Here is a 71314-nt window from a genome sequence, read left to right as displayed (position 1 = left end):
AAGACCTTTCAGGTCTAGGCCCTTCCCTGCGGGAGCAGGAGCCCGACGTTCGCCCCTCTGGAAAAGAGTCTCGGCGGCGTCCGAGGGCCCCTGAGGTGTCCCGCCTCTGGCAAAGCCCGGAGCCCCAGCGCTGCAGGGCCTCTCGATAGGGCGCCAAGGGGAGGGGAAGAGCAGCAAGAGCTTTCAGGGCTGGGCCCTTCCCTGCGGGAGCAGGAGCCCGACGTTCGCCCCTCCGGAAAAGAGGCTCGGCGGCGGCCGAGGGGCCCTGAGGTGTCCCGCCTCTGGCAAAGCCCGGAGCCCCAGCGCTGCGGGGCCTGTGGTTAGGGCGCCAAGGGGAGGGGAAGAGCAGCAAGAGCTTTCAGGGCTGGGCCCTTCCCTGCGGGAGCAGGAGCCCAACGTTCGCCCCTCCGGAAAAGAGGCTCGGCGGCGGCCGAGGGGCCCTGAGGTGTCCCGCCTCTGGCAAAGCCCCGAGCCCCAGCGCTGCGGGGCCTGTGGATAGGGCGCCAAGGGGAGGGGAAGAGCAGCAAGAGTTTTCAGGGCTGGGCCCTTCCCTGCGGGAGCAGGAGCCCGACGTTCGCCCCTCTGGAAAAGAGGCTCGGCGGCGGCCGAGGGGCCCTGAGGTGTCCCACCTCTGGCAAAGCCCCGAGCCCCAGCGCTGCGGGGCCTGTGGATAGGGCGCCAAGGGGAGGGGAAGAGCAGCAAGAGCTTTCAGGGCTGGGCCCTTCCCTGCGGGAGCAGGAGCCCGACGTTCGCCCCACCGGAAAAGAGGCTCGGCGGCGGCTGAGGGGCCCTGAGGTGTCCCGCCTCTGGCAAAGCCTGGAGCCCCAGCGCTGCGGGGCCTGTGGATAGGGCGCCAAGGGGAGGGGAAGAGCAGCAAGAGCTTTCAGGTCTAGGCCCTTCCCTGCGGGAGCAGGAGCCCGACGTTCGCCCCTCTGGAAAAGAGTCTCGGCGGCGGCCGAGGGGCCCTGAGGTGTCCCACCTCTGGCAAAGCCCCGAGCCCCAGCGCTGCGGGGCCTCTCGATAGGGCGCCAAGGGGAGGGGAAGAGCAGCAAGAGCTTTCAGGGCTGGGCCCTTCCCTGCGGGAGCAGGAGCCCGACATTCGCCCCTCCGGAAAAGAGGCTCGGCGGCGGCCGAGGGGCCCTGAGGTGTCCCGCCTCTGGCAAAGCCCGGAGCCACAGCGCTGTGTGACCTGTGGATAGGGCGCCAAGGGGAGGGGAAGAGCAGCAAGAGCTTTCAGGGCTGGGCCCTTCCCTGCGGGAGCAGGAGCCCGACGTTCGCCCCTCCGGAAAAGAGGCTCAGCGGCGGCTGAGGGGCCCTGAGGTGTCCCGCCTCTGGCAAAGCTCGGAGCCCCAGCGCTGCGAGGCCTCTCGATAGGGCACCAAGGGGAGGGGATGAGCAGCAAGAGCTTTCAGGTCTAGGCCCTTCCCTGCGGGAGCAGGAGCCCGACGTTCGCCCCTCCGGAAAAGAGGCTCGGCGGCGGCCGAGGGGCCCTGAGGTGTCCCGCCTCTGGCAAAGCCCGGAGCCGCAGCGCTGCGGGGCATGTGGATAGGGCGCCAAGGGGAGGGGAAGAGCAGCAAGAGCTTTCAGGGCTGGGCCCTTCCCTGCGGGAGCAGGAGCCGGACGTTCGCCACTCCGGAAAAGAGGCTCGGCGGCGGCCGAGGGTCCCTGAGGTGTCCCGCCTCTGGCAAAGCCCGGAGCCCCAGCGCTGCGGGGCCTGTGGATAGGGCGCCAAGGGGAGGGGAAGAGCAGCAAGAGCTTTCAGGGCTGGGCCCTTCCCTGCGGGAGCAGGAGCCCGACGTTCGCCCCACCGGAAAAGAGGCTCGGCGGCGGCTGAGGGGCCCTGAGGTGTCCCGCCTCTGGCAAAGCCTGGAGCCCCAGCGCTGCGGGGCCTGTGGATAGGGCGCCAAGGGGAGGGGAAGAGCAGCAAGAGCTTTCAGGGCTGGGCCCTTCCCTGCGGGAGCAGGAGCCGGACGTTCGCCCCTCCGGAAAAGAGGCTCGGCGGCTGCCGAGGGGCCCTGAGGTGTCCCGCCTCTGGCAAAGCCCGGAGCCCCAGCGCTGCGGGGCCTCTCGATAGGGCGCCAAGGGGAGGGGAAGAGCAGCAAGACCTTTCAGGTCTAGGCCCTTCCCTGCGGGAGCAGGAGCCCGACGTTCGCCCCTCTGGAAAAGAGGCTCGGCGGCGGCCGAGGGCCCCTGAGGTGTCCCACCTCTGGCAAAGCCCGGAGCCCCAGCGCTGCGGGGCCTCTCGATAGGGCGCCAAGGGGAGGGGAAGAGCAGCAAGAGCTTTCAGGGCTGGGCCCTTCCCTGCGGGAGCAGGAGCCCGACGTTCGCCCCTCCGGAAAAGAGGCTCGGCGGCGGCCGAGGGGCCCTGAGGTGTCCCGCCTCTGGCAAAGCCCGGAGCCCCAGCGCTGCGGGGCCTGTGGTTAGGGCGCCAAGGGGAGGGGAAGAGCAGCAAGAGCTTTCAGGGCTGGGCCCTTCCCTGCGGGAGCAGGAGCCCGACGTTCGCCCCTCCGGAAAAGAGGCTCGGCGGCGGCCGAGGGGCCCTGAGGTGTCCCGCCTCTGGCAAAGCCCCGAGCCCCAGCGCTGCGGGGCCTGTGGATAGGGTGCCAAGGGGAGGGGAAGAGCAGCAAGAGCTTTCAGGTCTAGGCCCTTCCCTGCGGGAGCAGGAGCCCGACGTTCGCCCCTCCGGAAAAGAGGCTCGGCGGCGGCCGAGGGGCCCTGAGGTGTCCCGCCTCTGGCAAAGCCCGGAGCCCCAGCGCTGCGGGGCCTCTCGATAGGGCGCCAAGGGGAGGGGAAGAGCAGCAAGACCTTTCAGGTCTAGGCCCTTCCCTGCGGGAGCAGGAGCCCGACGTTCGCCCCTCTGGAAAAGAGTCTCGGCGGCGGCCGAGGGGCCCTGAGGTGTCCCACCTCTGGCAAAGCCCGGAGCCCCAGCGCTGCGGGGCCTGTGGATAGGGCGCCAAGGGGAGGGGAAGAGCAGCAAGAGCTTTCAGGGCTGGGCCCTTCCCTGCGGGAGCAGGAGCCCAACGTTCGCCCCTCCGGAAAAGAGGCTCGGCGGCGGCCGAGGGGCCCTGAGGTGTCCCGCCTCTGGCAAAGCCCCGAGACCCAGCGCTGCGGGGCCTGTGGATAGGGCGCCAAGGGGAGGGGAAGAGCAGCAAGAGTTTTCAGGGCTGGGCCCTTCCCTGCGGGAGCTGGAGCCCGACGTTCGCCCCTCTGGAAAAGAGGCTCGGCGGCGGCCGACAGGCCCTGAGGTGTCGCGCCTCTGGCAAAGCCCCGAGGCCCAGCGCTGCGGGGCCTCTCGATAGGGCGCCAAGGGGAGGGGAAGAGCAGCAAGACCTTTCAGGTCTAGGCCCTTCCCTGCGGGAGCAGGAGCCCGACGTTCGCCCCTCTGGAAAAGAGTCTCGGCGGCGGCCGAGGGGCCCTGAGGTGTCCCACCTCTGGCAAAGCCCGGAGCCCCAGCGCTGCGGGGCCTCTCGATAGGGCGCCAAGGGGAGGGGAAGAGCAGCAAGAGCTTTCAGGACTGGGCCCTTCCCTGCGGGAGCAGGAGCCCGACGTTCGCTCCTCCGGATAAGAGGCTCGGCGGCGGCTGAGGGGCCCTGAGGTGTCCCGCCTCTGGCAAAGCCCGGAGCCCCAGCGCTGCAGGGCCTGTGGATAGGGCGCCAAGGGGAGGGGAAGAGCAGCAAGAGCTTTCAGGGCTGGGCCCTTCCGTGCGGGAGCAGGAGCCGGACGTTCGCCCCTCCGGAAAAGAGGCTCGGCGGCTGCCGAGGGGCCCTGAGGTGTCCCGCCTCTGGCAAAGCCCGGAGCCCCAGCGCTGCGGGGCCTCTCGATAGGGCGCCAAGGGGAGGGGAAGAGCAGCAAGACCTTTCAGGTCTAGGCCCTTCCCTGCGGGAGCAGGAGCCCGACGTTCGCCCCTCTGGAAAAGAGGCTCGGCGGCGGCCGAGGGCCCCTGAGGTGTCCCGCCTCTGGCAAAGCCCGGAGCCCCAGCGCTGCAGGGCCTCTCGATAGGGCGCCAAGGGGAGGGGAAGAGCAGCAAGAGCTTTCAGGGCTGGGCCCTTCCCTGCGGGAGCAGGAGCCCGACGTTCGCCCCTCCGGAAAAGAGGCTCGGCGGCGGCCGAGGGGCCCTGAGGTGTCCTGCCTTTGGCAAAGCCCGGAGCCCCAGCGCTGCGGGGCCTGTGGTTAGGGCGCCAAGGGGAGGGGAAGAGCAGCAAGAGTTTTCAGGGCTGAGCCCTTCCCTGCGGGAGCAGGAGCCCGACGTTCGCCCCTCTGGAAAAGAGGCTCGGCGGCGGCCGACAGGCCCTGAGGTGTCGCGCCTCTGGCAAAGCCCCGAGGCCCAGCGCTGCGGGGCCTCTCGATAGGGCGCCAAGGGGAGGGGAAGAGCAGCAAGACCTTTCAGGTCTAGGCCCTTCCCTGCGGGAGCAGGAGCCCGACGTTCGCCCCTCCGGAAAAGAGGCTCGGCGGCGGCCGAGGGGCCCTGAGGTGTCCCGCCTCTGGCAAAGCCCGGAGCCCCAGCGCTGCAGGGCCTGTGGATAGGGTGCCAAGGGGAGGGGAAGAGCAGCAAGAGCTTTCAGGGCTGGGCCCTTCCCTGCGGGAGCAGGAGCCCGACGTTCGCCCCTCCGGAAAAGAGGCTCGGCGGCGGCCGACAGGCCCTGAGGTGTCCCGCCTCTGGCAAAGCCCGGAGCCCCAGCGCTGCGGGGCCTGTGGATAGGGCGCCAAGGGGAGGGGAAGAGCAGCAAGAGCTTTCAGGGCTGGGCCCTTCCCTGCGGGAGCAGGAGCCCGACGTTCGCCCCTACGGAAAAGAGGCTCGGCGGCTGCCGAGGGGCCCTGAGGTGTCCCGCCTCTGGCAAAGCCCGGAGCCCCAGCGCTGCGTGGCCTGTGGATAGGGCTCCAAGGGGAGGGGAAGAGCAGCAAGAGCTTTCAGGGCTGAGCCCTTCCCTGCGGGAGCAGGAGCCCGACGTTCGCCCCTCCGGAAAAGAGGCTCGGCGGCGGCCGAGGTGCCCTGAGGTGTCCCGCCCCTGGCAAAGCCTGGAGCCCCAGCGCTGCGGGGCCTGTGGATAGGGCGCCAAGGGGAGGGGAAGAGCAGCAAGAGCTTTCAGGGCTGGGCCCTTCCCTGCGGGAGCAGGAGCCCGACGTTCGCCCCTACGGAAAAGAGGCTCGGCGGCTGCCGAGGGGCCCTGAGGTGTCCCGCCTCTGGCAAAGCCCGGAGTCCCAGCGCTGCGTGGCCTGTGGATAGGGCTCCAAGGGGAGGGGAAGAGCAGCAAGAGCTTTCAGGGCTGGGCCCTTCCCTGCGGGAGCAGGAGCCCGACGTTCGCCCCTCCGGAAAAGAGGCTCGGCGGCGGCCGAGGTGCCCTGAGGTGTCCCGCCCCTGGCAAAGCCCGGAGCCCCAGCGCTGTGGGGCCTCTCGATAGGGCGACAAGGGGAGGGGAAGAGCAGCAAGAGCTTTCAGGTCTAGGCCCTTCCCTGCGGGAGCAGGAGCCCGACGTTCGCCCCTCTGGAAAAGAGGCTCGGCGGCGGCCGAGGGCCCCTGAGGTGTCCCGCCTCTGGCAAAGCCCGGAGCCCCAGCGCTGCAGGGCCTCTCGATAGGGCGCCAAGGGGAGGGGAAGAGCAGCAAGAGCTTTCAGGGCTGGGCCCTTCCCTGCGGGAGCAGGAGCCCGACGTTCGCCCCTCCGGAAAAGAGGCTCGGCGGCGGCCGAGGGGCCCTGAGGTGTCCCGCCTCTGGCAAAGCCCCGAGACCCAGCGCTGCGGGGCCTGTGGTTAGGGCGCCAAGGGGAGGGGAAGAGCAGCAAGAGTTTTCAGGGCTGAGCCCTTCCCTGCGGGAGCAGGAGCCCGACGTTCGCCCCTCTGGAAAAGAGGCTCGGCGGCGGCCGACAGGCCCTGAGGTGTCGCGCCTCTGGCAAAGCCCCGAGGCCCAGCGCTGCGGGGCCTCTCGATAGGGCGCCAAGGGGAGGGGAAGAGCAGCAAGAGCTTTCAGGGCTGGGCCCTTCCCTGCGGGAGCAGGAGCCCGACGTTCGCCCCTCCGGAAAAGAGGCTCGGCGGCGGCCGAGGGGCCCTGAGGTGTCCCGCCTCTGGCAAAGCCCGGAGCCCCAGCGCTGCGGGGCCTGTGGTTAGGGCGCCAAGGGGAGGGGAAGAGCAGCAAGAGCTTTCAGGGCTGGGCCCTTTCCTGCGGGAGCAGGAGCCCGACGTTCGCCCCTCCGGAAAAGAGGCTCGGCGACGGCCGAGGGGCCCTGAGGTGTCCCGCCTCTGGCAAAGCCCCGAGCCCCAGCGCTGCGGGGCCTGTGGATAGGGCGCCAAGGGGAGGGGAAGAGCAGCAAGAGTTTTCAGGGCTGGGCCCTTCCCTGCGGGAGCAGGAGCCCGACGTTCGCCCCTCTGGAAAAGAGGCTCGGCGGCGGCCGACAGGCCCTGAGGTGTCGCGCCTCTGGCAAAGCCCCGAGGCCCAGCGCTGCGGGGCCTGTGGATAGGGCGCCAAGGGGAGGGGAAGAGCAGCAAGACCTTTCAGGTCTAGGCCCTTCCCTGCGGGAGCAGGAGCCCGACGTTCGCCCCTCCGGAAAAGAGGCTCGGCGGCGGCCGAGGGGCCCTGAGGTGTCCCGCCTCTGGCAAAGCCCGGAGCCCCAGCGCTGCAGGGCCTGTGGATAGGGTGCCAAGGGGAGGGGAAGAGCAGCAAGAGCTTTCAGGGCTGGGCCCTTCCCTGCGGGAGCAGGAGCCCGACGTTCGCCCCTACGGAAAAGAGGCTCGGCGGCTGCCGAGGGGCCCTGAGGTGTCCCGCCTCTGGCAAAGCCCGGAGCCCCAGCGCTGCGTGGCCTGTGGATAGGGCTCCAAGGGGAGGGGAAGAGCAGCAAGAGCTTTCAGGGCTGAGCCCTTCCCTGCGGGAGCAGGAGCCCGACGTTCGCCCCTCCGGAAAAGAGGCTCGGCGGCGGCCGAGGTGCCCTGAGGTGTCCCGCCTCTGGCAAAGCCTGGAGCCCCAGCGCTGCGGGGCCTGTGGATAGGGCGCCAAGGGGAGGGGAAGAGCAGCAAGAGCTTTCAGGGCTGGGCCCTTCCCTGCAGGAGCAGGAGCCCGACGTTCGCCCCTACGGAAAAGAGGCTCGGCGGCTGCCGAGGGGCCCTGAGGTGTCCCGCCTCTGGCAAAGCCCGGAGCCCCAGCGCTGCGGGGCCTGTGGATAGGGCGCCAAGGGGAGGGGATGAGCAGCAAGAGCTTTTAGGGCTGGGCCCTTCCCTGCGGGAGCAGGAGCCCGACGTTCGCCCCTCCGGAAAAGAGGCTCTGCGGCGGCCGAGGGGCCCTGAGGTGTCCCGCCTCTGGCAAAGCCCGGAGCCCCAGCGCTGCGTGGCCTGTGGATAGGGCGCCAAGGGGAGGGGAAGAGCAGCAAGAGCTTTCAGGGCTGGGCCCTTCCCTGCGGGAGCAGGAGCCCGACGTTCGCCCCTCCGGAAAAGAGGCTCGGCGGCGGCCGAGGTGCCCTGAGGTGTCCCGCCCCTGGCAAAGCCCGGAGCCCCAGCGCTGTGGGGCCTCTAGATAGGGCGACAAGGGGAGGGGAAGAGCAGCAAGAGCTTTCAGGGCTGGGCCCTTCCCTGCGGGAGCAGGAGCCCGACATTCGCCCCTCCGGAAAAGAGGCTCGGCGGCGCCGACAAGCCCTGAGGTGTCCCGCCTCTGGCAAAGCCCGGAGCCCCAGCGCTGCGTGGCCTGTGGATAGGGCGCCAAGGGGAGGGGAAGAGCAGCAAGAGCTTTCAGGGCTGGGCCCTTCCCTGCGGGAGCAGGAGCCCGACGTTCGCCCCTCTGGAAAAGAGGCTCGGCGGCGGCCGATGGGCCCTGAGGTGTCCCGCCTCTGGCAAAGCCCCGAGGCCCAGCGCTGCGGGGCCTCTCGATAGGGCGCCAAGGGGAGGGGAAGAGCAGCAAGAGCTTTCAGGGCTGGGCCCTTCCCTGCGGGAGCAGGAGCCGGACGTTCGCCCCTCCGGAAAAGAGGCTCGGCGGCGGCCGAGGGGCCCTGAGGTGTCCCGCCTCTGGCAAAGCCCGGAGCCCCAGCGCTGCGGGGCCTGTGGTTAGGGCGCCAAGGGGAGGGGAAGAGCAGCAAGAGCTTTCAGGGCTGGGCCCTTCCCTGCGGGAGCAGGAGCCCGACGTTCGCCCCTCCGGAAAAGAGGCTCGGCGGCTGCCGAGGGGCCCTGAGGTGTCCCGCCTCTGGCAAAGCCCCGAGCCCCAGCGCTGCGGGGCCTGTGGATAGGGCGCCAAGGGGAGGGGAAGAGCAGCAAGAGCTTTCAGGGCTGGGCCCTTCCCTGCGGGAGCAGGAGCCCGACGTTCGCCCCTCCGGAAAAGAGGCTCGGCGGCGCAGACAAGCCCTGAGGTGTCCCGCCTCTGGCAAAGCCCGGAGCCCCAGCGCTGTGGGGCCTCTCGATAGGGCGCCAAGGGGAGGGGAAGAGCAGCAAGACCTTTCAGGTCTAGGCCCTTCCCTGCGGGAGCAGGAGCCCGACGTTCGCCCCTCTGAAAAAGAGGCTCGGCGGCGGCCGAGGGCCCCTGAGGTGTCCCGCCTCTGGCAAAGCCCGGAGCCCCAGCGCTGTGGGGCCTCTCGATAGGGCGCCAAGGGGAGGGGAAGAGCAGCAAGAGCTTTCAGGGCTGGGCCCTTCACTGCGGGAGCAGGAGCCCGACGTTCGCCCCTCCGGAAAAGAGGCTCGGCGGCTGCTGAGGTGCCCTGAGGTGTCCCGCCTGTGGCAAAGCCCGGAGCCCCAGCGCTGCGGGGCCTGTGGATAGGGCGCCAAGGGGAGGGGAAGAGCAGCAAGAGCTTTCAGGGCTGGGCCCTTCCCTGCGGGAGCAGGAGCCCGATGTTCGCCCCTCCGGAAAAGAGGCTCGGCGGCTGCTGAGGGGCCCTGAGGTGTCCCGCCTCTGGCAAAGCCCGGAGCCCCAGCGCTGCGTGGCCTGTGGATAGGGCGCCAAGGGGAGGGGAAGAGCAGCAAGAGCTTTCAGGGCTGGGCCCTTCCCTGCGGGAGCAGGAGCCCGACGTTCGCCCCTCCGGAAAAGAGGCTCGGCGGCTGCTGAGGGGCCCTGAGGTGTCCCGCCTCTGGCAAAGCCCGGAGCCCCAGCGCTGCGGGGCCTGTGGATAGGGCTCCAAGGGGAGGGGAAGAGCAGCAAGAGCTTTCAGGGCTGGGCCCTTCCGTGCGGGAGCAGGAGCCCGACGTTCGCCCCTCCGGAAATGAGGCTCGGCGGCGCCGACAAGCCCTGAGGTGTCCCGCCTCTGGCAAAGCCCGGAGACCCAGCGCTGCGGGGCCTCTCGATAGGTCGCCAAGGGGAGGGGAAGAGCAGCAAGACCTTTCAGGTCTAGGCCCTTCCCTGCGGGAGCAGGAGCCCGACGTTCGCCCCTCTGGAAAAGAGTCTCGGCGGCGGCCGAGGGGCCCTGAGGTGTCCCACCTCTGGCAAAGCCCCGAGCCCCAGCGCTGCGGGGCCTGTGGATAGGGCGCCAAGGGGAGGGGAAGAGCAGCAAGAGCTTTCAGGGCTGGGCCCTTCCCTGCGGGAGCAGGAGCCCGACGTTCGCTCCTCCGGATAAGAGGCTCGGCGGCGGCTGAGGGGCCCTGAGGTGTCCCGCCTCTGGCAAAGCCCGGAGCCCCAGCGCTGCGGGGCCTGTGCGTAGGGCGCCAAGGGGAGGGGAAGAGCAGCAAGAGCTTTCAGGGCTGGGCCCTTCCCTGCGGGAGCAGGAGCCGGACGTTCGCCACTCCGGAAAAGAGGCTCGACGGCGGCCGAGGGGCCCTGAGGTGTCCCGCCTCTGGCAAAGCCCGGAGCCCCAGCGCTGCGGGGCCTGTGGATAGGGCGCCAAGGGGAGGGGAAGAGCAGCAAGAGCTTTCAGGGCTGGGCCCTTCCCTGCGGGAGCAGGAGCCCGATGTTCGCCCCTCCGGAAAAGAGGCTCGGCGGCTGCTGAGGGGCCCTGAGTTGTCCCGCCTCTGGCAAAGCCCGGAGCCCCAGCGCTGCGGGGCCTGTGGATAGGGCGCCAAGGGGAGGGGAAGAGCAGCAAGAGCTTTCAGGGCTGGGCCCTTCCCTGCGGGAGCAGGAGCCCGACGTTCGCCCCTCCGGAAAAGAGGCTCGTCGGCTGCTGAGGGGCCCTGAGGTGTCCCGCCTCTGGCAAAGCCCGGAGCCCCAGCGCTGCGTGGCCTGTGGATAGGGCGCCAAGGGGAGGGGAAGAGCAGCAAGAGCTTTCAGGGCTGGGCCCTTCCCTGCGGGAGCAGGAGCCCGACGTTCGCCCCTCTGGAAAAGAGGCTCGGCGGCGGCCGAGGGGCCCTGAGGTGTCCCGCCTCTGGCAAAGCCCGGAGCCCCAGCGCTGCGGGGCCTCTCGATAGGGCGCCAAGGGGAGGGGAAGAGCAGCAAGAGCTTTCAGGGCTGGGCCCTTCCCTGCGGGAGCAGGAGCCCGACGTTCGCTCCTCCGGATAAGAGGCTCGGCGGCGGCTGAGGGGCCCTGAGGTGTCCCGCCTCTGGCAAAGCCCGGAGCCCCAGCGCTGCGGGGCCTGTGCGTAGGGCGCCAAGGGGAGGGGAAGAGCAGCAAGAGCTTTCAGGGCTGGGCCCTTCCCTGCGGGAGCAGGAGCCCGACGTTCGCCCCTCCGGAAAAGAGGCTCGGCGGCGGCTGAGGGGCCCTTAGGTGTCCCGCCTCTGGCAAAGCCTGGAGCCCCAGCGCTGCGGGGCCTGTGGATAGGGCGCCAAGGGGAGGGGAAGAGCAGCAAGAGCTTTCAGGGCTGGGCCCTTCCCTGCGGGAGCAGGAGCCGGACGTTCGCCCCTCCGGAAAAGAGGCTCGGCGGCTGCCGAGGGGCCCTGAGGTGTCCTGCCTCTGGCAAAGCCCGGAGCCCCAGCGCTGCGGGGCCTGTGGATAGGGCGCCAAGGGGAGGGGATGAGCAGCAAGAGCTTTTAGGGCTGGGCCCTTCCCTGCGGGAGCAGGAGCCCGACGTTCGCCCCTCCGGAAAAGAGGCTCTGCGGCGGCCGAGGGGCCCTGAGGTGTCCCGCCTCTGGCAAAGCCCGGAGCCCCAGCGCTGCGTGGCCTGTGGATAGGGCGCCAAGGGGAGGGGAAGAGCAGCAAGAGCTTTCAGGGCTGGGCCCTTCCCTGCGGGAGCAGGAGCCCGACGTTCGCCCCTACGGAAAAGAGGCTCGGCGGCGGCCGAGGTGCCCTGAGGTGTCCCGCCCCTGGCAAAGCCTGGAGCCCCAGCGCTGTGGGGCCTGTGGATAGGGCGCCAAGGGGAGGGGAAGAGCAGCAAGAGCTTTCAGGGCTGGGCCCTTCCCTGCGGGAGCAGGAGCCGGACGTTCGCCCCTCCGGAAAAGAGGCTCGGCGGCTGCCGAGGGGCCCTGAGGTGTCCCGCCTCTGGCAAAGCCCGGAGCCCCAGCGCTGCGGGGCCTGTGGATAGGGCGCCAAGGGGAGGGGAAGAGCAGCAAGAGCTTTTAGGGCTGGGCCCTTCCCTGCGGGAGCAGGAGCCCGACGTTCGCCCCTCCGGAAAAGAGGCTCTGCGGCGGCCGAGGGGCCCTGAGGTGTCCCGCCTCTGGCAAAGCCCGGAGCCCCAGCGCTGCGTGGCCTGTGGATAGGGCGCCAAGGGGAGGGGAAGAGCAGCAAGAGCTTTCAGGGCTGGGCCCTTCCCTGCGGGAGCAGGAGCCCGACGTTCGCCCCTACGGAAAAGAGGCTCGGCGGCTGCCGAGGGGCCCTGAGGTGTCCCGCCTCTGGCAAAGCCCGGAGCCCCAGCGCTGCGTGGCCTGTGGATAGGGCTCCAAGGGGAGGGGAAGAGCAGCAAGAGCTTTCAGGGCTGGGCCCTTCCCTGTGGGAGCAGGAGCCCGACGTTCGCCCCTACGGAAAAGAGGCTCGGCGGCGCCGACAAGCCCTGAGGTGTCCCGCCCCTGGCAAAGCCCGGAGCCCCAGCGCTGCGGGGCCTCTCGATAGGGCGCCAAGGGGAGGGGAAGAGCAGCAAGAGCTTTCAGGGCTGGGCCCTTCACTGCGGTAGCAGGAGCCCGACGTTCGCCCCTCCGGAAAAGAGGCTCGGCGGCGGCCGAGGGGCCAAGAGGTGTCCCGCCTCTGGCAAAGCCCGGAGCCCCAGCGCTGCGTGGCCTCTCGATAGGGCGCCAAGGGGAGGGGAAGAGCAGCAAGAGCTTTCAGGGCTGGGCCCTTCCCTGCGGGAGCAGGAGCCCGACGTTCGCTCCTCCGGATAAGAGGCTCGGCGGCGTCTGAGGGGCCCTGAGGTGTCCCGCCTCTGGCAAAGCCCCGAGGCCCAGCGCTGCGGGGCCTGTGGATAGGGCGCCAAGGGGAGGGGAAGAGCAGCAAGAGCTTTCAGGGCTGGGCCCTTCCCTGCAGGAGCAGGAGCCCGACGTTCGCCCCTCCGGAAAAGAGGCTCGGCGGCGGCCGAGGGGCCCTGAGGTGTCCCGCCTCTGGCAAAGCCCGGAGCCCCAGCGCTGCGGGACCTGTGGATAGGGCGCCAAGGGGAGGGGAAGAGCAGCAAGAGCTTTCAGGGCTGGGCCCTTCCCTGCGGGAGCAGGAGCCCGACGTTCGCCCCTCTGGAAAAGAGGCTCGGCGGCGGCCGATGGGCCCTGAGGTGTCCCGCCTCTGGCAAAGCCCCGAGGCCCAGCGCTGCGGGGCCTGTGGATAGGGCGCCAAGGGGAGGGGAAGAGCAGCAAGAGCTTTCAGGGCTGGGCCCTTCCCTGCGGGAGCAGGAGCCCGACGTTCGCCCCTCCGGAAAAGAGGCTCGGCGGCGGCCGAGGGGCCAAGAGGTGTCCCGCCTCTGGCAAAGCCCGGAGCCCCAGCGCTGCAGGGCCTCTCGATAGGGCGCCAAGGGGAGGGGAAGAGCAGCAAGAGCTTTCAGGGCTGGGCCCTTCCCTGCGGGAGCAGGAGCCCGACGTTCGCCCCTCCGGAAAAGAGGCTCGGCGGCGGCCGACAGGCCCTGAGGTGTCCCGCCTCTGGCAAAGCCCGGAGCCCCAGCACTGCGGGGCCTGTGGATAGGGCGCCAAGGGGAGGGGAAGAGCAGCAAGAGCTTTCAGGGCTGGGCCCTTCCCTGCGGGAGCAGGAGCCCGACGATCGCCCCTCCGGAAAAGAGGCTCGGCGGCGGCCGAGGGGCCCTGAGGTGTCCCGCCTCTGGCAAAGCCCGGAGCCCCAGCGCTGCGGGACCTGTGGATAGGGCGACAAGGGGAGGGGAAGAGCAGCAAGAGCTTTCAGGGCTGGGCCCTTCCCTGTGGGAGCAGGATCCGGACATTCGCCCCTCCGGAAAAGAGGCTCGGCGGCGGCCGAGGTGCCCTGAGGTGTCCCGCCCCTGGCAAAGCCCGGAGCCCCAGCGCTGCGTGGCCTGTGGATAGGGCGCCAAGGGGAGGGGAAGAGCAGCAAGAGCTTTCAGGGCTGGACCCTTCCCTGCGGGAGCAGGATCCCGACGTTTGCCCGTCCAGAAAAGAGGCTCGGCGGCGACCGAGGGGCCCTGAGGTGTCCCGTCTCTGGCAAAGCCCCGAGCCCCAGCGCTGCATGGCCTGTGGATAGGGCGCCAAGGCGAGGGGAAGAGCAGCAAGAGCTTTCAGGGCTGGGCCCTTCCCTGCGGGAGCAGGAGCCGGACGTTCGCCCCTCCGGAAAAGAGGCTCGGCGGCGGCCGAGGGGCCCTGAGGTGTCCCGCCTCTGGCAAAGCCCGGAGCCCCAGCGCTGCGGGGCCTGTGGATAGGGCACCAAGGGGAGGGGAAGAGCAGCAAGAGCTAACCGTATTAGAAGCTGAAATGAGTCTAACCGGGAATGAGTGGCATAAACACCCCATTGCAAGTGGCCCAAAGGCCCCGTGCATCTTTGGTATAGGTTATCTCAGGAGGGGGTATTTCAAGGACCCAAAAGGGTACCGTTGGGCCTTTGGTATAGCTGCATTGGAGACAGAGGAGATTGAGCAGCTGTCTTCCCTACCTGGTATCTCCCAAGACCCTTCGGTTGGGGTTGCTGAAGGTTGAAAAGCAACAGGTGCCAATTGCCACCACGACGGTGCACCGGCAGCAATATCGCACCATCCGAGACTCCCTGATCCCCATCCATAAGCTGATTTGCCAACTGGAGAGCCAAGGAGTGATCAGCAAGACTCGCTCACCCTTTAATAGTCCCATATGGCCCGTGAGGAAATCTAATGGGGAATGGAGACTAACAATAGATTATCGTGGGCTGAATGAAGTCACCCCACCACTGAGCGCTGCTGTGCCAGATATGTTAGAGCTTCAATATGAACTGGAATCAAAGGCAGCTAAGTGGTATGCCACAATTGACATTGCTAATGCATTCTTCTCCATTCCTTTGGCAGCAGAGTGCAGGCCACAGTTTGCTTTCACTTGGAGAGGCATCCAGTACACCTGGAATCGACTGCCCCAGGGGTGGAAACACAGCCCCACTATTTGCCATGGACTGATCCAGACTGCACTAGAAAAAGGTGAAGCTCCAGAGCACCTGCAATATATTGATGACATCATTGTATGGGGCAACACAGCAGAAGAAGTTTTTGAGAAAGGGAAGAAAATAATCCAAATCCTTTTGAAGGCTGGTTTTGCCATAAAGGAAAGTAAGGTCAAGGGACCTGGGCAGGAGGTCCAGTTCTTAGGAGTAAAATGGCAAGATGGGCGTCGTCAGATCCCTGCGGACGTGATCAACAAGATAGCAGCTATGTCCTCACCGACCAATAAAAAGGAAACACAGGCTTTCTTAGGTGTTGTGGGCTTTTGGAGAATGCATATTCCAAATTACAGTCAAATTGTAAGTCCTCTCTACCAAGTTACCCGGAAGAAGAACGATTTTAAATGGGGGCCTGAGCAACGACAAGCTTTTGAGCAAATTAAGTGGGAGATTGTTCATGCAGTAGCTCTTGGGCCAGTCCGGACAGGACAAGATGTTAAAAATGTGCTCTACACTGCAGCTGGGGAGAATGGCCCTACCTGGAGCCTTTGGCAGAAAGCACCTGGAGAGACCCGAGGCCGACCCCTGGGGTTTTGGAGTCGGGGATATCAAGGATCCGAAGCTCGCTATACTCCAACTGAAAAGGAAATATTGGCAGCATATGAAGGAGTTCGAGCCGCTTCAGAAGTGGTTGGTACTGAAACACAGCTCTTCTTAGCACCCCGACTGCCAGTGCTGGGCTGGATGTTCAAAGGGAAAGTTTCCTCTACACATCACGCGGCTGATGCCACGTGGAGTAAGTGGATTGCACTGATCACACAACGGGCTTGCATAGGAAACTCCAGTCACCCAGGAATTTTAGAAGTGATCACAGACTGGCCAGAAGACAAAGATTTTGGAATGTCGCCAGAGGAGGAGGTGACACGGGCTGAAGAGGCCCCGCTGTATAATAAACTGCCAGAAAATGAGAGGCAATATGCCCTGTTCACTGATGGGTCCTGTCGCATCGTGGGAAAACGTCGGAGGTGGAAGGCTGCTGTATGGAGTCCTACACAACTAGTCACAGAAACTGCTGAAGGAGAAGGTGAATCGAGTCAGTTTGCAGAGGTGAAAGCCATCCAGCTAGCTTTAGACATTGCTGAAAGAGAAAAGTGGCCAGTGCTCTATCTCTATACTGACTCATGGATGGTGGCAAATGCCTTATGGGGGTGGCTACAGCAATGGAAGAAGGGCAACTGGCAACGCAGAGGTAAACCCATTTGGGCTGCCGCACTGTGGCAAGATATCGCTGTTCGGATAGAGAAGCTAGTGGTAAAAGTACGTCACGTAGATGCTCATGTACCCAAGAGTCGTGCCACTGAAGAACATCAAAACAATCAGCAGGCAGATCAGGCCACCAAGATTGAAGTGTCTCAGGTGGACCTGGACTGGCAACGTAGGGGTGAGCTATTTATGGCTCAGTGGGCCCATGATACCTCAGGCCATCAGGGGAGAGATGCAACATATAGATGGGCTCGAGATCAAGGGGTGGACTTGACCATGGACACTATTGCACAGGTCATCCAGGAATGTGAAACATGTGCTGCAATTAAGCAAGCCAAGCGACAAAAACCCCTGTCGCACGGGGGGCGATGGCTGAAATATAAACAGTGGGAGGCCTGGCAGATTGACTATATCACACTCCCACGAACACGCCAAGGCAAGTGCCATGTGCTTACAATGGTGGAAGCAACCACTGGATGGCTGGAAACATACCCTGTGTCCCATGCCACTGCCCAGAACACTATCCTGGGCCTTGAAGAGAAAATTTTATGGCAACACGGCACCCCAGAAAGAATTGAGTCGGACAACGGGACTCATTTCCGAAACAATCTCGTAGACACCTGGGCCAAAGAACATGGCATTGAGTGGGTATATCACATCCCTTATCACGCACTGGCCTCCGGAAAAATTGAACGATACAATGGACTGCTGAAAACTACATTGAAAGCGATGGGGGGTGGAACTTTCAAACATTGGGATACACATTTAACAAAAGCCACCTGGTTAGTTAATACTAGAGGATCCGCCAATCGGGCTGGCCCCGCCCAACCAAGACTTCCACATACTATAGAAGGGGATAAAGTCCCTGTAGTGCGCATGAGGAGTATGTTAGGAAAGACAGTCTGGGTTAGTCCTCCCTCAAGCAGAGGCAAACCCATTCAAGGAGTTGTTTTTGCTCAGGGACCTGGGTACACCTGGTGGGTGATGCAGAAGGATGGAGAAGTTCGATGTGTACCTCAGGGAGATTTGATTTTGGGAGAGAATAGCCAGTGAATTGGGCTGTATAATATTTAACTGCTAAATAACCTGCCAATGCATGTCATTGTAACTATAATGTCTATATGCCATATCAAGGGTATTACTGTAAGAATTACCCAAATGACTGCAGCATGGACTTTGAAACTGAGCCAAGTACAACAGCAATAGAACTTGAACTGGCACCCAGCAATTTCCTCAAGATCAACATCTTCGACCTGCAGAACAAGGGCGTGAGTTGCACCAAATGTACTAGCCACAAGTTCCAGAGGCAGCATGCAACAACCCATCTCACACCATCTCTCTTATCCTGAAGAACTGTTACAACAGATGGAGTCCCAAAGTCATGGACTAAATAAATCGATGGACACATTAGAGGAATAGCCCATAGGCTAAAGGAATACAATTTGTGTCTGTATGTGTGTGTGTGCAGGGGGAGAAGAACAAGTCCATATACTTATATATATATATATGACAAAGAAAGTGGTAGTGGTTGATTGGAAAAAGTAAGATCTGAGCATGATGTAGATGGTATAGAATAAGGGGTGGATAATACCCTGGGTTCAGCTGGGATAGAGTTAATTTTTACAGGAACCTGGGAGGTGGGGGGCATTGCTAAGGGCAGCTGACCTGAACTAGCCAAGGAGCTATTCCATACCATGTGACATCATGCTCAGTATATATATAGGGAGCAGGCTGGGGGGTGGTCTCTTCTTTCGGTGCGGGAATTGGCGGAGCGTCGGGTCCCGGGTGGTGAGCAGTTGCACTGTGCATCACTCTTTTTATATACTCCTTCATTAGCACCGTTGTTGTTGTTGTAATTCCTTTGTGTTGTCCCAGTAAACTGCCTTTATCTCAACCCTCGAGGTTCCAGGTTTTTTTTCTTTTCTCTCCTCCGTCTTCCACCCATGCCACCGGAGGGGGGCGGGAGGAGTGAGAGAGCGACTGCGTGGTTCTTTGTTACCGGATGGGCTGAAACCACGACACTAACCCTAACCCTAGCCCTAACCCTAAACCTAACCTTAGCCCTAACCCTAACCCTAACCCAAACCTAACCCAAAACCCATAACCCCAACCATAACCCTAAACCCTAACCGTGACCCTACCCTAACCCTAGCTCTAAGTAGAACCCTAACCCAAATCCTAAACCTAACCCAACCTTAAACCTAAGCCTAACATTATCCCTTAAAACTAACCAAATACAAATCCTAACCCTAACTCCTAACCCTAACCCTAACCTAACCCTAACTCTTACCCTAACCCTAACCATGACCCTAACCCTAACCCTAAACCTAACCCTAACCCCTAACAGTAAACCTAACCCTAAACCTAAGCCCTAACGCCTAACCCGTAACCCTAACCATAACCCTAAACCCTAAACCTAATCATACCCCTAACCCTAACCCTAACCCTAGCCCTAAGTCGTACCCTAACCCTACTCCTAACCCTAACTCAACCTTAACTCTAAGCCTAACCTTAGCCCTTAAAACTAACCTAATACAAACCCTAACCCTAACTCCTAACCCTAACCCTAACCCTAATCCTAACTCTTACACTAAACTTAGCCCTAACCCTAACCCTAACCCTAGCCCCTAACCCCTAACCGTAACCCTAACCTTAAGCCTAACCCCTATCCCCTAACCCCTAACCCTAAACCCTAAAACTAACCCTATCCCTAACCCTAGCCCTAAGTCGTACCCTAACCCTAATACTAACCCTAACCCAACGTTAACCCTAAGACTAACCTTAGCCCTTAAAACTAACCTAATACAAACCCTAAACCTAACTCCTAACCCTAACCCTAACCTAACCCTAACCCTAACCCTAACCCTAACCCTAGCCCTAACCCTAACCCTAGCCCTAAATCGTACCCTAACCCTAATCCTAAACCTAACCCAACCTTAACCCTAAGCCTAAACTTAGCCCTTAAAAATGACTTAATACAAGCCCTAACCCTAAAACCTAACCCTAACACCAACCCTAACTCTTACCCTAAACCTAACCCTAACCTTACCCCTAACCCTAACCCCTAACTCCTAACCGTAACCCTAACCCTAAGCCTAACACCTACCCCCTATCCCTAAAGACTAACCCTAACCCTAACCCTAACCTAACCCTACGCTAACCCTAACCCTAACTCTAACACTAACCCTAACACTAACACTAACCCTAACACTAACACTAACCCTAAACGTAATGGCACCATAACCCTAACCCTAACCCTAACCTTACCCTAACCCTAACCCTAATGGCAACATAATCCTGACCCTAACCATAACCCTAATGGTACCCTAACTCTAACCCTAACTCTAACCCTAACCTAACCCTAACACTAACTGTAACCCTAATGGCACCATAACCCTAAGCCTAACCCTAAAACTAACCTTACCTCTAACCCTAACCCTAACCCTAACCCTAATGGCACCCTAACCCTAACCCTAAGATAACCCTAATTTGCACCATAGCCCTAACCCTAACCCTAACCCTAACCCTAATGGCACCATAACCCTAACCCTAAACCTAACCTAACCCTAACCAAACCTAACCCTAACGCTAAAGGCACGATACCTCTAACCATAACCCTAACCTAAACCTAAACCTAACTCTAACCCAAACTCTAACGCTAACCCTAACCCTAACCCCTAAACCTAACCCTACCCCTTAACCTAGACCCTAACCCTAGCCCTAAACCTAAAACCTAACCGTAGCCCTAATCCTCATGGAACCCTATCCCTAACCCTAACGCTAATGGCACCCTACCCTAACCATAACCCTAATCCTAATTGTAATGGCACCCTAAACCTAACCCAAACACTTACCCCTAACGCTAACCCTAACCCTAACCGTAAACATAACCGAACCCTAAACCTAACCCTAACCCTAACCCTAACTCTAATAGCACCATAAATATAAACCTAACCCTAACCCTAATCCTAACCCTAACCCTAATGGCAACCTAACCCTAACCCTAATACCAAACCGTAACACTAACCCTAACCATAATGGCACCCGAACCCTAAACCTAACCCTAACCCTTACCCTAACCCTAAACCTAACCCTATCCCTAATGGCACCCTAACCCTAACCCTAATCCTAACCCCTAACCCTAACCCTAACTCTAACCCTAACCCTGACCCTAACCCTAACCCTAACGGCACCCTAACCCTAACCCTAACCCTAATCCTAACCCTAATGGCAACCTAACCCTAGACCTAACCCTAATCCTAACCCTAACTCTAATGGCACCCTATAACTAACCCTAACCCTAACCCTTAACCCTAACCCTAACCCTAACCCTAACCCTAATCTGACCCTAACCCTAATCCTCACCCTAACCCTAACGGCACCCTAACCCTAACCCTAATCCCTAACCGCAGCACTAACCATAACCCTAATGGCACCCTAACCCTAATTCTAACCCTAACCCTAACCCTAACACTAACCTAACCCTAACCGTAACCCCCTTGTGGGAGAAGGAGCCAGACGTTTGCCTTTTCGGAAATAGGCTTTGCCTAGGCTGAGGGCCATGAGATGTTCCCTCTCTGGGAAAGCACAGATCCCCAGTGCTGTTGTGGCTGTGGATAGGGCGCCAAGGGAAGGCGAAGACCAGCAAGAGCTTTCAGGGCTGCGCACTTCCTTGTGGGAGAAGGAGCCAGATGTTTGCCTTTTGGGAAAGAGGCTCTGCCGAGGACAAGGGCCATGAGATGTTCTGTCTCTGGGAAAGCACAGATCCCCAGTGCTGTTGTGCCTGTAGATAGGCACCAAGGGAGCATGCTGCTCTTCTCTTCCTGATGCTCTGGGGAGGGCTGGATATTCGGGCCGACAGGACAATCCAGCTGCGGGATGAAGAGCTGGCCTCCCTGCGCCCGGCATGGTGGTTCGTGCAGGTTTTAGAGCATGACGTTCCCAAAACACCAACAGAGATTGAGCAGCACCTGAGATATTATTCACTGACGGATAGTCCCTTGCCTCTAACAGAGTTTGACCGGCTCCTTTTCACTGGTGTTTACTGTGCCTATCAGATTTGCTCTATGCAGGGTCTGGATAAAAATCTCTGGATTAGTTTTTTCTCTCAGCTGGTTGATGAAATCTTTCGTGATCTGTGCAAAGGGGCTCTGCCCTGCAAATACCACCCTCCTGCTGGCTTCCTGGCCCTGGAAGGAGAAGCCTTCACATTTAGCATCCCTGAAACATTTCTATCATTCTAACCTGGCCAGGACCAAGAGAGGCACTTAATAAGGGACACTACTGTAGGAAAGGACACACCTGCCTTCAGCTGCATCCTTGGTTATTTTGAATGCTTTCCACATTGTTCAGGACTTTGTACAAATACGCCACACCTTTTTGTCCTGCTTTCTGCATTGCGCTGGCAACCCTCTAAGGTTTTGTACACAAGCTTTTATTTTTAAATGAAATAGGATGAAACTGTAAAGTGTATTTCACCCTTTCCCGTTTTTTTTTGTTGTTGTTTGGTTGTTTGGTTGTTTTTTTTAAGTGGGCTGTGCTGAAGCGGGCAGTGCTATTTAGATGTGTTATCTATCTTGATCACTGATGCTTACTGGGGAGATGTCCTGGCAGGTTTTTTCCAGGATTTTACACTGGTGTCCTAGCTGACTTCATTTCAGATAATTCAGTTCAGCCTCCTTATATTCCCCCTGTGGTTTCAGCCAAATACAGTATCTTTTCTCCTCTCCAGTAACCAGCTAAGCAGATTTTGTTGTGTTTCATGATATAGATCACGTACTTAATTTCAGCTATCTTCTCATGTGGCATCACATTTTGTGTGCCCACAGTAATGTCCCATCTCATGTATTAATTTTTCTTTAAAAAGTAACCTGAAAATGTATGTATTCCATGAAGGTTTCTAGTATTTGCACACCATATTTACACATGTACACTGCTTTGTGTCAGTTATCAGTTTGGAATATACTTCCTTAAATCTCATTTAAATTCCTAAGGATCATGACCTAGTTATTTCTTCAGCAGATTTTACCCCTTCTATGAAGTTTTTTTGTACAGCACTGGCACTTTACAATCCAAACATAATAAATACACAATCTCTATCCTCAAAATCAGAAGTACAATTATTTTATAGAAAGAGATCATTAACCTTTCTTTTCCTTACACGTTGTAGTGTGGAATTAAATAAATGTAATTATCTACTCGGGAGGGGTTTGATTTTTTTGTTTGTTTGTTTCTACTAGTTTTCCTTCTGCCATTATAGGTACATTAATTTTGAACATCCATTGCATGTGCTTAGATGACGTGACCCATAACTCCCTTTCTACCAATATACTCTTAATTTTCCATGCTCAACAAAGGAGGCATGTGTGACATTCAAAGTGGGAGCTGCTAGCTTTTGACCTAGTTAATCTTTTTCCAAGCTGTTGCTGCCCAACAGATGGAGAGGAGAAATGGTGAAGCAGGAATAAGAAGCCTGGAATCAAGATGCCACAGAGAATGGTTTTAGAGGTCAGGTTAGGGCTATGACAGTAGAAGATAGATTTACAGAGTTCATAAAGCAGGTTGTTTGTTGCTTCCCAACACCACCACCACCACCACCACCCCCCCAAGGATGTAGGAATTAAGATTAGCATTTTAATTGAAGTATAACTTCTAGTAAACTAGTGTCCCACCCAGCTTTCTTCTATTTTTATGCTGTTTCTTTACATATGTCCAATCTCTACCTTTCATCCTTTTCCCAACTATGCCTCCAGTCTTTAATGTCTAGGATATGTATGGAGTGATGGAGGCAGGGAGTGGCTGCAGACAAGTCCAGTTCGAGCAGAGAATATCATCAAAAAGCTGAGCTAGGATGGCACTAGTGCATGAAAATATTGTCTTGCTGGAGAATATACAGTCTGAGCTATATGAAGGTCTGGATAAAGGTTGAAGGGGTTGGCTTGGTGACTCAGATGCAAATACACTATTTTGAATTCAGGATTTTGTTAGGATCAGTTTAAAAACATTGCATCTGTTGAGCAGATTATAAATTAAACTCAAGTGATGTCACGAAGTTTCGTGCATGCTCAAGATGATGCACTTTTGAAGTTTATGTATTTTGGGAGGCAAACCAGGGTTTCGCTCAACTGAAACAGCACCAATCACACTACAATGAAATCTCCAGCCTCCTGCTTTCCTACCACCCACCTCGGTGGACCCCGCCATCAGTCCCAACTGCCCTGTAGGAACACAGAAGTGCCCTTGACAGCCACACCACTCTCTCTACAGCAGCACCACAGCTCGGCGGAACACAAGGTATAAGAAACCACTGGAACACAGATGCGGAAATTACCACTTACTGGTACCTTCGATCCTGTTTGCAGTACGTTACCAACACAGCATATGGCAGGTTAGCCATACCCTTGTATTCAAGGAGCTCATTTCTGCATGTCATGGTACTGCTCACAATTAACACATTATGAGCCTGCTCCTGATCCAAATATTAAGACATTTAAAAATATATTTTTTATTCTTCTTACTTACCTTGCTTCTGAGCTTTCAGAGGATGGTCCATTTGTAGATTTGAGCCCTCATCCTTTACTACAAGGGCTAGAAGCCTACTTTTTTGTTTGTTTCTAAATGTATTATTTTCATTAAATGGAAGCTGAGATTCTCAAGCACAGCTTCTTGACTTCATCAAAGTCAGATTAAGAAAAGCACCAAATATTGTGAAACTTGCAATAAAATCATTAAGAGGTACCAACACTTCACACACACGAATGATAAAAAAGAGTGTACACAGACCGGCTCAGTAACACATACTGCAGCTCATATGATCACCATGCTTCTTTCTCTCCTGAGCTGGTACCTCAGCCAGTGGCAAGCACACAAGTCTCACAAGTAACAACAAATTCCAATCTAAGAAAATTTTACATCTTTTTTATTTTTATTACATTCATTTTCATTACATTTATTCCCTCCCCAGAAATGCAAGGAAAGTCACCACATCCTTTGCTTTCTGGATGCTGGGGATCTGCAGTAATGTTACCGCAGTGGCTCTCTGATCCTCAGCATCTCACTACGCTGCCCCACCCCTGCCCCCAAACTACCTCATGCTTTATGCTTAAATCAAACACCAACACAGGACACACACATACAACCTGTAAAGACCTTTCTATGGATGAATGGCAGACATGGCAGTGGCCCTGCAGACAGGGCACAAGCGTGCAGCATAGGGAAAGCACTGGACGCATGATAGCATGCTCAAAGTACAGGATGATATTTGAAGAGGAGCTACACCCAAGTTCATGGCACCTTGGCTTTTCTTATGCTCCTTTCACATCTGCACCTAATTATTTGACCCTTGGGGGGAGCTGGCACCTGGAAGCTGCTTTGGCTGAGCCTCTGAATAGATCAGGAAGCCGGTGAAGGTGATGTACTTGCCATGGTTGCTGTAGGCACCATAGCCATCATGCTGATGGCTGTAGAGCCAAACGGTGTCCCCGTACTGCAGAGGCAGCATGATACTCTGGCTCTGCATCTCCCGCCTCTTGGAGTGGTTGTCATCATAGATCATGGCCTGCACCTCATTGTGGTTCTTCATAAGTTTCACTGACATAGTCTTAAAGGGCATTTTGCCAATGGTGAAGGAGAAATAGTATGCACCAGGTATACGGCATGAGAAGATGCCAGTGGAGGAATTGAAATCTTTTCCAATGTTCACAAACTCTGTGTCAAACGTGATCGGCTCATGCTGGGTTTGCTTGTCGTCTGTCCCCAGGAGACTTTGTGAGCAGGCAACAGAAAATGCAGAGCGAGGATCTTGTTCCCTGTTCAGTTGGTCAGATAAAACATGTCTCTGTGAAGCTTCATTCTGCTCTCCGGGAAGTTGCTGAATAGTGTGATGGTGTGGCCCCAGCTCTTGAGAGCTAAGAGCGTTCTGGAAGAAGGCAGAAGTGTCTGGATAGATTAGGTAGCCATTGAAAGTTGTATAGGGGCCCACATTGCTGTAAAGAGCATACTTGGGATCTCCATGTAAACGCAGCCAAACTGTGTCACCGTAGTCGAGCTGCAGCATGGCACTCTGGCTGGCTACCTTCCGTTCCTTGCAGTGATGTTCGTCATACACAATCGCTTGCACTTCATTCTTGTTTCTCATCAGCATGACAGACAAATTTTTCTTTGGGTACTTCCCAACAGTGAAGGAGAAGTAGTAGGCTCCAGGTATCCGACAGCGGAACAGCCCAGTCTTGGGATCAAAGTCATTGCCAATGTTCACATACACTTTGTCAAAGGTAATGACCATCTCAGAGCTCCCTTCCATGCTGCTGGTTCTGGCCACAGAGAAAGCAGAGCGAAATTCAGTACTGGTGTCTGCTGGGAAGCCATCTGTAGGCAGAAGAATCATGCAGCAAAGGAAACCAAACAGGATCTGAACCTTCAGTGTCATCATTGTATCTGAAAGGAAAAAGAAGCATATTTTAGCTGGAATTCCATTAATTTCCAGCTCATTGTCCCGTTGAAACCCTGACCTGAATCTTGCTAAATAGACATGAAGGTCTGTGTCCAAAAATGGAGAAGTTTCCAGTGCATTCTCTGATCAGTGCGTGGGACCATACCTCAGTTCAGATCCCAGCATCATTTTGATATTTTCCTAGCGAGAGCTGGATCTTTTTTCCCTGTACTCGTAAGAAGAAAAAGAATCTTCTTTGAAAGCCAGGCTATCCTACAGCTTGTCTGCAAAACACTGTGTTGCTCACAATGCAGAGGGATCTCAGAGCTTGCTGGGCCTTTGCCAGAGCTCCCTTTTGTAGTGCTTTTATTCATAAGACCAAGGATGAAACAAAGCCCTACACAGACCCTATATTATACAACTGAGATACAGCTGAAGGGCAGGGAGAAGAGGACATAGGCTCTAGAGGTTCCTATGCAGATGCCATTGCCTAGCACTGCAGTAGCTGTTTCACAGGATGTGGAAGCTGGAAGCCAAGTAAGTTGGTAGACCCCATTACTCACCATGAACCTGTGAAGAGTGTAAAGAAACTAGAACAAGAGGGAATGTTTGGGGAAGGAAGGAAGACAATGGAGAAAATGAATGAAATTAAAAAAAAGAGAAGGAAAACAAAAGATAAATAGAAGGCAAGTGTCCCAAAGTATAGGATCCCTGAGAGAGAACTGAAATACTGAAAACAGGGAAACAACTCCCTGTCTGGATAATAGCCAGAGAGAAAAGACTTCTTTGGCCCTTAAAAAAGAGGGATAAGTTAGGAGCTAATGGATTTTCTGCTTCTAGTTTCTGTGATTTTTTTTGGACTGAGGCCAAAAATCATCTATTAGTGCTTTCAGGCTGAAAACAAAACTGTCAGTCATTCCAGTGAGAAGCTTCTCTCTCTGTCACCTCTCTGTGCTTATTAAAATATCATTCAGGCTGGGAGGCAACTGCCTGGTTTGCAGTCTGCCCCATCTGTCACCCCAGAACTGGTGCCTTGCCAGCCTGCAAACAATGAATTCACAGACCAGCAGAACAGGAGCAAAACTTGCTACTCATTGGGGGGAGGGGTGAAGACAAATCCTGAATTAAAAAGGATAAAGGGGTAAATATTTGAATCAACTGGGATGGCCTAGTAAGAGAAGTAAAGCAGATGAAACCCATGTATACTGTGAGGTGGCAATGGGATCCTGTTTTGGCAAGATGTGATACCTAGAATCACTCACCAACAGGAATTCAGCTTGACCTACAGTCCCTGCTCTTTCACACTTGAGAATAAAACTGAAATCTGAAATGCAGCTCTAATAGAAATGAACCCAAGAATGAATTAGATTCTCACTTAAGTACGTGAAAGTGTCACACTAGCAAAGATGAAAAGAAATATCCAACCATGTCCTAATTTTGCATTAGATGACTTCTCCCACAAACGTCTCAGTATTTTCCTCCATGCCCCTGAATTCAGAATGTTTTTCCTGACTTAGCCTGCTTCTCCTGAACACATCCATGGGACCCCATGGGCTGCAATGAAGGGTGTTGAGAGGGCTGACTGATGTCATATTGAGGCCACCCTCTATCATCTTTGAAAGGTCATGGAGATCAAAGGAGGTCCCTGGTGACTAGAGAAAGGCAAATATTGCACCCATCTTCAGAAAGGACAAGTGAGACAACCTGAGGAACTACAGGCCAGTCGGCCAGTTAGCCCCTCACTTTGGTCCCTGGGAAAATTATGGAGTGTTCTTTTTGGAACACATTTCTAGGGCAAAGGACATGACATTTAGTATGTGTTGATCAGATGAGGGTAGATCATGTCTAACCAAACTGATTGCCTTCTTGTAAGAAGAGACCAGTGGATGTCACTGACCTTTTAGCAAGGCTTTTCTACAGTCTCCCAGAACATTCCTGTATCCAGGTTGTGATGTTACAATCTAGATAAGTGGACTACTAGAGAAGTGAAAAACTGGCTGAGTTGTCAGGCTCAAGGGCTAATGTTTAATATTTAATTTCAGATGTCCCCTTTAATATTTTTTACCAATGACCTGGAGAAGGAGACAGAATGCCCACTCATCAAGGTCAGAGATGACACCAAAACAGAGGGTTTGACAATATACTTGGAGTCACAGCTGCTATGCAGAGGGACCTAGACAGGCTTTCAGTAATGGACTGAAAGGAAATTCAGCAAGGATGAATGCAAATTCCTGTACCTGGGATGGACGAACCCTGCGTGTTGGTACAGGCTGGTGACTAACTGGCTGGGGAGCAGTGCTACTGAAAAGGATCTAGAAGTCCTGGAAAAAAAAAATTTTTTACCTGAGTTAGTGCTGTGCTCTGCAAGTAATGAAGGCTAACAGCATGCTGGGGTGCATCAACAGAAAGTTGCCAGTAACCACAGGCGGTGATTATTCCCCTTTAGTTGGCACTTGCGTGACTCCAGAAGAGGGCAGCCAAGATGGCTGAGGTCTGGAACACCTGCCCTATGAGGAGAGGCTGAGGAAACGGGGCTTGTTTAGCTTGGAGAAGAGAAAGTTTTGGGGGGATCTAGTAGTAGCCTTCCAGTACCTATGAAGAGGTTACTGAGATGAGAGAGCTAGGTTCTTCACTGATGTTCATGGTGGGAGAATAAGAGACAATGGTCATAAAATCCAAAAGGGGAGGCTCAGACCGTGTATAAGTGAAACAATTTCATGCTGAGGGCAATTAAGAATGGAACAGTTTGTCCAGAGAGATTTTGAGGTCTCTATCCTTGGAAGTTTTCAAGACCAGACTGGATTAAGCTGTGAGCAACCTGGTCCACATTCAGTGTTGGCCCTGCTTTCAGCAGGAGGTCAGACTAGAGACCTCCTAAGTCATGATTCCTGATTCTGTAACTGATTCCCATAGCTACTGCCTTCTCACAGTTGAAAATTCACTCGCTACTAACCCTAGCCATGACAATTACATGGAACTAACCAGCTAATGGCAGGCCTGACAGACAGACAATCTTTCATCCAGCAAATTAATTTAAGAAAGCATTTTCAATGGAACTATTAAGCCATCACTAATTGCCATGTATCTGCTTCCATGCTGTCTTTATTTTTCCTCACTTTGCCATCTAGTTTGTGAGCTCCTCAGGGCAAAGACTCTTCCCATGTCTGTACAGCATTTGGCCATTGCTGCCATTTAAACAATACTAATAGGCCCTAACATCCCACTGTTACAAATATTCTGATAAGTTAAAATTTTATATAAGCTGGGTTTGCTCAAAAGGTAAAGACTGTAGAATATAGGGGTTTGAAGCTTGCAATGTAGTCATCGAAACTTAGGAACATACAAAATGTGCTGTATACAGTCATAAGAAAATAAGTATTGTCTAAAATTAGTTAACCATAGAAACTTTGACCGATTTGTTAGTTTGTAGTGTTTTGTCCTAAGAAACTAAGAGAGATCGTTATGGACCTTAGTTCTGTTGCTTAGAAACCCCACTTTGATCAAGATTCCAGTTAGTGGAATTAAGTAAGATTAACCAATGAATGTTTTAGTATAAGAATATTGATAAGGTGGTGTGACTGAGGGCCAATCACTAGAAACGTTAAATTTAAGAATTAACATTGAATGTACTTTTATGTAAATCTAATACATGATGGCGAAAATCATACTGCGCAGAATCACATAAGAGAGGTCAACTATCGGACAAAGTGAGGAAGACTATGGAAGACCACCAGAGGGCTTCTGAAGACCACCAGAGACATCACCATGCCTGCGTAAAAGGGACATTTACATATGCTAATGATTTATCGGACAGTTGATGATTATGTATGACATTTCCCAGAAATTTAGTGAATATGTATAACAGGTGTGTATTTAACCTGCATGATTAAACCAGGCAGGTGCACACACTAGGTGGAGTGATCCCCTGTGTGCCCAGCGATGCAATAAAGAAGTGCCTGCTTCTTAACTTCTCATTGCTGTTAAGGAGTTTTATTCCGGATTTCGGCAACACCACCAAGAACTAAATCCCAAACTGTCACACTGTGAGCTCAGCCTCTGGTCCAGCAGTATTATTTTTGCAGAGTGCAGAGTGCTACATCTAGCATGGCAGGCTCATTTCAGCTTCCAGCTTAGAAAACCAAGCCCTAAAGGCAAACTTATAAGGGCTATTAGAAGTTTCTGATTCATACTCATCCATTGTTATTCCAGTGATCACCATGGTGTGGCTGCATGAAGAACCAGCATGACTGTGACATGGTGGCACGCTCTTGAGACAAGAAATGACAGGAAAGGATTTGGCATTTGGGTTTTTAGTCACAACAGGACCCTGGTTCTAAAGCACTGCTTATGCTTTAGAGCTCGCTCAGTGTATCCAGGAGTCAGGGAATATACTGCAAGCACGTCACTGCTGGCCAAAAAAACACAAAAAGACAAAACAGTTTAAAAAACTCTAGTGGATCTGACCTTATGTTCCTTCAGATGACCACTATCCTTGTTTCTGTCCCAAAGCTAATTTCTCTGTAATAAGGTTACTTATTAAAGGTTGGATCACTCAGTTACTGTTGCAAAGACTCTCTGCTTGCTGCAGTGCCTTATTTATCAGCTCTTCCCAACAACTTACTGGCAAGTCGTTTAAACAAGGCAGTTAATTACGCTGTGTTTCCATTAGCAAGTTGTTTCCTTGACAGCTCCCACTCACCACTTTCAGGACTATTTAGGTTCTTTATCTTTTTAAAATAATTTAGAAAGTATTTAATAACTGCCTCTCACATGAAACCAGTCTAAGAATAATATCCCAATCATTAGGAAGACTCAGCTAGCTACAGGGCTGCCATAAACAGAGGCAACTCACAACAACTCTTGGACTTGAGTATCAGTGTAGTAAGTCTGAAAGATAAAGCTTCCAAAATGTTCTGTTGCTCCCCCAGCAAATGCTTCTGCTGCCCAAGTCTTTTACTGTGATAACTTTCTTCCAGCAGGGAAGAGATAGCACCAGGGATGTGAGGCTGACCATGGACACTGTGGTATCAGCCTTAAGTGCATGCTATGGCATAACTTTTAAAACTGCAGAGGGAGGTGAAAGACCCAAGCTAGAGGTGAAAAGTGGGTCTTCAGCTTGCGCCACGCGTGTGTCATACATAGCAGCTGTGTTATTCTCATTACATTTACATATGAATCAGGGCCCTTTGTCCCCACATTCCTTACTGTAGTAGCACCACAGAAGTATGCAATGAAATTAAGTAGACCCAAGGGATAAACAAGGTATGCTACTGCCTTTACTCTAGGCAGTACCAGCAGGGACAGCAGCCCACAGGGAAGAAATCGAGAAACTAATTTTTGAACAGGAGGCACAAAACACATGATGGAGCTAAACGTTCTCAAAGGCACTGACATTAAATTAATGACCTGAAAAGAAGGGGCTAAAATGGTAGTGACTCACATAGCAGAACAGGAGTTGCAAATCTTTTTTGAAAAGAAAGAGACATAATTCACCTTTTGCAGGACCCAGGAAACATTAATAGCTTTGTGCTTGCTGGACATGATTTTTCTGTCCTGGAACAGAATCAATCCACCAGTGGAAAGACAATTAGCTTTACTCTTCTACTGAAATCCATGGATTTACAAAAGGACTTTCAATAATAGAAAGGTCACCCCATTTCTAGACTTGCAGACCAGATCTTCTTGTAAAACTCACAAGGGTTTTCTTTCTATTCCAAAATATTAATGAGCTAGATTCCCTAGTCCTACCTTAGGCAAGAGTCCTCTAATTTCAGTGGGAGTTTTACCCAGAAGATCACTGAAGAATGAGATATGAAACAAAAGTGAAGCAGCGCAGTTGTATTAACTGTTAGTAAAAGTTCTTAAAATCCTGTAAACCACAAGAGCAAAGCCCTGTTTTTCCTAGCTCTCACTCTAATATTTAAGGACAGCTGCAAATGTTTCAATTATTTGAGTCAGTGAAAGCCTGTGTAATGAACAGCCTTCTTGGACTACAGTTAGCAAGAATTTTTCCCCAGATACCACATACTGTCTGTTGCATTCATCCGATACAGATTAAGACCATCAGATAATGATGCAAATGCATCACTTTTTCTGACATCAAGGAGAAATTTATTGTAGCAGATCCTCAAAAGCAAAATCTGTATAAGGAGTACTATGTGACAAAATCAGGGATTCACTTACGGCTTCGGCCTTTCTCTGCTTTTGATGAATGTGGTTTTTTGAACTCTGGAACAATCCTGAGAGGTAAAACATTTTCTGAAACATTTAGGATGCTTTTTGGAAACTATACGCCACACTTTGGATGACAGAACTGTATGGCATTAGTATAGAAATTACTTAGTTTTAAATGTTTCCTTGAGTCAAGGGAGTTGTTTAACATAATAAAACAGCTTCTGTATACTCAAAGATCTGTGGAGAGACAAAAATTCTTTTGAAGTGTCTCAACTCCAGCCATACTCAGGAAAAGGAAATGGAGAGACTGTGTTTTGGCATAAGACTCTAATGTTAGCCTGCACTTCAGAATATTAATTAAAGCTGCTATATTTCAATGGAAGCCCTAACAACTCTGTTTAAGATAAAATCATGTTGTATAAGATGATGTCTATTCTCTGATCAAAATAGAAACATGATAGTTCTGACATTAAGAATTTTCTTCCTATAACAGCATTCAAGGAAATTTGTTACACACATTTGAAGTGCCAGGGTGACACACTGTGTCTTCTAGTTTTGGCTACTATGTATATTTAAAAAAAAATATTCATTTGGACAGTCAAAGTGGTATTTTAGTAGAGAAGACAAACTTTAGGTGGGAGCAAGGAGTTATTCTAACAGACTAATGCTTTAAAATGTAATATAATTTTTTTTACATCCTTTTCTAAATGAACAAATTACACAAATCCAACTCTCCACCACATACACACTCCTCAAGCAAACAAGGCTAAAAACTGCAAAGCAAAGAAAAATATTCTAACACTGCTCAGGAGTGGAAGAGCAGAAAACATTGTTAGAATATTTGAGTGTAAACTGTAGTTCATAAAATGTGTTAATACTACCAAGTTATTCTGTACACACAGCCAAACAAACTGTTGATAAACTGTCATTGAAATTACACCAGCAGTAAGTAGTGAAAAAACCTAGCCATTGCTGGGAATGAGTTCAGTGATAAATGGTTTCTGTGGAAGCATAGGCCAGAGAAGCCTGGAAACCACAGCTTGAGCAAGGCAGAAGTCTGTTGCTGTATAGTGTTTATTTAGCACTGCTACCTTTAGACATAAAACACCGAGACCATTTCAACAGTAGGAATTTTTGCATGAATCCAGTAACAGTTACAGTAATGCCAAAGTTAAACCATCTCTTTTCCCACCCCCAAACCTAATTTCTTTTTTTAGCCTGGTTTATGTGTGCATTTCTTTCTCCTGGTGCGCACAAGAGATGCTGAGCCTGCAGCACAAGGCTTTGTTGAGGCATCCCATCTCTCCAGGAGGAACCGGATTGCTGCACCAGAAGGCAGATCACACTGGCACAAAGGATTAACAGAGACAGTCTGGCCTGGAATGCCAGGAGGTATTTTGATAGGTAAAAGAAAGTAACTGACACTTTGGCAGCATGTACCATAAAGATCTCAGTTAAGACAGAGAGAGAGGAAGACCCCAAAAGGCAGACTGTCCAGTGCAAAAGCTAGCTCTAAAGAGAGAGAAAGGCACAGAGACCTCAGATAATGGAGTAGAGGGCAATTTTATTGTTCACGTGGCTGGGCTGGAAGCCATGTAGCGGGAGGCCTTTTTCACAGAAGTCCTGGTTTTTTTGCTTTGGCTATGGAAGTAAAACCATATGAAGCACAGGGACACTGCCAGACAGACTGCCCCAGCAACAGACCTACTGGAGTGACAGACACCTTATGAGGAAGAATGCTGAGCACAAGCAGTACATTTCAGGCTATTCCAAAGGCAGTACATTTCAGGCTATTCCAAAGGCAAATGGGAAATTATTATTTAAAAATGAATGAGAATTAGTTACAGGGATGATTTTATTTTAAAGTTCCACCTGGTTTAAGATATTTAAAGAGCTTTTAAAAGATGCTTATAATCTAGAAGACATAGGATAGGGAACATGGGTAATAACAAGCAAATGTAGCGTAAGATTTTACTTTTACTATGCTATTATATAGTCTGGAAAAAAACCCAACCAAACCCTGCAGGATTAAAGGTGCTAAAATGAAAGAGTCAGCAAATAAGAGTTTCATTTCATCATCTGACCAGCTGGAATCAACAAGCAAGATCCAGTTAACACCACAGCAGTGCTAAAGGAGAATGTGAAGACAAAGGTAATGGCTACACAGACCATGAGAGGCTCTCTTAAGAAACAATGAGGGAGAAAGTTTAGAAGTGTTTGCAGAAGACATTTCTGAGTTGGAGACAAATACTCGGTACCTAAGGAAGATGCAGATGGGTTCAGCATCACAGACTACTCTTGTAATTTTTCTCTTTTAGTAAGAGTTTGGGCAGGAAAAAGATGAATGTTTTTCCCAAGAACTAATGAAGCATGGGGACTTTAAAGGGTTGATAAAGAATGAAAAGACTGTTTAGACAGCTCCACTGAACACAAGTGTCGTGGTTTAACCCCAGCCAGCAACTAAGCACCACGCAGCCGCTCACTCACTCCCCCCCCCCCCCCAGTGGGATGGGGGAGAAAATCAGGAAAAGAAGTAAAACTCCTGGGTTGAGATAAGAACGGTTTAATAGAACAGAAAAGAAGAAACTAATAATGATAATGATAACACTAATAAAATGACAACAGTAGTAATAAAAGGATTGGAATGTACAAATGATGCGCAGGGCAATCGCTCACCACCTGCCGACCGACACCCAGCCAGTCCCCGAGTGGCGAATCCCTGCCCCCCCCTTCCCAGTTCCTAAACTAGATGGGACGTCCCATGGTATGGAATACACCGTTGGCCAGTTTGGGTCAGGTGCCCTGGCTGGGCATGAGAAGCTGAAAAATCCTTGACTATAGTCTAAACACTACTGAGCAACAACTGAAAACATCAGTGTGTTATCAACATTCTTCACATACTGAACTCAAAACATAGCACTGCACCAGCTACTAGGAAGACAGTTAATTCTATCCCAGCTGAAACCAGGACACAATCTTGTTCTTAGGTTTTCCTGAAGTGGTGGTATAGCTCACATCCTTCGGGACTTTTTTTTTTTTTTTAAACATCTCTGCATTACAATCAGTAGGGTAAACTGAGCCGTGAGTGACAAAGTGGAAACACTAGCTAGGCAGAATGACACTAGAATCAGTACTCTGGAATCAGCTCAGATTCTAACCCTTTATTCTTCCTGTCTTATTGTTACATATCGTGGCTCAGTTTTTCTACCCCACTTCCTTCCAGTGAAGGAAAGTTTAGCTCTTGGGATAATCCCCACTCCTCCTGTTAACAAATGGAAGTCTAGCAACAGTTCAGAGATTATAGGTAGGTATTTACAGTATTTACTATAGGTAGGTATCTACAGCATTTACTACAGGTAGGTATCTACAGTATAGGTAGTTATTGTCTGATTTTTTTTAAACCACACTTTCCTCTATGCATCCAAGCAGCAGTTTCCTTCAATGCAGCTGAATGAATATTTTTATTCTCCAACCATGTAGACCAGGTTCCTATGCTGTTCTCAGAGTTGATGCCCTATTTGTCAATTTTCTTTCAGTCCTTGGTTGTAACTAATACTTACAGACATTAAAGGATATTTCATCAGGATGAGAGTAAGTGTTCCAGTTAAACACTGGTTATACTGGCTTTCCTTCCTGTTCCACACTGCCACTTTCATTCACATGCCCAGTCATCCAGCAAACCTGTCAGGTACAGCACCATCAGTTGGGAAAAATCTTGCAGTGATCCTTTCATGTTCTTCTCTCATCCCCTCATTAAGAATGAAACCAACTGTAGGTTTATTTGTCCAGGAACTAATAGGAACCTGTGGAAGCTGACACCCAAGAAGGTGCACTACATAGGACTGTCTATACATTACAGGAATCACAACTTTTGTGTTATACCTTCCTGTTGAAGACTGTTGTACATGAGATTGAGGAGATATTATAAGAGGTATTGGAATGTGTGTTGTACTCTCAAGGTTTGTTCATTGTCCTCTCAGTAGTGGCTTTATGTCCCCAGTTTCCTTTCTGTGAGTCTGCACTCCTGCACTTTGTATCAGCCAATATATGATTTTAATTTAACAGCTATGTAAGGTCCTAATCAAAAAAAGGACCAAGTTTTAGATTTTCTTGTCTGTTTTCTTCTTTAGCTGCATAGCCACACCTTCTCTTTCTCTCTTTCACTTGAGTGGGCACATAATTCTCATTTTTCCTGGAATTCTGTGCCTGCAATTGTGGCTTCTGACCCATTCCCCCACTCACTGGAATGCTGCCCTCCGGTCATTGCTCTAAGACCTGCCACATCACCCACCTGGGTAAAAGCTAAAGGGAATGTGTTGCTTCTTTCTAGTTGATCATCAAATCACAAGTTAGGATGAGCCTGTGGAGTCCAGCAGTCATCCCCTAAGGGAATTAATGGATAGCTGAGTGCCAGCTGGGGTTACATGCAATGACAACAAAAAGCATTTTTGTTCCCTAGTTGTTTTGGGTTTGTGTGGTGGGGTTTTGGTAGCACGGGAGGGGCTGCAGGGGTGGCTTCTGTGAGGAGCTGCTAGAAGCTTCCCCAGCTCCAAGCGACATGCCGCTGGCCAAGGCTGACCCAGTCAGCGGTGGTGGTAGCACATCTGGGAGAACAGATTTAAGAAGGGAAAACCTGCAGCAGAGAGGGCAGTGGGATGTGAGAGGAACCCCTGTGCAGACACCAAGGTCAGTGAGGAAGGATGGGGAGAAGGGGATGCCCCTGCGACCCATGGTGAGGTGGCAGGCTGTCCCCCTCCAGCCCACAGAGGGGAGCGGGAGAGCAGATGCTCACCTGCAGCCCGGGGAGAGAGGAGCCCATGCCAGAGCAGGGGGATGGATGCACCCCAAGATGGCCAGGACTCTGTGGGAAAGCCTGTGCTGGGGCAGTCTGTGACTGAAGGACTGTGGCCTGCAGAAAGGACCCACGCTGGAGCAGCTCCTGAAGGACTGCAGCCCGTGGAAAGGGCTTACATTGGAGAAGTTCATGAAGAACTGTCTCCCCTGGGAGGGACCCCACGCTGGAGCAGGGGAAGAGTGAGGAGTCCTGCCCCGAGGAGGAAGGAGCAGCAGAGACAATGTGTGATGAACTGATCGTAACCCCCATTCCCGGTCCCCTCGTGCTACTGGTGGGGAGGAGGCACAGAAAATCAGGAGTGAAGTTGAGGCTGGGAAGGAGGGAGGGGTGGGGGGAAGGTGTTTGTCCCGATCCAATGTCAGGGAAGGTTTCGATATGATCCCAAGAGCGAGATTAAGACACAAACGAGGTCAAATGACCTATAGTCAAAATAGGTTTTATTATCAAAAGTATCAAAATGGTAGCGATAGGATAGAATGGAAGAAAAGGTAGAAATTAAGCAAGCAGTCAGGATAGGATTGCTAGGATGGTCACCACCACGGATCCAGCGGCGTCCCGTTGGTCCTCAGTCTTCAATTCTTTGGTGGTGAAGAAGGCCCCGCCACAGCTTGTCTCTATGAGTTTTTTATAGGGCATATTTCAATGATGTCATGTGCTGCAGGTTTCGTCCATCACACTACCTTCACCTGATCAACACCAGAAACCAGTATCTTATTTCAGTGATGTCATGCGCTGCAGGTTTCGTCCATCACACTACCTTCACCTGATCAACACCAGAAACCAGTATCTTATCAGCTCCAGCCCCGTTTCCTCCTCTGGATGCCTCAGTGGCCTGGTAATCGTCCTTATCGACAGGAGTGTCCTGCTTAAACAGGCCATCTTAGAGACAAAGGGCTCAAGATAAGCAGTTCACAGTTCCTTGAGATGATGGTCCAGTCCCCCACACCTGACAATCTTTGAGGCAAATGGTTCAGGATAAGAATTCAGTCTTTTACACCACCCCATGGCTCAAAGATTGTTTCAGGACCCATGCTGGTTTTGAGAAAAGATAGCTATATAGAAAAGTCAGAAAAGAGCATTTCAGACAATCTGTATTACCAACGGTGTGGTTCGCTGTATAGCACTAATTTGTTTAACACTATCAGGCGAAATAGTAGTTACAAATTGCATATTAGTTACAACACGTTGAATCAATTGTATAAAGCATGGAATGATACATGGTAAAAAGAATAACATCGTAAAACCACACAACGAGTAAAACAGGATTCATTTGACCCAGGGACCGCCAGGGAGCCAGGAAAACATATCAATGTCCCAGCCTTTCCATGTCTGGATAGGAACATGGGCCAGCTTTCGTATTCCCACCGTAATTTGTTTCACAATTTTCCCGCTGTCATCAATTTTTAAACAACAGTTAGAGTCATTTATTTTACCACAAACACCTCCTTCCTTGGCTAGCAGGTAATCAAGAACCATGCGATATTGTAATATTGCTGTTCGCATTTGTGTAGCTTGATCCACCAATAGATCAAGGGCATGGGCTGTCTCATTAGTAATGATCTCTAGGACAGCTTGTAACCGGATGATGTGATTTAGGTTATAGATAGGTTCTCAAGCACCGCTAACTCACTCGTTGAGGTTCCAGGTGGCAGGTCCATAATGTTGTATGATACATTGAGGCGTCCACACGTCTTTGCCCCAGGTCTGACCACTCCCACCTGCTATAGAGGTATCAATGGATTGCTGATATCGATTGAGATCATCATATACCTTAACACCCAGTCCATCCCCTTCATCATCCGGGAGCAGGAAAAACAAAGGGTGAATTACCCCCACATAACACACTCAGACCAATTTGATGGTAGCATTTTGTAGGCACGTTGGCCACACACCCAATAGTTACCCTTTAAGGCTTGTGCACCATTTTCAAACAAACCAGTAGGTGTCCATGGTGATTGGAAATATGTTGAATTACCTACTCCCAGAGGATGATCCGACAGACCGTTCATCAACAACCTGTCCACAGTTTTTCCCACCTCCTCTGTGGTGCCCCAACAGATAGGAAGTCCATCTGGACCTATGCTCAAATGTCCCTGACAGCGGTCTTTATTATCACTTGACTACCAAATTTGAGTTCCATCAGTGAGTCTGCATTTCCAGGCACCAGAACCATGGTGCCAAAAGCAGGTAACATTAAGAAGGTTATTAGACTGCTTAGTGGAAGACCAAAAATGGGAAAACCGTTTCTTGTGCCCTGTTTGATTCACCCAGGCCCATCCGGACCAGCGAGGCACAAAATTTGGGGAACTGGAACTCAAGAGGCGACAATATGCCTGGTCATCCCCTTCTGGCAGTGTTATAGCTGCCCTATGGTTTGAACAATCAGTTGGTCTACAACCATCAGTGAGGCAATGGTTGTCTTAAGTATAGGTCCAGTTGCACTTGTTATTTCCCACGGGAATACCATCTTTGTGTGTTTGGTTCAGACAATATCCACCTTGGACTGGATATTGTATTGTCCAGGGCTGTGTGTCTTCACCCCAGTAAGAATCATTTTTGACCTCACTGTAATTACTCACTAACCATTTTGGGGAAATAGGGACAGCAGTCCATGGCCAGCTTTCCAAACCTAAGGGCCCACCACATACCCAACAATTAGTCAGATTAAAAGTGTTGGCCACTTACTGGCCTAGAGCCACAAATTCATTTTGCCACTCCAAGCCGAAAAGAGGGGCACAGGAGTTTCCCCAGATATTAAAGGCAGCAACAATAGTCGTCCAAAACAACATTTGCGGTGGTATATCAAACATCCTATAAATATTAACAAAGCAATCACTGACAAAACTACGCAAACGATTAACACCTTCCCATATTTCTTCAGGCACGCTCTAGAGTCCTCACCTGAAAGAGAAAAGAAAAAACAGACTTGGTTTGTTCTAAGGAACCGGAAGCAAATTGTTATTAGAAGGATGGAATAATCCACCTGGTATTGATTTTATGTTCCTTTACTTTAGCCCGCCTCAAGCCCCTGGAGTCTGTTTTGGTGGCTGGAGGGTTAACAGGACCATACTTGCACCCATAATTAATTAATTCCTGGGCCACTTCTCCCCAGGTCCACATTTTCTTATCTGGGGGGCAGTGCTGATCAGGCGTGAATCCTCCTGAAGCAGCCGCAACACTCGCGCCCTGGGGCATCGCCTATATCTTTTCTTGTAATTGTATACCAATTGGTTTCAGAGAATCAGGGAGTCCCCGTGTAAGGGGAGTCATTGGCTCAGGATCCACCGACATCATCATCAGGGACTCCTGCCTAGGCTCCAATTTTCGATCATACATCATCTGCAGACAAGCTGCCTTTTGCACACTCTCCACTACTTGATCAACAGTCCCCATAATCGTGAGGGGCTCCCCCCTCTCCAAGGGGTTCAAACCTCCCACCCAATAGGCTGCCCATTGGGTTAAAGACCAGGGGACGCGGTGATTCCCACTAGTTAAAAACACTCCCGGTCCCCAATATCCTTCCGCCTCCTTTTCACTTAACAGAATCTGGTCCGTCCCCCCGACAGCGATACTCTCCACACATACTCCGTTTCTGACTCCTTAGGGGTTCGGCCAAATTCCTTTTTTAGTTTTGCCAACTCAGTGGCAGTATAGGGGACCTCTTTAGTTGTAACGTGGGGGAACTGGTCCTGCTCATCATCATAGGCATATTCAGTTTTGACTAAAGGTCGCAATGAAGGCAGCTCTAACTTCTCCACTCTCTCTTTTTCTGCCTGCAGGTCCTTAAAGGGGTAGCCAATTTCTGATCTTGGAGGAATTTCCTCACGGACAGTACCCGCAAGGAGCTGCTCCTTAAGAGCAATTTGCAAATGTTTCACTTGGTTCTTTTCTCCTTCAAGCTGTGCTTTTAATCCCGCCACTTGTCCCATAAGGGACTGAAAAAGATTTTGGAGGGATTCAATAATTTGAGATTCTGCAGTGAGGTAGCAATCCCTATCCTCCACTGCTGCAGCCAGACTGGCACCGAGAACGGCACAGACAATTGCTTTTCCTTTCCCTGACCGCACTCTAGCATCTTTCTGTAAAGCGACCATTCGATCAATAACGCTCTGCAGATTATACCAGTTTTCCTGAGCCCAGTCTATCCCAAGCACAGACGGTCGTGCTTTATGTTTTCCCAAAAAGTCAAACAAAGCTTCTTTCAAACAGGCAACTTTGCTATCACTCATCTTATACAAAGTGGGGAAGCAGTCGTCTCAGGAAGGCAGCATGTAAAGTTTCAAACACAGCACAACACAAGCCTGCACCCCTTACGTTCCTGAGAGGTCTCACGTATTAAAGCGGAGAAGCAGTCATCTCAGGAAGGCAGCACATAAAGTTTCAAACACCTTATAAAAAGCAGGGAAGCAGTCGTCTCAGAAAGGTAGCACGTAAAGTTTCAAACACCACAAGCCTGCCCCCCTTACGTTCCTGAGAGGTCTCACGTATTAAAGCAGGGAAAGAGTACGGCACTCTCGCCTCAAGGGATCCTGTCCGTGATGCCAATTTAAATGTCCCGATCCAATGTCAGGGGAGGTTTTGATATGATCCCAAGAGCGAGATTAAGACACAAACGAGGTCAAATGACCTATAGTCAAAGTAGTTTTTATTATCAAAAGTATCAAAATGGTAGCGAAGAAATGGTAGAAATGGTAGAAATTAAGCAAGCAGTCAGGATAGGATTGCTAGGATAGTCACCACCACGGATCCAGCGGCATCCTGTTGGTCCTCAGGGAAGCAGTCGGTGGTAGGGGTTGCTAGGATGGTCACCACCACGGATCCAGCGGCGTCCCGTTGGTCCTCAGTCTTCAATTCTTTGGTGGTGAAGAAGGCCCCGCCACAGCTTGTCTCTATGAGTTTTTTATAGGGCATATTTCAATGATGTCATGTGCTGCAGGTTTCGTCCATCACACTACCTTCACCTGATCAACACCAGAAACCAGTATCTTATTTCAGTGATGTCATGCGCTGCAGGTTTCGTCCATCACACTACCTTCACCTGATCAACACCAGAAACCAGTATCTTATCAGCTCCAGCCCCGTTTCCTCCTCTGGATGCCTCAGTGGCCTGGTAATCGTCCTTATCGACAGGAGTGTCCTGCTTAAACAGGCCATCTTAGAGACAAAGGGCTCAAGATAAGCAGTTCACAGTTCCTTGAGATGATGGTCCAGTCCCCCACACCTGACAATCTTTGAGGCAAATGGTTCAGGATAAGAATTCAGTCTCTTACAGTGTTCTAAGGTTTGGTTTTACTTCTCAGTATCTTTGTTTTGATTTGATTGGTAGTAAATTAAATTAATTTTGTTTTTTCCCTAAGTTGAGTCTATTTTTTACCTGTGACCATAACTGGTGAGTGATCCACCTGTTATTGTCTCGACCCATGTGCTTTTCTTTATATTTTCTCCTCCCCATCCCACCCAGGAGGGAGGAGAGCGCGAGTGGCCTCATGGTGCTTTGTTGCTGGCTGGGCTTAAACCACAACGCTAGTCAAGTCTGAGTTCACTGACTGCTAAGAGCTGATACAGCAATGCAACCAAAGATGTTCACAAGTTGGGTAACTTTGCCCCCCCCCGCCCTTGACTACCTGCAGTTAGCAGAAAACTTTTAGGAAGGAATAATTTCCCTTTGCTTGGTAGATCAACTTGTAACACTATGTTTCATCAATGAAAACATAATTGCTTTGGTCTTTTTATCCATCAAAGGCTGTCCTGTAACATACTTTGAGAAAATATCCCATGCTATTGACAGGTATTTTCTGACAGTAGGCTTTGCAAATCCATCTGAAAAAAACTCTATCTGTACTGGGGCATTTACCTACAGGAATGCTGCTTTCCCTGGGAGTTTTTATTCTTGTCTTGACAGGTTAAGGCAGAAAAGCATGCTGTCTTTTAACATCTGCCATCATACTCAGCCAAAAAATCACATTCATTTCTTTTCATGCCTTGCTGTTTTATTACTGTGAAGATACTCAGAGGACACTGTGAATTGCACTGCAGTGCTGCTCTTCACTGCCAACATGCTGCAACATCTCAATTTGGAAATTCACTGAGCTCTAGTTTAGTGAAGAAGGTGATAAAAGGCATTAAGATCTGTGTATCTTCCACCTCTGCTCTGGCATCTTCCTTTCTGCTCCTCCTCCTGCTGGGTCAGGACACAGGCCTGGAGCTGGAGAACTGAGAATGTTACCAATATTTAACAAAAGTTGGAATGTTACTTAAGTCGGGTTTGGTTAAAAGGTAAAATTGTAGAAGATAGGAGTTTGAAGCACACAATAGCTATAGAAATTTAGGAACATACAAAATGTGCAGCATGCAATCATAAAAAGAATAAGTATTGTCTAAGATCGGTTAACCATAGAAATTTAGGCAATTTGTTAGATTATAGCATTTAGTCTTAATGAACTAAGAGAGAGATCGTTATGGACTTTAGTTCTGTGGTTTAGAAACCCTACTTTGATCAGGAGACCAGTTAGTGGAATTAGGTAAGAATAACCAATGAATGTTACAAGATACGAATATTGATGAGGTGATGTGATTGAGGGCCAATCACTAGAAACATTAAGTGTAAGAATTAACATTGAATGTACTTTATGTAAATCTAATGCATGATGGCAAGATCGTACTGCGCAGAATCACATAAGAGAGGTCAACTATCGGACAAGGTGAGAAAGACTATGGAAGACCACCAGAGGGCTTCTGAAGACCACCAGAGACTTCACCACGCTTGCGTAAAAGGACATTTACATATGCTAATGATTTATCGGACAATTGATGATTATGTATGGCATTTCCCAGAAATCTAGTGAATATGTATAACAGGTGTGTATTTAACCTGCATGATTGAATCAGACAGGTGCACACACTAGGTGGAGTGATCCCCTGTGTGCCCAGTGCTGCAATAAAGAAGTGCCTGCTTCTTAACTTCTCATTGCTGTTAAGGAGTTTTATTCCGGTTTTCGGCAACAGTTTTGGCGACCCAGATGGGACCTTGCGAGTGAGACTGGACGAGATCGAGTGTTGATCGAGCTCCGGTCGGCACCGAGGGATTCTCGGGGAGAACCATCGCTCTCGACTCATAAAGCTCCTCGCAACGTTCCCTGGAAAAAGGGTAAGGCACTTCTTCTTTGAAACTTGTTTGGATAGCCTGCCCGTAAGGCGTGGCGAAAGCTTCGCAGGGTTGGGGCTGAGAGGGTACCCGTTTGTGTAGTAGCCTAGGCGTCTGCCCGTAAGTCATAAGCGAAAGCTATTGCAGGGTTGGACAATTTTGGGGAACAAGGGAACCTATATGCTATAGAGTTCTCAAAGGTAGTAGCTCCGACTGCGGTTGGAAGTTTTAAGTCTGAGTATATTTTGCTGATTAATAATCTTGCCAGGGGATATTGGTTATGACTCTTGCCTAGGGAATTCGGTTCTGTCCGTGCCCTAGACAAGCAGGTGGACTCCATTACCTGGCAACAATTGTGGTGCCTCCGACTGCGGTTGGAAGTTTTAAGTCTGAGTATATTTTGCTGATTAATAATCTTGCCAGGGGATATTGGTTATGACTCTTGCCTAGGGAATTCGGTTCTGTCCGTGCCCTAGACAAGCAGGTGGACTCCATTACCTGGCAACAAATGCCATTTGTATTCGTTTGATACCTGGTATTTAATACATGCATTTGGTATTTGAAACTTTGTACTTGATACTTGGCATTTGATATTTGGTTTGGTATTTGACATTTAATAATTGATTATTGATTTCTGATATTTGATATATAAATAGCTATTTGGTATTGGGTATAAAAATAATGGCATTGGCCAAATTATTTAAGAGTAAGAGTATGGGAAATTTATCCACTGATGGAAAGATACCGAAAACATCTCCATTGGGATGTTTGTTGGCACATTGGGGAGAATTGCATGATGATTTACGTAAAAATCAAATGATTGAATATTGTAATCACTGGTGGCCCTTGTATGTTCTGGAAGATCAGGAAAAATGGCCAACAAATGGAACTTTGAGCTATAATACTATATTGCAGTTAATGTTATTTTGTAGAAGAGAAGGTAAATGGAGTGAAGTGCCATATGTGGATTTGTTCTTTTATTTGAGACAGAGAATGGATTGGCAAAAGGAATGCAAGTTAATTAGTCGAGATAATTTGGTGATGTCATTGACTTCAGAAAATAAGAAAACTAAGAGTTGTTGTTCGGCTTGTGATATTGGAAGGAGGTGCATTAGATGTACGGTACCAAAAGAGGATGAAATGGAATTAGAATTAGAAATAGCCCCACCAAGGGAGGAGCGGGATCCCTCTTCCTTACATGCACAGGAAAGGAGTATTGAATCAGGGAGAATAATAGAACCAGATAGTACTAGGACTGGGGGAGAAGTCGATGAAACACCAGAAATAATAGTCCACACCCCAGTGTCTCGGAGAACTCGGCAGCAATCTCAATTGTTGGCTCCTTTGAGACAGGGGGTGGGACAACATGGACCAGTATATGTCAAAGTGCCGTTTTCCATTACAGATTTGATGGCATGGAAACAAGCGGCAGGGGTCTATAGGGAAGATCTGGAGAGAGTAGGAAGGGTTGTAGAAACAATTATTAGGACTCAGGATCCCGATTGGAATGATTTACAAGTAATATTGGATAATTTATTGGACAGTACTGAAAAACAGATGGTATTAAAAACTGGAAAAGCACAAGCAGAGGCAGCACATATGAATGAAACGCTCTCTGGAACTTTGGAACAGAGTTTTCCTTCAGGAGACCCTCAGTGGGATCCAAATGACCCTGTAGACAGGAGAAGGTTAACTTGGTACCAAAGGTGGGTGTTGTATGGAGTAAAACATGCAATGCCAAAAGCTCTGAATTGGTCCAAATTATATGAGATAAAACAAGATAAAAATGAATCTCCTTCTGTGTTCTTGGAAAAATTGAAGGAAATTGCTCGAAAATATACAGATTTAAAATTGGAAACAGAGGCAGAACAGCAACAGCTGGCCTCGATTTTTATGGGACAATCGGCACCTGATATAAGGCGAAAGCTCCAAAAATTGGAGGGAGAGGACTCAAGAAATCTGAATAAAATGTTAGAGACAGCATGGAAAGTTTACAACAATCGGGAATAGGAGGAGGAACAGAGAAAAGAAAAGAAAGAAAAGATTAGAGAAAACAGGTTAATAGCTGTTTTAACAGGGGGTGCAGTAAGAGGAAGAGGACGAACCCGAGGAAGAGGAGGTTTTAAAAACTTTGGTGACCGGGACCCTAATGCACCTCTAGGAATAAATCAGTGTGCTTATTGCAGAGAAAATGGACATTGGAAAAAGGGTTGTCCTCAGCTGCAAACAAATCAGCAAGAGGCTGCAAAAATGATGACTCTGAATGAATGAATGGGACCGGAGGGGAGCCCAGCTGAACCTCTGGTTACAATTAAGCTGGGAAATGATAAAGTTGAATTTTTAGTAGATACAGGGGCAGTATATTCTGTTTTGAATACTCGTAAAGGGAAAATAGGAGACAAAACAGCAACCATAATTGGAGCGACTGGGAAACAGGAAAATAGACCATTCTTTCAAGCCCTTGACTTAAAATTTGGAAATAAAGTAATTACACATGAATTCTTGTATGTGCCAGAATGCCCGATACCCTTGATGGGTCGAGATCTGTTATCCAAATTAAATGCACAGATAGTTTTTGAGGAAGGAGAAATTCTTTTAAAGATACCTGAGTCAAAGACAGGAGAAATATTGATGATACAGGCGAAGGTTAAGACTCAAGAGATGCCACAAGAAGTTGATGATGCTGTGATCCCTATAGTTTGGAACACAGACATACCTGGAAAATCTAGAATGGCACAACCTGTAAAGGTGGAGCTGAAGGAGAATGTGGGGCCAGTGAGATTAAAGCAATATCCAATTAAACCTGAGGCTAGATTGGGAATCAAGAAATTAATTGATAAATTTTTAAAATATGGAATTTTAGAAGAATGTGAATCTGAATATAATACTCCAATTTTACCAGTGAAAAAGCCATCAGGAGAATACAGATTAGTACAGGATTTGAGAGCAATAAATCAGATAGTAAAAGATATATACCCTGTAGTGGCCAATCCATATACATTGTTAACAGCTCTAGGGGAGAATCATCAGTGGTTTACAGTGCTTGATTTGAAGGATGCTTTCTTTTGTATACCCCTGGAAGAAGGAAGTCGAAAATTATTTGCTTTCGAGTGGGAGAATCCAAACACAGGACGAAAGACGCAACTGACATGGACAAGACTGCCGCAAGGGTTCAAGAACAGCCCAACAATATTTGGGAGTCAATTAGCAAAAGAACTTGAGATGTGGAAACAAGATGGTCCCAAACCTGGACATTTACTCCTTCAGTACGTAGATGACATACTGATAGCTACGGAAGAGAGACCAGCGTGTATAAAGGTAACAATTGATCTTTTGAACTTTTTGGGGCTAAGTGGATACAAAGTCTCTAAAACTAAGGCCCAGATAGCGAAACAGACTGTGATATATCTGGGTTTTGAAATCTCCCAAGGACAAAGGCAGTTGGGAACGGAGCGGAAAGAAGCAATTTGCAGTATCCCGGAACCGAAAAATACCCATGAATTGAGAACCTTTTTGGGAATGGCTGGGTGGTGTCGGCTATGGATAATGAGCTATGGTCTGTTGGCTAAGCCATTGTATGAAGCTCTTAAGGGTCCACCATTTGAATGGGGTCCAGATCAGCAAAGAGCTTTCAAGAGTTTAAAACAGGCCCTGATGACAGCACCAGCCTTGGGACTTCCGGATTTGACTAAGGACTTCCAGTTATTTGTACATGAGAAACAACACATTGCACTGGGAGTACTGACTCAGAAGATGGGAAGTTGGAAGCGACCAGTTGGATATTTTTCCAAACAATTGGACTTTGTAAGCAAAGGCTGGCCTGCTTGTTTGAGAGCGGTAGCAGCCACTGTGATGATAATACAGGAAGCTCGAAAATTGACTTTGGGAAGAATGATGGTGGTATATGTGCCACACATGGTGATATCAGTGTTGGAGCAAAAGGGGGGGCCATTGGCTATCCCCGAGCAGAATGATGAAATATCAAGTAATTTTAATGGAGCAAGATGATGTGATTTTAAAAACTACTAATTTGACTAATCCTGCAGTCTTTTTGAGTTCTGTACAGGAGGAAGGACAACTGGAACACGATTGCCTGACTACCATTGAATATGTATATTCCAGTCGAGAGGATCTGAAGGATGTACCTATGGACAATCTGGACTGGGAATTATACATAGATGGTAGCAGTTTCATTGAAAATGGAATTCGCTATGCAGGATATGCGGTAACAACTGAAAAATCAGTTATAGAAGCCAACACCTTGCCAAGCACAACTTCGGCTCAGAAGGCAGAGTTAGTGGCTTTGACAAGGGCTCTAGAATTGAGTAAAGAAAAGAAAGTAAATATCTGGACTGATTCGAAATACGCATTTGGAGTGGTCCACATCCATGGGATTTTATGGAAAGAAAGAGGACTGTTATCCTCACAGGGGTCCAACATTAAATATAAAGAGGAGATTTTGCATTTATTACAAGCAGTACAGAAACCTACTGCAGTAGCAATCATGCACTGTAAAGCACATCAATCAGGGAACACAAAAGAGATGGTAGGGAACAGATTAGCAGATAAAGCAGCTAGGGAAGCAGCCAAAAGGAATACTTTACAATTGGCATTAATTCCCACAAAAATTATTGCATTACCAAAGGAAAAACCTAAATATTCAGAAGAGGATGAGAAATTGGGGAAATTATTAAATGCAAAGAAAAATCTGGAAGGGTGGTGGGTGACATCAAAAGGTCAAGTAGTGGTCCCACCATTTGTAATGAGGGAAATAGTGCAGACAAAACATAAGGAATGTCACTGGGGAGCAGAAGCATTAGTAACCTTTTTGAGAAAGCAAGTGGTATTAGTGAAAATGCTAGAAATAGCTAAAATGACAACTGCTAAATGTGAAATATGTTTGAAAAACAACCCAGTAGTAAAGAAAAAGGTACAAATGGGGATATTGAAATCAGGAATGGAACCAGGGGACTATTGGCAAATAGATTTTTCAGAGTTACCTCGACAAAATGGGTATCGATACATTCTGGTAGGGGTTGATACCTTTACAGGATGGCCAGAAGCCTTTCCCTGTCGGACCAACCAAGCAAAAGAGGTCATTAAATGGTTATTACAAGAAATCATCCCGAGATTTGGAGTACCTATTGGAATTTCTTCTGATAGAGGTTCCCATTTTGTTGCAGAAGTGGTCCAGAGTGTTAGTAAAATTTTGGGAATTACATGGGATCTACATACACCTTGGAGACCACAATCTAGCAGAAAGGTAGAAAGAATGAAGCAAACATTGAAAAGGCAAATTGGTAAAATATGTCAAGAAACCAGTTTGAAATGGCCTCAAGCACTCCCATTAGCCCTTTTACGAGTTCGGGTCCAACCAAAGAGCGGGACACTGATTAGTCCTTATGAGTTATTATATGGAAAACCTTATGAATCTCCTGAACCAAATTTGAGCATACATCTAAAAGGAAAACAAGATGTGTATAACTATTTACTTTCTTTAGGAAAAACTTTAACTGCGCTGCGGAGTGCGGTTGTTTGGAGCAGACCTCTGTCTTTGGAAAATCCAGTACATGACTTCCAGCCAGCTGATTATGTCTAATCTTTCTTTGAGAAGAAAATCAATCGTAAAACCATGATTATCCAAGTTATTGCAAAACATCAAAATGGACAAACAATCCCAGAGCTTCTTTCAACTTATAGTGAATAATTGATAAATTATGGTGAAAGTATTGAAGTGATTTTCAAAACTTTCAAAGGGGGGAAATGTTACCAATATTTAATAAAAGTTGGAATTTTACTTAAGTCGGGTTTGGTTAAAAGGTAAAATTGTAGAAGATAGGAGTTTGAAGCACACAATAGCTATAGAAATTTAGGAACATACAAAATGTGCAGCATGCAATCATAAAAAGAATAAGTATTGTCTAAGATCGGTTAACCATAGAAATTTAGGCAATTTGTTAGATTATAGCATTTAGTCTTAATGAACTAAGAGAGAGATCGTTATGGACTTTAGTTCTGTGGTTTAGAAACCCTACTTTGATCAGGAGACCAGTTAGTGGAATTAGGTAAGAATAACCAATGAATGTTACAAGATACGAATATTGATGAGGTGATGTGATTGAGGGCCAATCACTAGAAACATTAAGTGTAAGAATTAACATTGAATGTACTTTATGTAAATCTAATGCATGATGGCAAGATCGTACTGCGCAGAATCACATAAGAGAGGTCAACTATCGGACAAGGTGAGAAAGACTATGGAAGACCACCAGAGGGCTTCTGAAGACCACCAGAGACTTCACCACGCTTGCGTAAAAGGACATTTACATATGCTAATGATTTATCGGACAATTGATGATTATGTATGGCATTTCCCAGAAATCTAGTGAATATGTATAACAGGTGTGTATTTAACCTGCATGATTGAATCAGACAGGTGCACACACTAGGTGGAGTGATCCCCTGTGTGCCCAGTGCTGCAATAAAGAAGTGCCTGCTTCTTAACTTCTCATTGCTGTTAAGGAGTTTTATTCCGGTTTTCGGCAACAAGAAGAAACAAGCATCATGTGCTCAGCACCAAAGCAGAGGCCAGTACTACTCCAGAATGAAAACTCTGCTCTGTCAAACTCTGTTTGGGGAAAGGAGGCTGTCAGTCAAAGTCCACATACGCTAATGAGTCTTTTTTCTGGTCCTGTTCTCTAATTGCCTGACACGACAAACCTGTTGCTTTCATAGCCAGTGAATTGGTAGCAGATCAAGAAACAACCATTTAAAGAATAATCATTGCTTGTGACTACCCCTATTTTTGTCACCAGACAGTCTTTTGAGACCCAGATTTCCCCTGGGTGATACAGAAGTTCTTGATTAGCAATGAAATTCTGCAATACACATAGTGCTCTTCAATATCAGTGGCTTTTCATGAATCAGGTTTATCAAATTCTTGGCCCAGTAGCAGTCTTTCTTTTATGTCTACAGATACACAGTTAAAAGTAGCAAAGCAAGTTAGCAAAGTTAGTCATTGTCATGTTTGTTAATACTGACCCTTCACAATCAGCAATGTGCAGTTCCCCATTTCCAGTGCTCTTTCCTGCCAAATCCCTTGTAATGAGACCTCTCTGAGGAATGCCTGTAGACAGCTGGAACCTGGGCCCTTTCAATTTTTTAACCATTTTACTAACAACTATTTCTCAGAAGGCTATAGGTGGTGCAAATGAGACATCCCAAGGCTGTGAATTGATAGCTGATACATTCAGGAAAACCCCAGTTTCTGCTCCCACTTTTTAAATTCTATTTCGGTCCAGGGATTTGATCAGCTTGTCAACTTCTTCAACAGTGAGCTATGAAGTTCCTCCCTTATATCCTGTACAAGTCAAACTTTCACAGTTGTGCTTTTGTACTTGGATTTTTCTGTGACAATCTGACACAGAGGTACTGCTGCCCACAAGGCACAGTCTACTGCCCTGGCTGGAGGGACAGTGAGAAGCATTTGCTGAACAATCTCCTCAATACACACATAGTTTTACAAAGTTTTCCCATATCTGCTTTCTGGCTTTATATTGTTTCCAGTATTTAAAAAATGCCAGTCCCCTCATAATAGCAGTAGAAATGCTTGTGTGACTATTTCTGTAAAGCTCCATCTGCACTGGCAAGCTGCTGGTAAAAGGCTTTGGCATTACCATCAAAAAGCGCTGCTGGACACTGCTGTTCACTCATCAGTTCCTCATTCACAGTGAGAAAGCACTCAGAGCCTGTCAAGTGTTCTCAGATTCCAGGCTCATCTGTGTGACCAGCCAGTTTCCTCCTAGGCAAAATTGTCTTTGACAGCTTGAAGCTGCTACCTCTGATTTTTGCTTATAGGAAAGGAATTTTGCTAAAATACTGAAATAATGACTGCAGCAACCCACTGGCAGGCTTTCTGTAACTTTTAGACGTTAACTGGACATAATATAAAAGAAAAAAAAAGAATTAACATGAAGGGTATGGCTGCTCTGAACACTGTTATGCAGATGCTTTATTTAAAGCAGGCTTGGATATCATTACATTGCATTAAATACACAGCTCATACTGACAGAAGTGCCATTTGCAATAGCCTACACAATTTCCTCACAACCACACTGAGAAATTTCAGCCATGCACCCTAAACCCAAATGTTCACATTTGGTTCATATTTCAAGCCAGTTTTCCCTCTACTCAAATTCTTTCAGCCCCCTACCTTCCTTCTAGCTACTTCTGTCTAACACCTTTCCTTTTCCAGACAATTATCAACAGCTTCCAACAGACTACCATCTGCAGAACTCCCTCCAGCATGTTCAGTAGTTTTCTGCCCAGCCTGTCTCAAATTTCCTCCCAAGTTTGCTACAGAACTTTGTAGGAAGTTCTTGTTGCCTTGTTGCTTCCTCCTACTAGTACAAAGGAGATTTTTTTATATCAGCTACCCTTTGCTTTATCCCCTTCCAGAACCACGTTATTCCAAAGGTGAACCTCCTTTAGCATCAGGTCACAGTAAGCCTTCTTTTGGATACCCTTTCTGCTTCCCACATAAAGACTCGATTTCATATACTCATGTAAGAAGTAAAGAAAGCAAAGGGAAGGATGGGAGAGGGAGCGATGAAATAAACTCAGGCAAAGCAATACAAGCTAACGTGAAGCACTGGTGAGTCCTTAGGTAGAAGGGATGTGGATTTACTTGGAAATACCTGGGGCATTATTTTTCCCAAAGTGTTCAAGCAGCAATGGAAGATGGGGGTGGGGGGAAAAGCAATCAGAGCTTATATGGTGTCACATCTCCCAGAGTAAATAAAAATATGAGGATTTCCATTAATTTATGGATAATTCCAGTGTAAGAGTGTTTAAATGACACCAGATTTTAATGCTAATATGCTACAGTTCACTGAGCAACAGCTCCATGAAAACAGCCTTCTAAAAAGCACAGCCTAATTCTTCATTTCCTCCTTGTTTTGTTCATTCAACACAGATTCTTTCCAGCCGTTGCTTTGCAGACTTTCAGTTCCAGAGAGTACCTGTTTTCATAGAAAAAAATTCCCTATTGCCTGGTTGGTATAAAAACCACTCCGCTCCTCCTAGTATGTCTTTAACTTCTCCAAGAGCTTTTCTTTTTGTGTGAGTGGAAAGATCTAAAGCTTGTGGAGAGAGAAAAATCCTTCTCCCTTTAGAGAATTAAAAAAGTCTTTGGTTGGACTCAAAACATTTTCTATTTAGGATCTTATGTGCAGCTCTCCACTGCAACATCCAAAAGAGTTGATCATTGCTCTCTTATTTCTTTCTACCTGTCTCCTCACAGAGCTCCAGCATTTTTTCACCATGCACAGGGGACCGTCTGTTCCATTTATATTAAACAATATATGTTAAACCATGAATACGACAGGACCTAGATTTTCTCTCCCTGGAGAAAGGCCTAAAGACATCAATTGTAGAATGATGCTTTATTTTATTCCTATTCTGAATTCCATTATTTTATTTCATTTTATCTCTAAAATAGCATTTTTGGACTACAATCTTTCATTCAAGGAGTAAAATGCTAGAAGAGTTTGTATTTTCAGTTCAGATGATTTTGCTAACTGCTAATCCTCATTCATTTTTCTTCTTCTGTATCATTGTTTTCAGCATTCATAAACTCAGTCAAGCATCTGCTCCAGGGAAATCAGAACGTCCCGTTCCCTATGTCTTCTTCAAAAAGAGAGACCTCTTTTAACCAGCTTCTAGTAAGCTCTTACTTTTCTTTCAGGCTCTTTTCAGGAAGAGCTGCACTGTGTTCTTGGTGCTGTGCTATCCCTGAATATCAGATAAACATCAGAACAGGGCCCACAGACAGCTTTTATTTCATATACATGAAATGAGCACGCTGCCTTCATAAAATGATAGAAGAATGGTCTAGAAGAGAAGTTAAGATGTCAGATAGTCCAAGGTGCTTTCCCATGATAGGATCACTAGCCTAATTTCATTCTTCACAGACACTAGCCTAATTTCATTCTTCACAGATAATTGTCTAACTTGTTCTTAAAATGATGGAGTCTTCACAACCTCCCCAGACCAAATATTCAACAGTTTTTATTATCCCAGGTCCTAGAAAATTATTCCTGCAGTCTAAAATATTCTTTCTTTCTGCTCCTTCTTGCTTTCTGCTCCATCTACCATGAGCCCAAAGAAAAGATCATTCCCTCCTCTATTTTGTATCTGAAGACTGTAATATTCCCCTGCCAGCTTTCTGGTCTTTGGGCTACATAATTTCAGTTATTTCAAATAATCTTGCAGGTCATGTTTTTCTGACCTGTGATGAGTCCTGCTGCCCTTCTCTGGACTCTCTCTGACTGAATCGCACCTGTCTCGAAGTGTAATAACCAAAACTTCACCCAGCTTCCAAGCTGAGGCTTTAGCAATGCTGAACAGAGCAGGAGGATTGCTTCACATGTCTTCCAGGCTATATGTCTTTTATATATCCTAGCAAGATGTTTGCCTCCATTTGCAACAGCATGACGTTGACTCATGTTCAGCTTGTGATCTATCAGAACACTCAGATTCTTTTCTGCAGAGTTGCAACCTAGTCATTTACTTCTCTCTTGTGCTTATACAGTTGATTTATTCCTGCCTTATTGTAGTACCTTGCATTTATCCCTACTGAATTTCATCCAGTTCTTTTCCTAGCAGTTCTTCCAGTTTCTTGGAATAATTTTGAATTCTGATCTTTTCCTCCAGCATATTTCAAGTCTCACAGTTTTATGTCCCTCTCTTTATATTACCTACTCTTTATATTACCATCCAGGTCATCTAAGAAAACACTGAACAAAACCAGATCCAGGACACACCGACGCAGCTATCATATCAGTTTTAAGCAGCTTGTGGCCTCTCTGAAGGACTGGCACAGACTAAAAGCACACAGATTATGAGCTCTGAATCTTCTTATATTATTTAAAGAAGACCTTCCTGTTCAGAAAATCATGTTTACCCAGTTTATAGACTCCTTCACCTGCTATGCACTGTGCCTCACCAAAGCAAATATTTAAATTAATGTGCAACCACAGTCAAGAATCTCAACTTTTACTTAAAAAAAAACAAATTAAATCTCTCACTCTTATGCCATAGATATCTTTTAATATGTAAAATGAACAAAAGCCAGTTCTGTTAGAACCTGCTGGAATACTGAAACAATGAATGGGAAAGATGTGACCAGCTCTCTTCATAGACTTGGGGTTATATTAGACATGTTGTAATTTTTTACATTCACTGTAGTTAGCCCAGCAGTACACAGTGGAAGGGATGCACCAAGGCAGCTAGTTAATTTCAACGGACTAAACATTTTCTTTGCATCTGCCCTTGACCAAAGGACTGCAGGTTCCTTTCCTCAGAGCTCAAACGCCGGCTGTGGTGGTCACAAGCAGGCACATAACAGATAGTAAGCCTTTGTGTACAGAGTAAAAGGAATAAAGCTGATCTGGTATTCCTCCTGACAACAGTGGCTTGACTTTCTCATCTGGCTCTGGCTCTCATTCCAGTAACCACCACCATAGTGTCCCCAGATTCCTTAACCCAATATGGATGGTTTTCCTGGCACTGCGGCTGAGGCCCTGGCACAGCAGAAAACATGCATGGGATGAATTAGCCAGCTGGAGGGTGAAGAGGGAGAAATAGGACATTATGAATTTGTACTGTTTCCCAGTGGGGCCCTAGTAATCAATTATTAGCCTCTGGAGTCACTTACTGCTTGCTCTGTGATCATCTCCTGATTCTGGCTGTGTTACCTCTGCTAGAAACCTCAGACCTTTGATTAGATACAGCAGGAATTCCTCCTTTGTTCTCTAACCTGTCTGGAGGAAGTATGCAACTAGAGAGAGGCTTTACAGGGACAAGAAAGCACTCAGAGGTAGACAAGGGATTGACAAGAGAGCCAGCAGCACAGCAGCTGTGTATTACTGGCTTATCTCATTTGGGCATCAGGCAAATTTCCTTTCTGGTGATAGGGGCAAAGGAAAAGGTAAAGGAAAGCTGAAAGGAAAAACAAAGTCCTGACTTTATTTCAGCTTGGATCTGCTGGGCAATGGGATCTACACTAAATTTCTGGGTGTCAATCAAGAAGTAAGAGCTGAAGCTTTTAATCTCTACTGGGTGAAAACTGGAGTCAGTCTTTCAAATAATGTATGATGGACTATCAAATTGCCAAGCCTTAATATGTCTTCCAAGATAGAACAAAGATCCTCGCGCCTACAGACTAGTCAGTAAACTGTAATTCTAAGGCAAGTGGAACATCATTTTCCTTAACTGTGCACCTTGGAGTAGAACGTACACTTCATATGTTGGATGTTTAAAAGGATGGGTGAATGGAAGAGTTTGGGAGTAAAACCCATCAGATCCTAACATCTGGCCTCAGATGCTGATAACACAACCCTAGACTTCAACGCTTTTAAGACTTTAGCAATTTTAAGCCCTATTTTTTCTCTATTCTCATGCCTTAGAGTCAACGTAGAGATGAGCACCTCTTGGAGGGAGACGTTTCTCAGCTGAGAATATTATATTCTCAGAGGTACTCTCCATCTCGGAAATCTACGATCACTAGCAGATTAGTTCATTTCAATGTTCTCGGCCTATAACTAACCATAAGAATGTGGAAATTTTGGCTGAATGGCAGTGATCACTTGGAGGTTCACTGCATGTTCACTTTCCACAAGCACTGGCCTCTTTTTGTTTTGGTCTTCATATTATCAGGTGCTATGCACAGAAGTTTCAAACTATATTGGCTCTTCACACCTTAGACATACGGTATTTCTCTGTGTGCCTGTGTTCATCTAGATTACTGTTTGATACAAGAGAGAGTATTCCAAGAACTGGCGATCAACAGTCGGCCTTGCCGCTGTTTGGAAATATGTCTATTATTAAAATGGAGAATATAAAAGCTATCCTACACCTACTTGACTACAGGTGACAGTTTAGTTATCCTGTATTTCCGTAAGTACAGCTGCTGCCATTGTGGGACTACCCAGCCTCCTGTATTTGGAAAATATGAATGGTTCTCAGTTTATCAACGAGCACTCTCTGGAGAGCACAGCACAATGGACAGATGATCACACTAGTAAACATAAATAACAACAAATGGGATTCCAAGTTTTGCCGCCAAATCTCTAGTTCCAATGTATTTCATTTCTGCATCTGTTTCTTCATCTACAGAACAGCAAATGTCTACCACACTGACAAATTATCAGATTTAAATCAATTCCATGTTGAAGCCACAGGTTCTCCGTTATGGAGACCAAATGTACTTCGAAGGTGTTGCTTCTTCCAGATGGAAAATATGAAACTCATTTGTAGAGCCTAGTCCACTAACCATTCAGTACTCTGAATTGCAGCCTTCTAGAGGGGAACAGGATGAATGTAGAGGGTAATGCTGCCCTACTGGGAATCCTCATTCTTCTTTGACATACCTTTTACTGCCATAAATTAACCCTTAAGAACGCCTAGACAAGCAAACAGCTGCCATATGCCTAGATAGGATTACAGCCTCATTGGCAAAGTATTTCAAAGTCTTGTTACACATCATGTCCCTGGAGAAGAGAAACTGCAGAAGGTTGCAATAGCACCAGAATGAATAATTGAAGCATGGCTCATTCAGTATGTGCATAAACTGAAGGGTCACAGTGCTGCCTTCTAGTCAGCCGGCAGTGCAGAACCTCACCGAGTGTCTGACAGAAACATCGTCTGGAGATGCTGACCCACTTCCCTGGGAGCTTTCGGGGAGTGGGTTGAGGAGATGACTGTAGGATTGCCAAGCACACAGCGAAGGATTAAGCTAGATAATCTGACAGAAAACTCTACGTTACAGAATCAGTCGCAATGCTACTCTCGGGAGAACCCTTGGGACTCGGTTCTCCCAGGAAACTACAGTAGAGATCCATGCAAGATTAATGCTATTTCCCACCTGGGAAACCGCCCCTGTGGGAATCTTTCTGGATGCCCTTCCCCACGGCCGGCCCCTGGGACGTTCTCCAACCTCGGCTCGGTGCCTAAGCGAGGCCAAAATTTCAGACCCTTTCCCACCTAAACCCTAGCCGTTTAATATTGGAAATAAAAGGGACGAGGGAAGGTAGCTCAGGCGTTTCCCGCTATTGTCCAGCTCCTCAGTGGGAACGGAGAGGGAGCGCAGCCCTCCCGGGCGACCGCCCGCGCCCTCCCCGCCGCCCCCGAGGGCCACGGGCTGAGGGACCGCAGCCTGTCCCGCCCGCCCGCCTTCCCAAGCACCGCGGGCCGCCTCCGTGAGAGCCCCGACGGCCCTTTCTGCCGCGGCCCGGGGCACCGGCTCCGGCCGGCCGGCCTCTCCACAGGCGCCGCCGGCGACAGGCCCGCCCCTCTCCCCCCCCTCCCGCCTCATCGCCCCTGTCCGGCCGGGGAACCCCGATCTTCATCCCCGGCCCTTCAGGTACAGCCCGGCCCCGCCAACAAGCGGCTCCCCCCCCCTCCCCCCCCGCGGCACGGTACCTGCTGCCGCCCCGCGGTGGCGGCTCCGCGGCGGCGGTTGGCGACCGTTGGCGGCCGTTGAGCGGCGCGCGGGGCTGTGCGCGGGGCCGCGGGGCTGACTGCGCACTGACAGCTCCGGAGCCGCGGCGGCGGCGGGGGCCGGGGCTGGGGAAGGGGGGCTCGGGCACCCGGGGCTCCGGCGCCGAATCAGTGACGGGAGGAGGGCCCGAGGGCGGGCGGGAGAGGGGAAGAAGGGGAAGGGGGGGGGCGAAGGGGCTCGGAGCCCCCCCTCACAGCCGGCGGCAGCTCGGCCTCCGGGAGGCGACGACGCCCGCGGGCGCTGCGGGGGGGAGGAGGAGTGTGACAGGGGAAGGGGCGGCGGGGCGATGGCGGAGGTTTGAGAAAGCCGGGCTGGGCTCCGCCGGTTGCCTTCCCGGGAGGGGAGGGCGCTGGAAACGGGCGCCGTGGGATTATGCGCCAGCCGTTCACCACCACGGCCGCGTCTGCGGCGGCGGAGGGAGGCGGCGGTTGGGGCGGGCAGCGCTCCCACCCCGGCGGTCCTCGGGCAGGTCGGTGAGGGAGAGGGAATAGCGTTAGTTAGGCGAAAACGATGTAACTGGGGGAAGCGACATGCGTTGGGCTACCCGAGACCGTGTTCGTGCCTGACCTTCTCCTGCTCTGGGGGTTTGTGGGTCCAAAAGCTTGTCTGTAGACCTGCTGTGTTGTTTGGTCCAGCAAAAGCTCGTACCTCTCTCTAGAAAGCTTGGCTTGCCTTGGATCGTCACCTAACAACAGCAAGGCTACTTACTTGTTCCTTTGAAGGTCGGCATTGATTTTTGCTGACAGCAAAATAGCAGGCTTTTCACATTACTGTTCCGTGTTGAAGAGCAAATTTGGGGTTTTGTAAAGCACGTTTGTTGTTAGCCCTGTAAAATCTAATGTTGACTTCCACAAAGAAGATGTAAAGATCTGAATGTTTAAAAAACGTTCTAGCTCACCAACGCCAAAGGTCTTTCCTATACCCACCTGCTATGGGAGAAATTTAGATGCCAGTGTACTCACCTCAGAGTACAGATAGGGCACCGAGTAATGCTTCACCTAGAGGATGGTCCAGCCTTTGTTGCCCTGTGCTGGCATGCTCTGCTCTCCAACCTCCATCTCCACTTACCCCTCTTGTGGCAGGCACCAGGACTTTCCCCTGTTGCAGCAGGTGCTGGACTTGAGTACTGACACATTTGAATCAGTTTTCACATAATCCCTTTCCACTCCCCTCCCTTCCTCACGAGGTGTCAGAGCTTATGTGCACCCATGTACCAGTCACGAGGCTGATGCCCACAACAGACAGTGAGAGAATGAGAAAAAAAAAAAGGAAAAAGGAATAGTTTTCCTCAGAGAGGAAGAGGACTGTCAGATGAAATGACCAGAAAGCCATTTCCTTTTTAGTGCAGGATGCAATTTATGGCATAACAAGAACTTCCACTCTTTTCCCCAATAGTATGTCTAACGTGGTGTGCACATCATACTAAAAATCTGCCACCATGCAAATCCTCCCTAGCTCTCCACCTGTCAGCGGCTGCATCGTCCCTATGTTATATCTTTCTCCTTCTCCCCTCCTACAGAGCAAAACAAAGGAGATGATGACAAACAGAATGAGATATGAGAGAGTTAGAGCCTAACCCTCATGTGGTTCTGGTAACAGCTGTCAGCTGAACAGAGTATCCTGGATGGGCTGGCATCCAGCTGGTACTGCTGGCTAAAAATATTTTGTGCTCTCTTAACAGCTTCTTTACACATTTCAAAGGACAGATTACTCAACACCCAATTTGCTGCTTGTGGAGGAATGCATGGACCACTGACTCCCAGGAGATGAGAATGCTCGTCTTGAGCATAGCCTAGACAAATGCATTTCTTTTAATCATGTAGCAATGATAGTAATTGATGAGTAATTTATCAACAGTATGATAGAATTGCCCTTCTAAATATGCATGTTGCCACCGGTGTCAAAGTGAGTGAGTACTACGATACTACAGTATTATAAATTAGGCATGTATTTTGGATTGTCCTGTGTAATCCAGATGAACTGCCTCTGCCAGTTGTGCCTATGCCTCTGCCAGTTTTTCTTTCTCACTGGGGCAATACTGCTACATGCCTTCTCTGCCCCAGCTGAGCGGAGGCAGAGGGCTGAGAAGGGGACTGTGCTTCTACCCAGTAGCAGCCAGTGGATTTACTCCTTTTCCCTGGAAAAGTATTGAAACAGAGCAGAGCTGCCTTATCTGTGGGTCCCTACAGGAAGGAGGCAGGAGAAGGAAGGTAGAGGCTTTGTGAGGGGAAAGGAATACACTTCCCAAAAATGGAGAAAAGAAAAAGGAAAAGTGCTAGACCTCCTAGTGCCATCTCATACTGTTGCCTCCACTGCAGGTGAAAGTCTTCCCCACAAGGACATAACCCTTGAAGCCCCATAGGTTTACTGGAATGCTTTTTTTGGTGTTAGTATAATGAAAATTCTCATGGCATAACTCATTAAAAAAGGCAGCCTTAGAAGTGTAAGAATTAGTGCTACAAAATTAAGTTCAAGACTCCCTGGAAAAGGGTGCTCATATTTATTTTAAATAAAAATGATTTCAGTTACTTGCACTCATTCACTCCTATTTCATTCACTCACTCATATGCACAAGCACCAAGAGGTGTGTCTAAGTGGTCTGCCTAGGACCGTGTGTGTGTGTGTGTGTGTGTGTGTGAGACACACAGGAAAGGGGACACTAGCTATTGAGTCCTGTCCTTGGTATGTCTCTTAGGTTTGTCTTGATCAGGCACAACAAACCATAATTTGGAGAAGCTCTTTATATCCTCTGGGAGTCAAGCAGTCATTATGGCATGATTATGGCCTCAGTTTTGCATTCTTCATCCTTCCTAATTCTTAGGCAAGGCTGCTGCCCATCGCCTTTTTTTCTCATTCTGGATATCTTTATTGCTGCTTTCCTGTTGAGAGAACAGGAATGGCCCCTGTGATGCATTGAAACCTTGTTCCCATCCTCCTGTTATCAGCCCCAGGCTTTCTGCTCCTAAGTCGTCTTTAATGTGGCCTTATTGGAGTGCAGACCTTCTGGTCTTGATGTATGCATATTCTTTATTAGCAGTTTTATTGCTGTTGATTGTACCCTTGGTAATCAATATGTGCCTTATTTTTAATCCTTGATCTGCGTTGTATCACTATAAAGATGAGAAAAGTCAAAGTAAGTAGTGATTCAAACAAGCCTAAGGATTAAAAAGAATACCACAGGAATATGTAAAGACTCACTAATAGGCAAACCAACTTATAGTGGGACAGTATAAGGCTAAAAGAAATAAACCTATGTTTTAAACCATTTTTTATGTGGTAACGGTTAACAGTGAGGTACCTCAAAATTCTGTATTAGGCTGCTGCTGGTTTGTATATTTATTACTAACCTGGAAATGGAATGATCAGCTATTAGCAGATGGCATGACTTGACTTACAGTGAAGTCTCTCAACAGCAAAGAAAAGTTATCATCAGTTACTATCATGGATGAATAACTAACAGGATTTTTTGAGAGCCCACCTGCAAATCCTGTTCTTGGAAATGAAAGAATTTGGTGAGCTTTTGTTTGGTTTGTTTCTTTTCATGGTCTGGGGTTCTGCAATTCTGAATAGTCTACTTAAGGGAGATACGGATGTTGTTTCCTTTAGAAGAATTCAAAGCTTGAGCCTTGGGGTCATTGGTCATATCAGGTATCTGGAGTGTGTTGTAGTGGCAGAAAGCCAAGAGGGCAGATATTCTGGGTTTGTTGAAATCTGGAGGAGGTCCATCTAGAAAGGTAGGTCAGAGGGAAACTATGATTACTACTGTAGAGGAGTAGCTGTATGCCACGTGCATAAGTGAGGAGGGAACAACAGTTGTGACCAGTGCTGGATGTGCTGTGTTTTCCTTTTTTGCTAATTGAAAGAGATTTTGGGTGGTGATGTGGTGCAAGCCAGAAGAAATGCAGCATAGGCTATGTTCAAGTGATTGAAGTGTAATCCTGGGTACAGTAGGAGCAGATCAATGACTTAATTCATTTTCATCAGGGACTTTAGTCCTTGAATGACTAAACTGGGAATCGTTGGCAGGGGTCACAGAGAAAATGCTCAGCAGCAGAAAACCAACCAGAAAAGCAGAAACCCATGTAGCTGACTGGCAACTTACGATACGAGGTGAAAAAACATCTGGAAAACACTCAGCTTACTGAATAGGTGTTAGACTCTCAGCAAGTCACCTACTGAGGAACTTGTCTGGCAAAATGTAACAGAAAATTGCAGGAGATATGTGATGGGAGTTCTTGCAAGAAGGTGAGCAATAGCTACTGGTGACTCCATGACAAAAAAGGCAGATGAAGCCAACAGCACAGGGATAACAGGGCAGCAGGCTGCAATTTTGCTGTACTTGATAGACGTGAATGCTGATCTTTTTCACTGGAGAAGCAGCCAGGAAGACACAAAATTGACAACAGAAGAAGAAGGTAGAAAAAATTGTTTGAACTCAGTGTATGGCACACATAAGGTGTTAAGGAATTTAAAGAGAAGAAATATTTCACTTGTTTATCTCCTAATGCTAGAGCCTGAGAAACAAGGATTAAAAAAAAGACAATTCTCGACAATAAAAAGAGATTTGATATAACTGACAACACTGAAATGTCAAAGTGGTTCTCATGACTGGAATATTGAGGGCTCACATAACGCGTGTAGGAAGGAAGGTGTGGTATAATTCCATGAAATTTAAAGTTCTGCCAAGCATTTCACTATGACCAAATGGAAAAAGAACATCAAAAATCCTCCTGAAAGAAACTAAGTATTTTCCCTTATATTTGAAGAAGTTAACATATGTCAGAAAGGTGTACAGCTCTGAATTCCACTGGGACACCTACAGACACATAGACAGGCCTTGTATATACTCAGCAACAGATTAACTGACACCACAACCAAATCTATCTAACTCAGTCAGGAGAAACAAGCAAGCAAGCAAACAAACAAACAGTTTGCCTAAGAACTAATTCTTATCCAACCACCCAATAAGAAACCAACACCTTTCCAGGTACTGTCTTTCCCCTTTCTCTTTCAGTCTTCATCCCTTTTCCTTCCAAATATTCTGGAAAATTTAATCCTTTCACATATTAATAGGATACAAGTGAATATCATGACCAAGTCTTAAATGGTTATGTTCTGTAGTATTGTCCCAGTATCAGCTTCTAAAGATGAAGATCAGTTAGCATATGCAGGTAGGAAAGATTAACAATACCATTGTACTTGCATCTGTTCAGAAGCCCAAACAAAACCCCACAATTTGTAGATGGTAACTATATAAATAGAGAGGCAATTATTTCCTTAATGCATAAATATCTTAACTAAAATGGTATCCACTGACAGCTAATTTCAGAGGTTTTTTAGTGTTAATAAAAATTGCCTGAAATTATTAAGAACTCACAGATCTTTTTACAAAACCATGTTTTATGTCCCAATGAAGATAGTATAATTCTATATTTTAGCCACAAAATAAAACCATATTGAAGTCATCCTGTCCTCAGTGCGTACCTATATATATGTACCTTTGGTTTTCCTGCAAGTTTCTTGAATTAAATTCTTAATTATGTGGGCATTTACCCACAGCAGCTAAAATTACTTTTCAACTCTGAGCTGTTTTCCTGAAAATCTGAGTATTAAACTGTTCATCCTCATGCCAAGAGACTAACCAGAACATAAGAGTCAAAGAAGCTGAGAAAAGTCTTTGCAGGGTCCTTTTCAGTAACTAAGTTCTTCAAAATCTCAAATTGACAGTCTGCACATTATCAGAACCCTGCCATATTCCTCACACCTATGTGGGTTTAAGATTTGATTCTTCATATTTTTTTAATTCTGTAAATTGACAAATTTTTATTACTGTCAACTCTCCTTTAGGCATCCTTGGGATTCAAGATCTCTCCTTATTAGTTGAATTATAAAACACTCTGCCAAGCTATTTTTACTGATAGCAGCACACCTCGGAATTTCTGAACCTCTGTGAATGTAACTGAAGAAAGATAAGCAGTGCTGGTTTAACCAGTAACCTCTAACATTTTGCAATTTTTTCTTGTCCCTGAGATGTGTTCTTAAATGTTGCAGGATGAGTATTTAGGCTGTCATCTGGTAACCCACATTAGGAAACAAATTTGTTTGGAAAATAGCCCAAGAAAAAAAGAGAATGCAATTCATCACCTGGAAGAATTCCCTGGTCCTGTTCATTGTGCATTTCCACAAACTGTTGTCCTGGAATCTGTCAGAAATCAGGCATGGGCAAGGACACCCTGAGGCAGCATTGCCAATAGAAGAAATGTTTGTCAGCTGGCATCCTCAAATGCATACACAGCCTTCTGCAAATATCATGTTATGTCTCTTCATAAGGCTGAGAGAAACCTTCTGGATGTGCTTCGGTAGTTCCTTCAACTGTCTTACATGGCTGCAAACCTCCCCTTTCTCTAAATCTGATTGCATGCCAATGATCAGCATGCATAAACACTCCAGCTCTTCAAGATAGCCTTTTTCACTTCCATGGTTCTCAATTTAGCACTTAACTGTGTCTGTTGAAATAAGCTACCAGTCTGCATGTGAGATAAGTCACATTATTTTGAGCGAGTAATGACACAACAGAAGTGTCTGCGATAAATCACCCCTCTACACTACCCTGCCCACTCAACAGAACACAGCCATAAAGTCTCATTTCTTGAGCGATGATTTCTTCACTATTTTTGATTTCAAACAGTGCTGTGAAATAGCAGACTCCTCTTTCCCTTCCCTGTTAAAGCTAACTTTGATTGAACCCCAGATCTTCACAAAATGTATGCTTCTGAAAAGAATCGTCGATCAGAAGACAGCATTGTCCTCAGCTAATTAAAAAATCCAACCCAAACCCCCAGCATATTTCTTGATGACATCCCCTACATTTGGAAACCACCTTCTTTGTCATTCTTGAGACTTTGGTGCTATGGAAGATGGCTCCAAGTCAGTTTTATCACCCCAAAAATAGTTTTCTTCCAAAAATTTTCCTACAGAACGCTATCTCTGGTAAGTTTTATCTATTTATCTCAGGAGGCAAAAGAAGGTACTTTTGTCTTTCCATCTGTGCCAGCTCCTTTGTCTGCAAACAAAGAGCTTCACTATTTGAATCAAAATATTTTCCTGATATTCAGATCTCTAACTGAAATCATAGGATGAACTTAACACACATTCCGTTCATTGTAATTTATGAATAAGTTTCTTTTCTTGTTACTCATTGAAGCAAAAATATTGAAGTACAAACTGTTTTCCATTTTCTTCTAAATACCCTACATAACTGGACAGAAACTGTCATCATGCCCTACTTTCTTTGCAATTCTACCCCCGCCCCCTGCAAAAGACTACAATGTTTTTGATTTGCTTCTCCATAGGAAAAGGAAGCTTGATCAGACTTCTTCTGTTTGGTAGTTTCTAAATCTGTACATAGTATTTCCTTGCATTAAGCTTTTAGAACATTTACAGTTCTTCTGAAGATCCCAAACCTTCACATCTGTTTAATTCCTTACCCAGTATGCTCCAACCCCCCTGAAATCTCACATGTGAATCATGCAGTCTCAGATTGCTAGCTATACAATTTTCTAAGCAATTTAGACATGCAGAGATTGCATACAAAGAAGGGATAGAAATTATAGTGTGTGTACTTTCACTGTGCACTGCTTAAAATGACAGAATCCATATTCTGTCAGAATGCTAAATGCTTAATGTTGAATGAACTGGATGTTTATTGTAAACCCTTTTCTCAGTAAAAATTCAGTTTCTCTTGAAGAAATAACTAATACCTTGAGAGAAACTTCTTCCCCATCATAGCCATTCTAGATGACACCTCTTGGACATCTGCACACCTGTTAATCGTTTGGAAATTCATTTCATTCCCCACTATCTACCTTCTTTGGATGTATCTTTATTATATATAAAGGTTTCTCCAGACCCAAGCATTCAGCCCACAAATTCATGTTTGTATACCCTAAAGAGAAATCATTTTAAGGCAAATCTCTTTACTAAACTAAAAAATATCCATCTCAATGTATACAATGAAGCAAAGCACGCATGCAAAGCTACGCATAATACTCCCACCAAAGCTTTATACAGGCTGACTTCAATGTTTCTTCCTGATTATCAACATACCCTAAACCTAGCTTCCCCTATAATACTTCAAACTATTGTTCCAAATTACTTAAATACAATGGCCCATAAAGCTCAGCCTCCTGACCCAAATGTCTCCAATGAATTAAAAACAGCCCCCCACAGTAGCAATCAAGTATCTCCTGTGCCTACTCATTGCAGGAAGCAAAGTCATTCTTGACGATTTCTATCAAGTTAAAGCTACAGCAACCAGCAGCTTCTTTCTCATCATCCAGCTGTACTTCTATGTTAAAATTCCTGTCAGTTACATAAAAAGTCTGCCCCTCTTCAGGGTGTATCAAAGTTCAAAATAAAAAAAAAGACATCTAGTTCTTCAATATTTGTCTCTCTGGTTCTACAGCTGAAGGCAACCTCCCTCTAAGGTCTATGTTTTCTCAATAATTTCCCTTTCTTTTAGATTTCTGCAAAATGTTTTTCCCTCTCTTGCTTCACAGAGACAATCACTGAGCAGAGGAACCCAGGTACTTCTTCTGTTAAGCCCTCCAGCTCTCTATGTAACAGGATATTGTGGAGTAAAGCAGGTATTTCATGTGGCAGGACCTTACATGGATTGTTAGGGATAAGTGTTCAGCACTTACTGATACAAATTATTATGTACTTCAGTGATTTACCTCTAACATTAATATAGCATCTTCCAATATACTTGCATGAAGCTCACGTCCAAAGGGACTCACATCACAAAACCAGGTTTGAGGCAGACTTTTGGCCAGGCAAGCAGTTCTTGTTCAAGAGAAAGGGCATGTGTTGTCGGCTGAAGTGTTGTGCTTTCTCTTTACCTCTCGTACCCTCTCCTCTTCTCCTTGTACATGGTGACAAAGGTGTGTTTGTTAGTGACTGATGCCAGGGAAACAGAAAAGGACCTGGTGACTCCTGTGTGTTCTCTGTTCAAACAATTTGCCTACCCACTGATTTCTTGTTTTCCTTTGCTTTAATGACTACACAACAACCACACAACTATGCCTGTATGACTTACGTGACTAAATATGCTTCTGCTGAAGTGTTTTGTGCTGATTTATTTGTGAGTTCTGGAACTTTTCCCCCAGCTGCTAGCTTAAGGCACACAAGCCCTAAGACCTACACCTTGAATCCTGCCTGTCCTGTCTACTTCATGTCCCAGCTGCAGGTTGGGCAGCCTATTCTTAGATCTCCTCTACGCTGCCAACTCTTACAATACAATTATCAGTAATGGGTTTTGCCTGTCCTTGAGCCTGCTGCAGAGTGACATGAGAAGCTTCAACTTTCTCATATAACTCAGCCCTCCTGGGGGAAAAAAAGTATAAGAAAAGCCAAATGGTCTAATTAGCCCTAGCCTCACAGTCTGGAAAGGACAGACATCAGACCTGCTTTCTGCAGGAAGTAAGAAGATTCTTTCTCCATCTCCTCAGGGGCCCATACTTTCCCAAGGGAGCAGAGTTTAAAAAAAAGAGACAGAGAAAGAAATAAAGGACAAAGAAAGACAGCTCAATTCCCTCTTTTGTACTTTTTCTTTTCTCCTCAGAAGCTGGGATTTGTTCCTCTTGCCTCATCTCCGTCTAGTGGTGCAGCAATTCAGCAAGCAGGTGATAGAAGCAACGGGATCCAATGGCTGGAAGGACCACAAGTGCTAGTCTGCTAGCACAGGAGAAATAGTCACTAGTTGCCTGGCTTCTGGAGAGGGCCGGCTACGACCCACCACTTCAGAGAATGAGGTCAAGACTGAGGCAAGCAGAGAAAACTCAAGTTTTTTCTGCATCCACCTTGGAAAACCTGTTCTTTATACTCTACTTTCCTTCCATCAGCAAAATATAAACAATGTCTATAAATGCCATGCAGGTACTGTCACTCTGTTTGAAAAATCTTGGACTCTGATATATATGATTAGTAGCATGCTCATTCTGCAAGTAATTCCAAAGGCCTCTGTGGAGGCTTCCTGTGATGTTAGGAGCAAGCCTCCCTGAGTAAGAAAATCAGAATCCATTGCAAAGTAGAAGTGATTATAAAGCTTCCTTTCATAGTCTATAATTAAGGTTACACTAGAGAAAGAGATTAGAAAGCTGAGGATCCTGGAAGATTCATGGAAACTCAGTTCTGCCTTTTTCTTTATACATGTGAATGGTATATTTTATTTCCTCTTCTAGCTTTTGTCTTTTTAGTGCAAGGATTTGGCTTCACATATTTACTGTAGACTGGTAACAGGAATAAATGCTTGACATGGCACAAAATGTAATGCTGTATGTCACAAAATATGAGTAAATAGATGGTAAATATAGCCAAGGGACTTCTGAAAACGGTCAAACTTATATGTCAAACTTTTTGGAATGTGAGAGGATTACAAAAGATTGGTAGGTAGATACTTGAAAGGGTCAAACTTTAGTAACAAAACTGCTTCAGAAAAACAACACATTCTGAGACTCAGAATCACACATATTAGAAAAGGGAAGAATTAAAGAGGTCAACTGAAAATTTTAAAAAATATTTGAAATGTGACGAAACTACATTTTCTAGCTTGTCATCTTTCCTCTGACTAAAATCGGATAGAGACTAGTTTGTAATACATTAGCATCATCTGCTGGATAGTGCAGGGAATACAGTTTGGAAACTGCAATACTAAATATGATATATAGCATTATTGTATTTGGCAAGCCATCCAGAATAGGGAGAACAGTTCAAACTCCTTTTTTTATACATCTCACATTTGCTTTTCTTTCTGGAACTTCTCTGGTAAAACATGGAGATTAAATAGGGATTTTCTGCCTAAAAAGTCCTAGCTTCAGGTAGCAGAAAGTGCTGAGCGATAACTGTAGGAACAGGAGACATTCAGAAATTACAATATTGACTTCTAATTACAAATGTAACATTTACTAAAAGGGGCTTAATTACTTTAGCTGTAGAGCAATTTCAGCATCTTTACAAAGAAACCCAAAAAAATAATTCACAGAAGGCAGCAGTCCAAGTTACCTTAGAGGGGAAAAGGGAAATTGGGTTGTGCTAGAAAAACATAAAGCACAGCAAGAAATAAAAGTCTCGAATATCTTGGCTGTAGGAGATGTCGGAGGTTAATCTGGCAGATTGAAAGAGGGGTGCACTTAATGTGCATGGAAAAGACTTTAAAAAATAACATCAGAAGAACTCTACATGAATTGGTCTAAATCTCTCCAAAACTGAACAGATGTTGAGAATCATGAACAGCTATAATAGACACAGATCAGTTGTTATTTTATTACTGGATGTATTTTTTTGCAAGGGCCATGCTGTGTTCTCAGCAGAAGGCCCTGTGCCTCCAGAAGGGCAGCCACGCTGTGGACTGGACAAGAGTTACCACCCTGTGGTGTCGCCTGCCTCACGAGAGCACAGCAGACCCTTCACAAGCTGAGCCTCCTGCGACACGAGGGTCTTCTCATACCACAGATGAGCCAGTGGAGCCCCAGTACCGCTGATTCTTGGGAGACGAACTCTCATTCTTTGGGTTTTGCATTAATCACCTGTCTAAAATGCGGTAATTCTGAGGGATGGGGCATTTCCTTCTTCCTCATGCACAGAGGGTCGCTCAGAACTGGGAAGATTTTCCTTTGAGTTTTCCTTATGCCCGTATTGCCGTGGCTTATGGGGGTTCAGAAAGAAGAAAAACATAATTTCAGGAACACAGGGATGTTACCGAAGAATGGATGAGAACATCTTTAGTCTATTATCCTCTGTGACAGAAGACAATTAGTATTGTTATATTTTATACTGTGATTGTATCTAGTATGTCCTCCATGGTGTAAAAAAAACCATAAAGTGAATATTTATTTGAAATACTTTACTTTCTAAACACACAAAAAAGCAAACCCATAAATGTTGGAAAGGAATATGATGTCTTACAAAGTCATAAACTTGCATTATATAACACTGCACCACAGCCCCAGCTACTGATCAGCTGTGTCTTGAGATGAAGCACTGTGGTCCTTTCAAACGCTCATGAACATACATAAACAAATACATAACCTTCTTCCGTATCTTGCAGCAGGAAGTTCGACTACAGAAATACATTATGCTTTATTAGAATGATTCTTCTGTATGTTTTTAACTTTTAATTTCTAGGAATGTTTTCTTATTTTTTATGTGTTTATTTCTATTTATGTATGCTGATATTAGCAGCTAAGACTAAAATCTGTAGGAGTTGAGAATGGTGGGTATCCAAGTTCTGATCCTTTATTAAGTCCCCCAGAGATCCTTGTAAGCCTCCCCAGCCTTGACTGACTTAAAGAATTGCTCTTTTTCAGCATTTTTGCCACTCCTTTCATTTATGCCTTCCTTCCAAATTTCATAGAAGCTTCACAGAGCCTCATTTTTTTTGAACTGTTTATATATAGCAATATAGCAGGCAGACAGTCCCAGCCTTAAAACGCTTAGAGCCCCATTGACAATACAATGTGACAATACAGAAGTGAATTCAACAAACAAATGGTTGGAGGTGAAGAGTAAGGAAGGTCAAGTAATAATAGCACGAGCACGTTCTGGTGACTGTCTGTGATTCTATGTAGTTTTCCAGTTGCCTAAACATACTTAGATGCTACTGTTTCATGTAAGGTGGCAGAGGTGAACTGCAAAAACGGAGCTAAAAGAGATATTCTTTACTTTTTCCATGACCCATCTTTCATGTATCAAGGTCAATGTAACAAAGCACCGAGATACCAGTACAAGTTGTGGAATAAAATAACAAAAGTTGGAGAAAATAGTGAAGTGAACGGGCTGATGGGTGATGGTATATGGTAAAAGCACCATTATAAAGAAGGGCACTTGGTTATAAGTTCATGGAGCTGAGGAACAGAAGTAGAAACCGGTAGCAGAGGAAGAATAGCACAAAGGAGATAAGCAGTCAAAGAAGCAAACAGGGAAGATCATGAAGTCAGCAACATTTTGAATGACTCTGAGATTGTGTGGCCCGGGAGCAGAGACTCTAGTTGTAGTGGAACAAGAGAGGGGCTCGTATGACAAGTTTTGACATTTGGTCAAAGAATAGGAGGCCTATTATGAAGGTAAACAGAGCATGACAGCTTACATGTCAGAGCCATATAAAAATCATGGTGTATATATAAAATAATGACTGTATAGCAAAATGGCTAGGAAAGTGACTGAATCACTGTGATTGACAATGAAGGGTTAATTCTTGATCAGCTCAGGTTATGAGCAAGCCACAGAGAGGCCAAAGAGAGGACTGCATGGAGGGCAGGGGATGAGGAGATGGGAGCTAGATTTTTGAGTCCCTGAGTTGAAACCATGTCACAAAGAAAAGAGGTGGTGTTATGGAAAAGAATCATGCTGGATAATAGCTGAAAAAGAAAGAAAGGAGAAAAATTATCATGTGGTTCAGACTGTGAACTAGTGGGAAGAAGCATTAGAGAAGGAAATTAAGGTGAATAAGGGATGGAAGGATTTCAAGAAGCAGGGAACAGTGGTCTTAAAGGCTCAAGACAAGATGAAT

General features: G+C 48.2%; 2 protein-coding genes across 2 annotated transcripts; both read right to left on the bottom strand.

Moving 5' to 3' along the window:
- Window positions 1-23910: 23910 nt before the first annotated feature.
- LOC142032482 (complement C1q tumor necrosis factor-related protein 4-like) lies at window positions 23911-57766 on the bottom strand. Its single transcript, XM_075031130.1, has 2 exons — window positions 57669-57766; window positions 23911-25019 (listed from the first exon to the last, which is right to left on the bottom strand). The coding sequence occupies exon 2, from the start codon at window positions 25012-25014 to the stop codon at window positions 23911-23913; it is 1104 nt and encodes a 367-aa protein (XP_074887231.1). The 5' UTR covers window positions 25015-25019; window positions 57669-57766.
- LOC142031759 (uncharacterized) lies at window positions 39005-40272 on the bottom strand. Its single transcript, XM_075029405.1, is given in 2 exon segments — window positions 39005-39595; window positions 39598-40272. Coding segments are annotated over 2 exon segments (1266 nt in total).
- Window positions 57767-71314: the final 13548 nt, after the last annotated feature.

This window comes from Buteo buteo, chromosome 6, assembly GCF_964188355.1.
Source record: "Buteo buteo chromosome 6, bButBut1.hap1.1, whole genome shotgun sequence".
In the NCBI taxonomy this organism is placed as follows: domain Eukaryota; kingdom Metazoa; phylum Chordata; class Aves; order Accipitriformes; family Accipitridae; genus Buteo; species Buteo buteo.
The sequence above is the reverse complement of the archived record's forward strand: the minus strand, read 5'-3'. Positions and strand labels throughout refer to the sequence as shown.

Excerpts from the sequence above, each read along its gene's own strand:
- LOC142032482 (XM_075031130.1), bottom strand. The coding sequence starts at position 25,014 with ATGATGACACTGAAGGTTCAGATCCTGTTTGGTTTCCTTTGCTGCATG.